Source organism: Hibiscus syriacus, unplaced genomic scaffold (genome assembly GCF_006381635.1).
Source record: "Hibiscus syriacus cultivar Baekdansim isolate YM2019G1 unplaced genomic scaffold, ASM638163v2 tig00111238_pilon, whole genome shotgun sequence".
NCBI lineage: Eukaryota > Viridiplantae > Streptophyta > Magnoliopsida > Malvales > Malvaceae > Hibiscus > Hibiscus syriacus.
In genome coordinates this window covers 1000201-1057622 of record NW_024063030.1, presented here as the reverse complement: position 1 = coordinate 1057622, position 57422 = coordinate 1000201, and the positions used below count along the sequence as shown (strand labels likewise).

The window sequence follows — 57422 nt, the reverse complement described above, 5'->3', positions numbered from 1 at the left end:
AATATCACATCATTTGATATTGGTCGTAAAATAGTGGATGTCGATGTCACCATAAGATCAAGTGTTAGGCCCTTTTACTAAGGATCGTGAGTTTGATTCATCCTAATTATACATACTGAGTTTGTAGGTTGAATTGAGATTTAAATGTTAAACCTTTTCCATATCAAACCCAATTTTGGTTAGTTTGTACCATCAAACAAATAAAATCAATGTAATAATTTAATTTGTTGACTTGACATATTAAAAAAACTTGTTATCATGATACTATATTAAATCACATTAATATTTAAGTACATACGAATGCATCACATTAATAATAAATATTAATCATTAATCTGGTTTTTATCCAAACAATAATTACTTAAACCAAAGTTGGTACTAAAGTGTTTAAGAAATTAACTTCTAACATTTTAATTTTTGGGTAAAGTACACAAATGATCCCCCAACTATAAGCTATTATTTTATTTAGCTTCCAACTATAAGATAACACTTTATTGAGCTCCCAATTATTAAAAGTTACAAAATGGTCTCTCAATTATGGATAGTTACTTTGTTGAATCCTTCGACTATTAAAAGTTACAAAATGGTCATATTATCATTCTTTACGTTCCAAACTCGTTCTTTTCCGTTAAAAAAATTAAAATAGTCTGAGCTGGACGTTAACGAGTTTTTGAGATATGATAAAATTTGATCTCATATTTTAGTCCGCATGTTAATGTTTAGTTCAGACGACCGTTAATTATTTAACGAAAAAGGATGAGTTTGGAACAAAATGAATAGTCAGGTGACAAGTTTGTAACTTATAATAGTCAAGAGACTCAGCAAAGCAACTCTCTATAGTCGATGGACCATTTTATAACTTCTAAAAGTCGGAGGACTCAATAAAGTAGTATCTTATAGTTGAGAGATAATTTGTGTACTTCACCCTTATTTTTTGTTAAAATGGTCTATGTTGGATGTAAATTTTTATTTGACTATCAGTCAACGCATATTTAAAAAACTTTAAACCATTTGAAAATGAATGCTCATACACCATTGCAGACGTCATGTTTGAACCTGAGACTTCAATGGATAACAACAATCTCTTAACTACTAAAAACGCTTGGTTTGTACTAATGAATCATATCTTAAATTCAGTTATGTGACATAATTTTCTTTTGGTGTATTCAACATGAATTTAGAAAATTTTAAAATAAAAGTATCATATTAGAGCACGTCTCAAAGTTTAGAGGTCAATCAAGTAGTTATCCCAAAACAAAAGTACATGACTTGAGGTTTAATGAATGTATCTTAATTCGGCATGATTTTTTTAGTGTATTTAACATGAATTGTGAAGGAGAAAATACAATGGCTGTCCATTATACTAAAATATTTCAATAGTAATAATCAAAGAAATACTTAATGCTTGTAATAGAAATAAATAAATTCTCAGTACAAAGGGGTGTAAACGAGCCGAGTCGAGCTAGAGTATTGCTGAGCTCGACTCGAACTCAAAAACTTTAAACGTAAGCTCGACTCGACTCGAAAACTCGCGAGCTTAAAATTATTAAGCTCGACTCGAACTTGAAATATATTTTTGAAACTCAACTCGAACTCGAAAAGGCTCGAATTAAAAAAAATAAGAATTCAATTAAAACTCGAAACTCGATTCAAGCTCGACTTTGAGCTCGATTCAAGCTCGAAACTCGAGCTCGATTCAAGCTCGAAACTCGAGCTCGATTCAAGCTCGATTTTGAGCTTGATTCAAACTCAATTTTGAGCTCAATTCAAACTCGAAAATGGGTTAATTTTCAATTGCTGAAACCCATCCCTTTTATAAACTCGACTTTACCCCTTATTCCCCAAAACTACCGATGTGGGATATCCCTCTTTCAAGCTAAATATAGTATACTGTGCATCTTCTTCTTCCTCCTCTTCTTCTCTCCCGAAACTCAACGCTCTGAATTAATAAATCCTGGTTCCAAACATTCCACTTCCAATTGATCTCCCATGAATTGCAATAAAGAAGAAAAAGAAAGGTGTCAGCAGCTATAAGAATATTTATTCAAAAATCTCCCATGGATTGTCTGGTACTCTAGTTCGCGAGGTCCCGAGCATTATTGGCGGTGGCAGTTTTGTCCAGCACAGGGATGTTTCACCATCTTCATGACGCAACCATCATCCCAACTCTAATCACCTTCTCTTTGCCGACAACTTTCATGGCAACGCTCTTCCCCGTCGGAAGATGCCGGTTCATTGGTGCATGCTTTCTTATATAAGTTCCCTGCTTAATATATACTTCCTTTTAGCATATTTGTTGACTGTAAATTCTGCATTTTGTCCCTTTTTCGATTTACAGACATCTTTTATATTGTTGGTCACTTATCTTTTAATAACACACAAATTCTTCTTTTGTTGCTATAATTCGTATTTCCTGGTTTGAATTCATGCTTATGTTTTTGTTTTGAGTTGTGTGAATCATTTGGTTGTCATTTTTTTCTAATAAGAAACGTCTTTCTCTCATTTAAATTTAAATTATATTTAAGACTCATTTGTTTGGTCTCTATATGTTTAACAGTTGGGCAAGTGGAGCCCTTGATCCTGAGAGAAACGAATCTGGTGATGTTGTAACATCTGTAAAAAGGTTTCTATATATTTATAATGCCATTGTAATGTCTTAGCCCTTTTACTTGCTGACATATATCAAGTATCTCCCATGTGTTTTTTTATAAGGGTGTATGGGCAGTGATTGCAGTTATTTTTGCTTATTGCTTGCTGCAGGCTCCTTATACGTAAGTTATTAGATTGATTCTCTCTATAGATCTTAATCCATTTAATTGTTTTACATGGATTCCTTACTGATTTGTAGAAAACTTTAATGAAAACTTTCATGGCATTCGACCAAGCTCGTATTTTCTATGGAGAAAAGCCGGTTAATTGGTTTTAGCTTTCTCGGCCATTTTTTATAAGGTAGATCTATAGAAAGTACTTGAAAGATATAATTTAAAATAAACAGACGATTATAAACAGTGTCGATATTCATCATTAAGATATGATAAAATCATGTCTCAATCAGCAAGTTGTGTATATTTATTTTGCATGTTGATATATTTATGTATAAGTATGCAAATGATTTATTTAGGAGTCACATAACATCATTTTGCATAATTTGTATGTTACCTTCATGTGCATAACTTAACTCTTATCATATAACTGAGTTTAGGGTTTAGGTTTTAGGGTTTAATGATTATAATTTAGGGTTTAAAGATTAAGATTTAGGGATTAGTGTTTAGTGTTTATGGCTTAGGGTTTAGGGTTCATTGCAAATAGTCAAATACATTAATTAATCGACTTGGTAATGATTTATGAGGTAAATACAATATAGTATCTTGATATTAAATGCTCAAACCCTTGATATTTGAACCCGAAACCTCAAAATATAACAACAATTTAAAAAATTAGTTATTAAAAATATTATCATTAGAAATATATTAAATATTTGTCATTAGACAAATAATTTTTTATTAATTTAAAATAAATATAAGAATATTTATTCAAAAAAAAATTTAACCATTTTCAATTTTTCTATTGTTTGGCTATTTTTTTTATTTTTTCTACGTTGTCAAGTACTTGTACAGTAAAAAGTTAAAAAAAGAAAGAAACAAATCAACCAAACACGTGTAATTTAACATGTGCCTAATTAAATGGACTTTTATTTTCTTTTTAGTAATATACAATGTAACAATTGGACTTGGGCTGGTTAATTAAAAAAAATAAAATTTGATGGTAGTTGTATTATAGAATTTTTTATATATTTTTAAATTTTTATAATTATCAATAATGTATTTTAAATATGTTTTTAATAATGTAGTTTTAAAAAATCTAAAATTATAATATAAAATTTTTTCGACTAGCTCACGAGCTTTTCGAGTCGAATATCGATTAGCTCGTTTCGGCTCGTTAAGAACTCAAGTCGAGCTTGAGCTCGAGTCGAGTCCATTCGATCCGAGTATTTATCGAGCATTGATCGAGTCGATCTCGAGTAGCTCGCGATCTGTCTCGTCTCATTTACAGCCCTACTCAGTACTACTTTGCCCCCTTTTTTGCATAATTGTAAGGGTAAACTACATGGGAGACCACCAAACTATGCTCAATAATCAATCTGATCACCACACTTTTTTGTCTCAATCAGACCACCAAACTTTTTAATTAATTCAATCAGACCACCGCGCCGTTAATTTTTAACAGATGTGGTGACGTGTCCGTTAATAAATTAGCATAATATATATTTGGTCCTTAATATTTACATATTTTATCAATTTAGTTACTATTTTAATTCAATTAAATAAATTTAACTATCTAATTAAAACGTGACACATGTCAATATATGACTGAAAAATTTTATTTATGAATTTCAAATTATTTAATTAAATACTTTTTCTATCAAATCAGGTGACAACACGTGTCACCACCCAATTGAAATGAAAATAAATGGACAAATTTATGCACAAGGTGAATCAAACCAAGGACAAGGAGATAAAGCTTTCATGCGGCAAGCCATTGGGCCAAAGGTCTCCAATGGTTTAAAGTTACAACAAGTTTTATTTGGCTTGCAAAAGTTTGTTAAGAATAAAAAATTAAACAATTTTTTTGTTTAAACAAATTATTATTTAAATTAATTGTAAACTATTTATTTGAATTAAAAATATTTAATTTTTATATAAATTAGAAAATATTAAAAAAAATTGTTAATTCAAAAATTTGACCGAATTTAACGAAATTTGTTCGGTTAATAATTTTTAAATTAATTCGTTTTGATTAATAATTTTCAAATAAATTTTGGTTCGATTAACCGAACCGAATTAACCAAATTTTTGCTTCGATTAATTATTAATAATTAAAAAAATCGGTTAATTCGGTTTCGGTTAATAATTTTTAAATTAATTCGGTTCGGTTAATAATTTTCAAATAAATTTTGGTTCGATTAACCGAGCCGAATTAACCGAAATTTTGCTTCGATTAGTTCGATTAATAATTAAAAAATCGGTTAATTCGGTTTGGTTAATAATTTTCAAATTAATTTTGGTTCGATTAACCGAACCGAATTAACCAAAATTTTGCTTCGATTAATTCAGATAGTCATTTTTTTAAAAAATCGGTTAATTCGGTTCGGTTAATAATTTTCAAATTAATTCAGTTCGGTTAATAATTTTCAAATAATTTTTTTTTCAATTAACTGGATTTTTTTCTTTAACCGTTAATCGAACTAAATTTATTTGAAAATGATTAGTCGTGAATAATTTATTTAATTAAATAATTATTTGTTTAAACAAATAATTTGTTTAATTTTTTATCCTTAACAAACTTTTACAAGTAAAATAAAATTTGTTGTAACTTTAAACCATTGGGAACCTTTGGCCCAATGGTTTGCCGCCGGGAAGCTTTATCCCCTTGTCCTTGGTTTGATTCACCTTGGGCATAAGTTTGTCCATTTATTTTCATTTCAGTAGGGTGGTGCCACGTGTCACCATCTGATTGGATAAATAAATTATTTAATTAAATAATTTGAAATTCATAAATAAAATATTCTAATCATATATTGGCACGTGTCACGTTTTAATTAGATTTTTAAATTTATTTAATTGAATTAAAATAGTGACTAAAATGATAAAATATGTAAATATTAAGGACCAAATATATAATTATGTTAATTTATTAATGGACACTTCACCACATCTGTTAAAAATTAACGGCACGATGGTCTGATTGAATCAATTAAAAAGTTTAGTGGTCTGATTGAGATAAAAAAAGTTCGGTGGTCAGATTGATTATTGAGCATAGTTTGGTGGTCTCTCGTGTAGTTTACCCTAATTGTAAATTACATTTCTGGCAAAAATGTACTTTCAGGGATAATAAAAACTGGAAAGCAAATCAGGCAACAATGTATTCAGCGGTCTAAAAAGCACAACGTTGTCAAAATCAAAAGGCGGATCTAAAGTACGTAATTTAACTCAAATTCACGAGCACGGCGGAATCCGAGCACAGCCTTGCTGGATTCTCCTTTAAATCGCACAAAAATACACAAAAAAATTAATTAACGGCAGTAAGAAAAAAAGGGGAAAAAGTATATAATTAATTTTGGGTAAATTCACAACTTTCTCTTTATCGCTACGGAAAAAACCCCGAAAACCCTAACTTCCTCTGGAGTAAATCAACTCTCTATCTCTCGATGAATCGACCTTTCGTATTACGTTTTATGGATTTACGCAAGAGTATCTAGGTTTTCAACGGTGTGAAATCGAGGCCTCCGACTCAGATTTAAAGGATCTGTTCTGTATATTTGCGTACATATATACATTTTTTATTGTCAGGAAAAAAAGGTATGGCGGCATCTGAGAAAGAGTTGGAGCTACAGTTAATGGAGGCTGGAAACAGGCTCGTTGAACCCCCTTCATCAGTTGATGAGCTCATCCCTCTTCTTGACGTAATCCCTAATCCCTCCTTTTACTATTGTTCCTTAATTCCGTTTCGCTCTTCGTTATATTTTTTTCGTAATCCGTTATTTGCCTGGTTTTGTTATGGTTCGTTTTCGAATTATTTTTTTGTGGTTTTCTCTATGCTCTTAAGTTAGCTGGATTTCCCCAATCGTGATATACTTTTACCTTTGTTCTTAGGGATCTTTTGCTTGGTTTTCACGTGCTTAATCGCTTAATTTTGCTTCCACTTTCACTGCTATAAGATTGAATCAGTTTAAAAGTGTTTTCTTCCAATGTATATTATTTAACTCCCTTATCTATCGTAACATTCTCTATATATCAATGTATGTTGTAGGTAATTTCCACGCATATGTTCTCGAACTTGTTGAATTACCATTATGTTCAACTTAATTGCTTTACTAGACTTTAAACTTTAGCATCTATTTTTTTTCTTTGGACGGAAATGATATGCAGTAGCTAATATTTGGATTAAATGATTTTAAGTTTTTAATTTCTTTCTAATTAAAAAATGCTCCCTAACTGCATTTAAGTGATTGTGCATGCGAAAGCGTGCATTTTCTTATACTTTGTGGCATAACAGTCTTATTTCTTCCTGAGGCAAATACCATTTCCAGCTTTAAGTTTGTGAAACACGGGGAAATGTACATAATAAATGTATCGTCATTTTTTTGGTTTAAACAATCAAGCACCCGCTATGTTTGGCAATTAATTTTTGACAGGCCAGTTAACCTTTTTTTATCAGCAACACGTGATGATGTTGAAAGTATTGCAAGTTAATATGGAAAGGATGTGCAGACATTCCTCGTAAGGAAGGATTTTGTTGGGCATCTGAGATTATGTTTTATTGAATAAAGCTTATATGTTAACTTTTATTTTTATTTTTGTTGTAAATATCTTATTTGTTTCCTTAGAGGGGCGAAGTATAGCAAATCTTGTTATTTTCCCATAGCTTTAGGAAGATCTATCCTGCCAATGTTTCATCTCAGGTAACCAAGTTATTAGAATCCACAATGAATTTTAATCTAGTAGAAGCTCAAGTCCATATTTGATACAAATGATGATAACATTGAAGAAGACTCTGGAATCATGATAATCCACACAACTCAGTTGCTATCCCCTGTTTAGAGAAAATTATGAGTATTCGTGATCTCTAGCAAGAAAACTTTGAAGTGGATGTGCAAAAAAGTCATGCTGGGGCCACTTTTTATTTTCCTTTGGTAGATTGTTTGTTTGGAATCAATGTCTCCTTTAATCATCTGTGTTTCTTAGGGTTTGACAACTAGTTTTGCATAGATGGATGCAGTAAAACCTTGCATCAGTTCTATTGTAGAATGACCCTAGGGATATAGTAATATACCGAATTGCAGTGTGTTTCCATTGTAGAATGATTGCCTGAGTTTTTAGGTACTTTGGCATTCCTGTATTTTTTTATGCTATATTCTTTTAAAACACATTTTAAATTGACAACGGTTGTTTATTCCTTTCTATCATCTATGAATATAGCAAGTTGAGAGTTTTCTTTCAAGGGTGGAACAATCACCGAGCCAATCAATGCAAAATGCACTGTCTCCGTCACTTAAAGCATTGGTTGCAGAGCACCTTTTCAGACATCCTGACGATGATGTCAAAGTTGCAGTTGCTGCTTGCATCAGTGAGATAACAAGGATAACTGCACCTGATGCTCCTTATGAAGATGACCAAATGAGGGTATTTTGAATTTATTGTTTTGGGATGTTTATGCAGACCACAATAATTTTATTATTGTTTTCCGCATTTGAAGTATTGATTGCCATTAATGGTATGCAGGAGGTGTTTCAACTGATTGTGTCATCCTTTGAGAATTTATCTGACAAGTCCAGCCGCTCATTCATTAAGAGGACCTCAATTCTTGAAACTGTTGCGAAAGTCAGATCATGTGTGGTGATGTTGGATCTTGAATGTGACGATCTTATTGTTGAGATGTTCCAGCATTTCCTTAAGGCAATAAGGTAATTTATTGATCGGATAGTTCATTTTCTCCTTGAGATTTTTTAATCTATATTTTGCTTCAGCTATTTTATACCACCTACCATATGGCTTGCAAGTTTTCAATTATTTTTTAAAAGATTATTTCTTTTGAATATTTTCTTCTCTGTTCTTTGTCTTTGTCTCTCACGGATGAATCTATGCCTTTGCTGAAGATTTTCCTTTGTTAAGTGATGAGTATGGCTGCTATGAATTTTTAGATATTGGTTTAATCTAATAAACTGCTATATAGGGTTTTTTTTATAGAAACTATAAAGGTTTTTGAATAATGAAGATTATGCCCCCTCTCGAGTGTCTGCACTTAAACCTCCCATTAAGTAGGTGCCCATGTTAGATAACACTTTTCAAGTTCTTGCTAATCAGCACAAAGTTCAAGTTATTTTTCAAGTTCTTGGTTGGTTTAGTGTTTAATATAGCTTTTTTCTCAACTTGGATTTCCCCCCATCATTCTAATGTATTCATCCAAATCTAAGGCTACTTAACTAGAGTGTATTAATATCCTGAAAAGTATAATAAAAGTGGTTTTGTATGCTATGCAGAACATATATTCTAAATTTCTGATTTCCTTGTCATTCATTTTGTTTACAGGGATTATCACCCGGAGGCTGTATTTACATCAATGGTGACTATTATGAGCCTTGTACTAGAAGAGAGTGAAGACATCCCTATGAAGCTGCTCTCCCCAATCTTAACTAGTGTAAAGAAGGATAATGAGGTCTGTTTTCCTACTAGTGGCTTGCTGCATTTCACTTTTGCAATCTTGCTTAATTCACCTAGGATTTCTAATTCCTCTCAGGAAGTTCTTCCTGTTGCTCAGAGTTTGGCTGAGAAAGTGCTCGAGAACTGTGCATCAAAGCTGCAACCGTACCTGACCCAAGCTGTAGAGAACATGGGAATTTCTTATGATGATTATAGTAGTGTACTTGCTTCTGTATGTCGAGCGACAGCCGGTGTTGTGGAACAGAATGATGCTGCCACTGGAAGACATGTGGTAATTATCTCATTTGTATCTTAACGCAATTCCATTATTACAGATTTCTTTTTGGTTGAAGGCAATTATTTACTCATTTATTCTGGTTTTGTATGATTTTCTGCTTAGCATTATTTGCAGATAGATTATATGCTCTACTCAATCATATAAGTGTCAATGCTTTCTATTTATTTTGTGTGTTCAACGCTAACTTGGTCTTTTTGTTTTTGTCCTTTTATTTTTATTTCTTTCAAACTATTCTTCAAGTCAAGACAAGTTTTTGCCTTACGCTGACACCTTAGTGACGTCTTTTATGTTTTTGGTGAACATATAGCTGATTTAGTCTAATCTTATGTTCCTTTTTATGGGTTGATTTGCTGCAGGATGATGAAAGCATACTAGTGGAGGCACCTTCAGAGAAGGCAGCCCAGGTATCGCTTTTTTTTTTTCATGAATTTATTGTCAATTGTCATTTTTTTCTGTAAGTGTGGGTTCAAGTGTTTTCCTTTTGTTTTATTGTACTCATTGGATTTTTTTATGAGAATTTAGTGCCAGAATTTTTTTTTCGTTTATAATAAATCTTCAAAATCTCAGGAGAATAAACAGATTCCTGAAGAGGCAGTTAAAACTGAACAAGTGGATCTTGCAAATGAAAAATCTCCCAAGACAGTTTTTTGTAATGGCACTATGCAAACTGCTGAAGAGGACTCATTGGCTGATTCAAATTCTGTAAAGAAGAAAGAGGGCGACCGTATTGCCAATAAGTCCAAAAAGGATAATTCAACTGTTGCCGAACCCGATATATCAAAAGCCGAGGAAGTTGTCAATTCAGATCCTAAGTTAGAGCAAAGTACCCAGGAAAAGGAGAGGGAATCTGATTTAAAGTTAAATGAACTTTCTGACAGCTCTCATGTTGATGAGAAGGCAGTTGAGGCCTTAAAAGATCATAAAAATGACAGCAAGGATGACGCTGGTTCACGTCGTGAGGTTGTATCTGTTGATGGGTTTGTATCCTCTGAAAATAGAAGAGAAACAGATGTTCCGCATTCCTCTCAAAAAGCAACTGAGGAAGAATCAACTGATGTTCCTCATTCCTCTCAAAAAGCAACTGAGAAAGAATCTACTGATGTTCCGCATTCCTCGCAAAAAGCAACTGAGGAAGAATTGACTAATGTTCCGCATTCCACAAGGGCCCCAAGGTCTAAAAGGAAAGAGAGTGTGAGCAAGGAAACTGTCTCCTCTTTTGTTGATGTCTCTAAGAAGGCACATGAAACAACTAGTGATTCAGAAGCAAAAACAAATAGACGAGGAAGGAAAAAAGTTGCTACTGTTGTTTCCAATGAGAATAATGCTCCAGTTGGTGTAGATGAAACTAAGAAAGAAAGTGACACTGCAAATGATTCAGAGGCAAAATCACTTAAGAATTCATCAAAGAAGGTAGATTCTAACAGTAACAATGCAGATGAAACTAAGAAAGAAAGTGACACTGTAAGTGATTCAGAGGCAAAATCACTGAAGAAGTCATCAAAGAAAGTCGATCTTAGTGGTGACAAGGCAGATGAATCCACTTCAAGGCAGCTGACAGATAGTAAAAGACGAGCTCGGGGAAAGGTTGTTCCAGAGAAGGATAGAACGAAAACTTCCACCAAGAATGATGAAGAGGTACTTTGTTTTTGGCTTTTAACTTGTAATTTTGCTATTCTAGTGATATTTTCTTAAAAGCTTATGATTTATTTGTTTAGCCGTTCTAGTTCCTATAACCAAGGAATCATTTGTGCTTATTATTGATTTAGGAAGTGGTTGGATCTCCAAAATCACCGAAGCCAAACAAACAAGATTCTCATATGGAGGAGACCCCTAAGGCAAATTCCAAGAGAAAGCTTACCCCAAGTAAAGAAAAAGTAATTTCTTTTGCACCTTTAAAGATCAAACTTTAGTAGTGGTGTATTTAAGTAAGGGTAGTGTCAATGGTGCTGCGATTATTCATTTTCCTTTATGTATCCGTGTTACTCGTGTCTGACCCGTATCTGGACATAAATATTGGCATATGTTCTTTCAAGGGCTGTAAATACATGGAAAATTCGAAAAAAAAATAAACATACTCCCTTCTTACACTCACACCTGAGTCTGAGTAAAATAGACCAGTGTTATAGGTGATCTTTGATGATCGTTGTGGGTTTGAACTCTCTTCCATTATTGCATCCTTGATCATTTTTCTATTTAGATGCCATTTATCTTTGCTTGCTTTCTTCGTAATTTTCAGGTTGGCTTTCTTCTGAATATTCTTTAGATCCTCATATTGCTTCTTCTGCACTCATGCTGCATTTAACCATCTGAGGTCCTTCATCTTTCAAGAGCCATTTAACATTAGTTTGATTTTTCTGTGAGGTTCCACTTTTGTGTTTCGTTGGAAACAATAATCCTGCAATGCTGTCATTACTCATTCCTAGAAACCCCAGCAAACCATGCTCTGCTGCACAACCATTACATGCAGTAAACCTTTTATTCAACTCTGTTTTGTTTGCAAAATAAAAAATTTGGAGGATATGGGCTCAAATAGATCTGTAGTAAACCTTTATTCAACTGATCAACTCTGTTCTTGAATGCTGCAATCAAAACATAGTTGAAGCAGTGATATTACAGATCATTCTTCTTGTTAAACCTTGGAGCTAATATTACATATCATTTTAATGCTGATTCTTTTCAGGCTTCTGATTCTATGGAGTATGGTGAGAATCTTGTCGGCTTGAAGGTGAAGGTCTGGTGGCCTGCAGACCGTGAGTAAGTATATATGTTTTACAATTGTTGCAGAAATGATACTCTGAAATAGAAATCATGAATTTTATTTGTTCCTATCTTGCCTTTGATATGAATGCTTGTGTGAGCAAGTATCTAATGGGTAAATTTGCTTTATATATGTGCGTTGGGTAAATTTGCTTTATATATGTGCGTTGGGTAAATTTGCTTTATATATGTGCATGGGTGGAGCCACGTCACGAACTGATATATGCGGTCCCTACGCTGTCTGTATGTCTAACTTTCTGCATAATAGTTAGTCTCAACTTCTAAGATCAATGATTTAAATTTTCTTTCTAGCCTTGAACCTTCTATCATTTTATAATCCTTTTTTACCTTGTTCTCACTCTTGAGTCTTATATTAGCTCCAAGGGGGAGAATGACATAATGTGTTCTCTTTCAAACATGGCATCTGTGCAAATAAAAGGACTGTGTAAAAAGGTGGTTGGAATCTGACGCTAATAGAATCGATGATGAAACTAAAAATCTTGGCATTGACAACCACTGGTGGCTTTACCTATCCTACACAACAAACTCTTGAAATGTAACACCTACAAAAAAATTGAAGAACAAGGATAATACAGAGCGCAATATCTGATGCCGACTATTCCACCTTTTTAATCTCGTCTGCTTGAAGTTTGTGATGGGAAACGCCACAGAATACATTACTAAATTATTTTGAATGATGCTTTTGGTGCCACGTGGTTCTTTATTTGTGACTTGTCTGGAACTTTTTCCTGGATGGTTAATTTACCTTTTAATTCTTTCTTAAAATCACATTTGTAAAACACATATTGGAGATTCTCTTTATACGAGAGCTGAATTATGACTCAATTCTCTTACTCTCTCTATTGTTGTTATTGTTTTGCAGGTTCTATGTAGGTTTTATTCATTCATTTGATCCCTCAAAAAAGAAGCACAAGGTGACATTTCAAATAAACAGAAGTTTCCTTTAATGTTTTTCCTTAGTATGTTATGTGAGTTTTCTCCTCTGACCATTAGTGCTAGTGTTAATTATTTTTTTTCCTTTTCCATTTGGTTTTAGGTGAACTATATTGATGGTGATCAAGAAATTTTAAATCTTAAGAGAGAAAAGTGGGCGGTGATTGAAGATGAGTCTGGGTCAGATGAGGTGGGCACTTTAGTTTATAGGTAATGAAATTTTATTTGTTCACGTTCTAGGTTGCTAATATACCTCACTGAAACAGGAAGGCGCAGATAATCATCCAAGTCCTGATGGTTCATCTGACATGTAGGTGATTCCTATTATGATTCTTGAATGTTAACTTTGATTGCAACACCATATTGGTTCTAGAAAGTTTGTGTATTTTGGCATTGTGCTATGAAACTTTTGCTTGGTTGGTTTCTGTAGTTCAATTTGTTTCTTTTTCCATTCTGTAACAATGTTAATTTTATCTGAATGATGAAGTTTACTTCAGTTTTAGGTATTGCATTTGGTATGACTTTGTATTTTCCTGTTGATTTCTTGGGCCTTTGGTTCATTACTGTATCGGTATCGGTCTGGTCTAATCTCCATTTCCCCTTTTTGACCATTTTCCATTATTAGGCCTCAAGGGAAGAAAGCAAAAACATCTGATCTCTTGAGCAAGAAAGCTAAGACGGATGCTTCACCAAAAAGGTTACTAGATTTTTTCAAATGGGACCCTTGATATGGCTCTTTATTTGATTTCTGAAAATCCCATTATTGTATGGTCAGGGGCGGAGGAACTTCGACTGGGAAATCCAAGGGTGCTGCCATGAAGTCTAGTCGCAAAACAAAGGATGAAGCTAAAATGGATGGGAAATCCATAGATGGGTCCAAGAGTGCGACTAAATCAGACAATGACGGTGTTGCTAAATCCAAGGATCATACCCCCAAAACTGGTATTAAATCAGTTGATATAGCTTCTAAAGTAAGTAACAAGTCCAAGAATGAGAACAGTGGTGATACACCAAAGTCTACAAAATCCAAGGATGATGGAAGTGCCACACCAAAAGCTTCCGCAAAGTTAAAGCAAGACGCTTTAAAGACAGCCAAGTCGAAGCAGGAAACCCCAAAAGTTTCCCCCCTTTCTAAGAGTAAACCTCTTAAAAGTGGTGGCAAATCCAATGCTAATGGCACTGTTAAGTCAAAATCTGATGCATCAAAGTTGAAAGAAAGTGAGAGCACGAAAGACAACTCAAGTGATTCAGCAAAAGTTGTGGGAAGTGCAAAGCGGAAAGCATCAAGTTTGTCCAAGGCACGGGGAAGTGATTCCAAGTCTGGAAAAAAGCGGCGAAGATGAGCTAAAAGTAGGGCATCAACTGCATTGTCATTGCCGAGGTTTGCTTCTTGCCGAATGTGGAACTTGGCTGAACCTCTAGTATTTTGCAGCCAGTCTTAAACGTGTGGATGGTGGGCCATGCAATTGGTATTTAACCTAGTTAGGTTTGTGGGTAGCAAATATTCGTAGTTAGTGTTTTTCTTGTTCTCATGTTATTGATGTGGGCATTAGGATTACATTGGGTTAGCCTTTTTCTCCTTGTACCAAAGTGTTGCTTCTATAGATTAACATAGTAGATTCGAGAAACTTTGTGGAAGCAGTGGTCGCGTTTCTTCGACTTACAGTAGAAATCTTTGACATTGGCGAACAACTTAACAGATTGTAAAAACCTAGAAAGTGCAAATTTTGGTACACGACCAGGTATTTTATAACCATTTAACTTTTTTAATATTTTATCGGTGTTTAAGCAAAGAGGGAACTCGAGTTCTAAGGGATAAAGTATTATTACTGGGCTGCAATCCCCGTATGCCCCCGACTTTGATGTCATGCAAGCCAAAGTGGCCTTTACCTTTGTAGTTTGATTTTGAAAGCTCAAAATCCAATATAAACAAAACATTTTGTGCGGATGTATGGTATGGAGCTTCTCAGTTTTTGGTGTATATCAAAACTTGTTTACATCCATCAAGAAGCATGCTAATAGAAACAATGCACATCTGAGCACTTTTCTCCATTTCAACTGCCATTTCTCTCCCCTTTTTCCAATTAAATAATAATAATAAAGTCGGAGGGAATTACTGAATGTACATTAAGGGCAAAGGGAGTTTTGATTAAACTCCTGATTATGCTAACCTCAGGAGAACACATTTTGCTGTTTCCTCAAGTGCTTTCTCCTTCTTCAACTGATCTTTTATGAACAAGAAACTGATAAAGACAAATTAAAGAACAATGACCTGATTCTGCCCATTAATCAAAGAAGTAACTTCATAATCCTATAGTAAGCTTGAACATCATGTAAAATGTATTCATTGAAAGGAAAATAATGAATTGTTACATGACATTGTGCTCCTTAAGTTTCATCTACATCCCCCTCTTTGTTCTTTTCTGGATAAGAAAGCAAACCTCCTGCTTTCTCCGAGCAAATGAGCAAGTAGGATTTGGTGATGACAGCAGGAAACCTTTTGCAAAATCCATAGAGAAAGATAATTATAAGAGCAGTCCAGCAACTCACTCCCCAATGTATTTCTTTCTGATTAGCCGCTTCTAACAAGTCTCACAATCTCAACTACAAGGAAACAAAGAAAACATAATGAACGGGTCATGGGAATGTGGATGACGCTTTATCTCACTGAATTATTGGGTCTTGGATGTAACCATTTCACCACCTAATTATTCTTTCTTTCAAATAAGAAATTAATGGATCAAGACCTGCATCTGTCTTCAACACATTTTATTTCTTAATTATGAACCTTCATGTTATGCTGAAGAATCACTCGCCGCATGCGCTATCACTCTTTCTATTTCACATGATATCATTTTGCTCATATTCCCTGAATTTGTTGATTCAATCATTGCGCCACTTTCTACTTAGAACTGGGGATTTTTTTGTTTCTGCCCAACAAAAACGATATCAGGAATTGCAATTTGCACGTTCTTTCTGTCTAATGAATTTTTTTTTTATAAATTCCATAAGACTTTTAGTATGACATGTGATACATAATAATATATATTATCATGAAATAAATATATCAAACAAATGAAAATGAAAATGAAGATTTTAATTTTTAATTTTATTTTTAGATTATAATATCCCAACTTAATTATTTAGTCAGCCAATTATTTGAAGACAAATAACTCGCCAATTAAAAACCTTAATCATAATTAATGTTAAACTACCAAAAGAAAAATGCATTTAAGTGACAATAATGGAATGGTAGACCAAATAAGAAATGCAACCAAACAAGTCATGCCAAATAACAAACAAAACAACTTTGATTATTGATATATCCCTCTATAAGGTAGTTTGGTGCAACCTTTTTCTCCAAAGTATATTTTTGGAAATTAATGTAATCCCCACGACTTATGGGGACCCCATACTCAAAAAGTCCTCTTGACATGGTAAGAAAAGTGGGCAATAAAATGATGATTGTCTCGCTAAAATCAATACATACTTGTTATATGATTAATATTATTCATAATTAATTAAAAACTTATTTTTTTAATAATTTAAGGTGATTATAAAATAATACTTATTTGAATATATTTTTAAAATTTATTAATGATACATACGCATCCTACATATACAAAGATTTAAACTTGAAACCTTCAAAAAGAACAATATCATCCTTCATTATCTAGGTCATTCAAAAACCAATTAATATAGTAGTTTCAAGTATACTCGTAAAGGATTTGTTCATAAAACCAAAATCTTAACTTTTGTTTATCTTTATTATTTGTATTAACATTTCATATAAATAATTTTGATTGTACATTTCAAAGTATCATAACGAGGCATGATAATTTGTAACAAGTGGTGAGAATCTTCCTATTGTTTATTAAAATTGTATATCGACACATTCAAATATAAACAATGATTGTGTTGTCTGTACCCAATAATAATATTCATTATTATTTCCAATTAAATCTTAATGATTGGGTTTAAAAAGGGGAATATGTAGTAAGAAAATCGAAAAAATATTCATTATTATATTTGATTATGGTTTTATTTTTTAACACTTTTTATTCAATTTAATTTTGTTCGTGAACTTAAAAAATTAATATTTAGTTATTTTTATTATTTTTTAAAAATTAAAAATACTATAGAGTAGTTATATATTTTGTGAAAATTCAATGCAAACAGAAAACTAATATAAGAAGCAAAAGTGTTACTATCTGAACTTATTTAGTCTTCTTTAAAGTTATTATTTTGAACAACTACATTTGTTAGTTGTGTACGTATTATTAATGATTAAAACATATTATAAATAAATATCACCTTATAATCGTCATATGTTAATAAAAAAATGCTATCATCTTACTGAATGTCAACAAACCAATTATTTTTTAAAATATAAGAATGAATTGAAAAATAACTTATAAAATACAAAATAAATTATTTTAAAAATATCAAAATATATGTTTAATTTATAATAAATTTTACATTAATTTATTTATTCTACTTAAGTTAAACACAAAAAAATATTATTTTTTAAATAATCTAAAGTAATTATAAAATAATATTTTTTAAATTTTTTCTTATCTTATTGACCGTATACATATATCCTCTAAAAATAACTATTCGAATTCAGAATTATAGAAAGAATAATATTTTTTTATTATTAAAACCGGTTGTTGAAAATACAAAATACTTGGGGAAAAACATTTTATGAAACAATCACACCATTAGAAAAATCCAAAATCCAAAAAGAAAAGAGAGAGTTGCTGCAGATGAAAAAGTAAAATTGAATTGTCCAGGAGAGATGTGTTGTAACCCCTTACTGTAAACACGTCTTCCTATATAAACATTATTGAAATATTATGGTGAGATACGAGGTTCATTCCGTGTGCTGTTTCGACAGCTTCATGTATCCAAAAGACAATACCAGGTGCTCCAATGGCGTCTTTTCAATAACCCTTTTGTCACCTATCTTTCCCTTTCGTACCGTTCCACTCCACACTCTTCTTAATCGAGTCCCTTTCATCCCATGGAATCATTGAGAAAAAAATCAGCATATCCTCCATCCTTTCTCTGGATTCTCTTTCAATTTCAAAACCACCCGAAGCAGCCTTGAATGAATCCTTGAGAAAGTTGTGTAGGGAAAAGAAAAAGGATCCATGGAAGATAGGCATGTTTTGTTTGGGAAATACGAGATGGGTAGATTGCTGGGGAAAGGCACTTTCGCTAAAGTTTATTACGGTAAAGAAGTAAGATCGGGTGAGAGCGTGGCGATAAAGGTGATCAGCAAAGATGAGGTGAAGAAAGAAGCCATGATGGAGCAGATCAAGAGAGAGATCTCTGTGATGCGCCTCGTTCGTCATCCAAACGTGGTGGAACTCAAAGAAGTCATGGCTACAAAGACCAAGATCTTCTTCGTTATGGAATATGTCCGTGGCGGCGAACTATTTGCCAAAGTTTTCAAAGGCAAACTCAAAGAAGACGCTGCTCGTAAGTACTTCCAACAACTGATGAGCGCCGTCGATTTCTGCCACAGTAGAGGTGTATCGCACCGGGATTTGAAGCCCGAGAATCTCCTTTTGGACGAGAATGAAGATCTAAAGATCTCTGATTTTGGGTTGTCCGCCTTGCCGGATCAGCTTCGCAATGATGGGCTCCTCCACACTCAGTGTGGGACTCCGGCATATGTTGCACCTGAGATTTTGAGGAGAAAAGGCTACAATGGATCCAAAGCAGATATCTGGTCTTGTGGGGTTATCCTGTATGTTCTACTCGCAGGTTTCCTGCCATTTCAAGACGAGAATATCATGAAGATGTACAGGAAAATTTTCAAGGCTGAATTCGAGTTTCCGCCATGGTTTTCGACTGAATCAAAGCGTTTGATCTCTAAACTACTTACGGCTGACCCTGAAAGAAGGATAACAATTCCAGCTATACTGCGTGTCCCTTGGTTTCGAAAAGGATTTACACGCCCCCTTGCGTTTTCAATCGAAGAACCAATATCAGATACCAATACAGAAGATGATGATTCCGCTGCATCTAAGTCTAACAAGCTATCGTCTCCGAAATTCTTCAACGCTTTTGAGTTTATTTCCTCCATGTCGTCAGGATTTGATTTGTCGAGTTTGTTCGAAAACAAGAGGAAATCAGGGATGATGTTCACTTCAAGATGTACAGCTACTGTCATCATGGCTAAAATCGAAGCTGCTGCTAAAGGGTTGAACTTTAGGGTGGGAAAAGTCAAGGACTTCAAGATGAAGTTACAAGGATCGTCGGAGGGGCGGAAAGGGAAGCTCTTACTGACGGCGGAGGTGTCTGAGGTGGCACCGGAGGTTGCAATCGTGGAGTTCTCCAAGTCTTCAGGGGACACATTGGAATATGTCAAGTTTTGCGAGGAAAATGTGAGGCCAGCATTAAAGGACATTGTTTGGACATGGCAAGGCGACAACTTCAACAACACTAGTAACGTTCAAATCGAGGGAGAAGAATGTGAAAAGTGAAAAAGTAGGTGCCAGCCTCATACAGTCTAACCTTAAGCATAGAATAAGAAAATTTTCTGTGTTTTTTCCTTCTATTTTGGAATAGGTTTGAGACTGATATTCTGTAAATGCATATGCACTGTGCTTAGTACATCAATCTATGGCTTGCAAGTTTGAAGTTTGCATACAGTTAATAGATACTACCCGTGGCTTGTTGGATGAAAAATTCTTTTAACTTTTGTTGATGGGAATTAAATAGAGTCATCGGTTTTGTAGCAGTTTACCCCTCCTAATTTAGGGGATAATTGCGGTTGTTGAAAGAGTTTTATGGACGGTAATCGTTACAGACAACGAAAAAGAGATATTTTTGTGGGTTGAATGATTTTAGAAACCCATAGAAAGTAGGATCGAGCGAGAGAGTAATCATTTTGGATTATAAATACCCCAATCCCAGGGTGACCAATAACATGCCTAGAATCATCATGACTGTCAATAAGGTCATCAACTCACCATAGTTGTCAGTAGGCTCTCGGTTCATGCAGTTTGTACAGATACAATCATCAGTCATCAGGTTTAGTTGTCAATATCAAATTAGAGGCTAACGAAAGGGAGCTTCAGGTGATCATCTGACCAAGGCAATCCTGCCATTCCCAGAGTCTTGAAGAATTCTATATGAAGTTCTCCGTTAGACGTAATTCGGAATGCATTCCAACCATGTATTGTTCTAAAGTCTTGTACCCTGATTACTGATTGAACCCAAATAGTTATTTTATATACGACTCTTAAGATTCAGGTAGATCTTTCTAGGATTTTCTGATAAAAAATTGACAATAAAGCACCGAAAGTTATGTCATGTTAGGTATTGGTAAATCAGATTTTGGCACGTTAATTATAAAATTATTGAAAGGAGTACCTTTGAGATGATGGGTAGTTTGCATGGAGTGTAGCTTTTGCCCTCACTGTCATTGTCTTAATTCTTTCTATGGTTGGCGGAAATCGTGACGGGTGTTCAGCCCACATTCACTTAATTCTAAATATGAGGGACAAAGGTGCTTAGGTGTTGGTTTAAGACCAGAATCCAGAAGGCGTTAAGAAAAGACATGGAGAAGGATTGTTTTCAGGCTTTTGGCTATATCAGAAAGTCACCATTAAGTAGTTAAATGTATGAGAACTAATAACCACTTGACACGGATAAGGATACTTGAAAATGGGCATTTATCACATGAAATACAGTGCATAGAGGCTTCTTGATCTTTGATCTTTTCGAGAGATGAGAAAATTGGAAGCCCAAACTTTGGCATACGTTTCCTACCTTTGACTGCTTCAAGTTAGAGATTGGATTAAGTTGGACTGAATTTTTTTCATTCCAATATGATTCCATGAGTATGTTGTTTTCACCCTAACCCAATTCAACTTAATTTTTTGGAATAAAAAAATGTTATTTAACCCGATTCGATTCGACCTAACATTACATACATACTTATATCATTTTTATTTGGTAAAATAATATTTAATGAAAAAAATTTCTTGAACAGGAATATTATAACAATTTTCTTTAAATTTATAAAATAAAATTATACTATTATCTTGAGTCGAGTTAGACCGAATACTATTCCATACTAACCTTAAATTTGAATTTGACACGACTCAATCTCAACATCTATAAAATCATGTCCAATTCGACTCAAATTATTTATTTTTATACATCCTATCAAAGCAGGTCGATGTCGGTTAAAATTCTCATCCCTACATGAAGCTCTCGCATCATAAAGAAAATGTAACTAGAATTAGTAATAAAAGCACAGGTAATTGGATGGACATGGAGTTGGAACTTTGAGCTGCAAGAGATATGAAATGGGGCTTAAATTTGTGTTTGAAACTTTAAAGATAAGAGCCCCCACCAAAGTGTGCCAACTGGGAGCGGGAAGATTAACCATGTTAATCAATTAGACCCATTAAGCCTGAAACATCAGAGAGGTGGCCACTAGGAAGATAGATGAAGCATCTTCATAGGCCCAAAATGGAAACAGAGCTCACCAATGCCACTTGTTTTTAAAAACTGGGTTGGGTACGGCTTTACAGTTTATTGCCCAAAAGAGCGGTCCAGAAATGGACAGTAACCACCCAAAATTTACTTAATGCCGCTATTCCCACCAACCTCAAAGACAACAAAAGAAAAAGAAAACATAAACAGTGGGAAAGATGATGCTACTAACCCAATTTGCTTTTGCCTGGTTCACGCCCAACACTCTTCCCATTACAAATTTGGTGCACCCCACCACTATAAACATGGACAAAAGTTGCGGTAACGGGAAGTTGTAAATCACATCATCATGATGACCAAATCACACAAAAACTAAGAAAACCCCTAAACAAAAACGATTCCCACTTACTACTTTGTTCTTGTAAAGTGAATTTCGTTTGCAGGTGTTTATTTTTACGTAAGATTCTAGTGCGTCAGCCAACGCATGTCATGTTGCTGATTTCATGAAGGGAGTTAGGTTAATGGAAAACGATCTAATAACAAAAGTGATCTAGGCCATGACTTGTGTCCTCAAACCTAAAGTTTGTGGACATGTGTTTGGGGGGGGGGGGGGACAAATTCTATTGCTCGACTTTAAGAAACTTGCAGGTTCCACTTGCGAAGCAGTTAATTCCTAACAAATAATTCGGTGGAGCTTACAAGGGAAAAACACATTAGAAGTGGAGGAGATGAGGCAATAACAGTTCAATTAGTTTTAAAAGAAATGGTAAAGAGAAGCCAGGTTTTGTCATTTACTTTCGTACCGACCTTTGATAAACAAATCAAGGAAACAATGAATGGTATATTCCTACACGCAACTTTTGTATAATTGTATCGACGCTGATCAATCTTTGGCCACACATTGGGGGAGTTGTAGCACCTCCTATCTCTCATTTTTCCAGCCGCCTAATCAACCTACTTGTTCACATTCTACCAAATTTCCCCTCCTTCGTCAGAAATTGATGTTTGACATTGCCGACATCTCCGGTCTCGGCACAGTAACTCGCCCTGCGTATTGGTTAAGACTGGACAAAGTTGGAATTTTGTCAAAAATTATTTATACGATCTAAATGTCACAATATTTTTTCGCGTAATATATTGAGTAATACTCTAATACTAGTGTTTAATTAACTTGAGTGTTGAAGTCAGGGACGAATGTATGATTTAATGTTAATGGATGAACTTAAGTGAAAATAAATTATTAATATAAAATACATAAAAAAAATTTAAAATATAAGAGAATTTAAAAATTTCAAAGGAGGTAATTGTCTCTACCGATCCCCTAAATCCATCTATGGTTGGAATATTGCAAAATCTAATCCAGCCCTTGTTTAACTTTAAGCATTTATCCTGGAAATTAAGGGTTTGGTCTCGGAGAAAAAAAGCAAAAGAAATGGTAGGTTATTAAAGGAAAGGGAGTAGCGCAACGTTTTCAAACCGTGTGGGCGATTAGTTGGCTTTTCAGTAGTCAATGAGACGGAGACCAAGAAATTGTAAGCTTAATTAAATTCTACCTTATCTCAATTCCCACGTCTCTTAGTTACAAACTAATTTATTTATCTATTGAATTTCTCGATCAAAAGGGTTTCATTTACGTTAGTATACAGTTATATTAATTATACATAGTTATAAATTACAATATTATGAACAAAAAGAACACGTTAGACACGTGACAAATGGAGTCATATCATTTATAATTTTTTTTTTGAATTAATCATTGATATCTGATATATTGACCGACTAATTCAGATTGGATACTGTAAAGGCGAGAGATGCCCTCTCAACCCAGTTTGCTCTATTCACAAATATTAATATTCGAACCTCTGACATTGCTTAAGAGATTTAATGCCCCATCGTACTAAACTGGTTGTTGGTAGTATTTATAATTTTTTATATAGAGGGAAAAATAAACGAAAGAGCTGGGAAAGAGGGGGCCAAGGAGGTGAGCTGGCCTGAAAGCGACATAGTCGATTAAGGTCAACAATCAACATGACCAACCTTCTTTTAGTCACCGAGCCTTCAAAATCTCCGCCAAATTTTCTTTTAGGTAAATTATATCTCTAGTCACCAAATTTTGAGAAAATTTATATTTTAATGTTTTAAAAATTATATTATAATAATTAATATTATTAACATATCATAAAATATCAATACGTTGTTAATCTTCATAAAATGTAACACTTTAAAAAGTAATTTAATTTGATTTTAAATATGATTAAAACATCAATTTAGTTTTTTTATTTTTTAAAATTTAATTAAAAATAAAGATATATACAATACCTTTCAAATACCATTACTGTCACTATTACATTCATCATTTGGTGAGTTCCTCGACCAAAAATGGTTTTCGATTTTCTCCCCTTTATTTTCTCAAACTTCTTTTTTCTCTTTCATTCCTTATATTTTATCCTTATCTTCTCTCCATCAGATTATTTTGTTAAATCTCTAACATTTTGTTACCTCCATAATACTTGAGCAACACTTGTTTAAATTGATGGTTTAGCTCTTGTTTAATGTATAAATTAGATACTATATTTTTTTTATCAAGGTGTGAACATAAATTAACGATATCATAATTATTTGTGATTTATCGACAACATTAATGATCAAAAATATTTTTTAAAACTTTAATGACTAAAATAAAAATATGTAAACTTCAATAACCATGAGTATAGTTTGACCAAAAATGATCACATCTCCTGATCTCCTCGTGGGTGAGTGGTGATGGCGGGGGCTTCACTTTTGACTATTGACCTTGACATCGCCTCTGAAATTTCAATATTTCTTTACTCGTACTAAAAAAAAAATCACAAAAGCAAATTTTATCATTTTTTCTTCGAGTATTTGTCTGTATGAATGTAGACAGGTTGGCAACGCCAATGGGTTATTTCCTCGCCTCATTTCCACCGAGTTTCCTGGATAATAAACCAAATCCTTTTATATTTTATGCACTATATATTTCCATATTCCTGGCCTCTGGGCATTAATCTCTCATTCTCTTCACAAGTCCTCCCGACTCACTCTTCTTCCTCATCATCTTTTTTAGCTTCACCTCGTCTGCTCTCTACTTGCTTTGCTTGTTGATTTCTGTCTGTATATTGTACAGTTCAGTAATGGAATCCGCTTGGGTGAATACGACGCTGGATCTCAACATTAACCCTTTTGATCATTCCAACAAAGCTCTGGTGAGTTCGTGTTATCATCACTTCAGGAGATAAATATTTGTTTTTTTTTTGCCTCGGATTAGTGGGCTTATAAAAAGCTTTTGATTTTTGGTAACAGAGGAGAGAAGCTGATGGGAAAATGGGCGACTTCGATGTGAAAGCCCCAGTTAAACAAGAGGTCAGTTTCTGGATAAGTTCGATCGTCTTTGAAAACTTAAAATTGGATTTTATCACTCCATGTTTCGGTACTGATATTTGGTTTTGATTGTAACAGACTGGAGTTTTGGTGGAGGAATTGAACAGGGTTAGCGTCGAGAACAAGAAGCTAACTGAGATGCTAACGGCTTTATGCGAGCACTACACTTCTTTGCAAAAACAATACAAGGAATTGGTGAGCAAGAACACTGAAACTGAAGTTGCAGCAACATCTACAAAGAAGAGGAAAGCCGAGTGCGAAGATTACAGTGCTACCGTGATTGGCTTCACTGCAAACGCTAAGAGCGGCTGTAGTGATGAAAACTCATGCAAAAAGCCCAAGGAGTGCATTAATGCCAAAATTTCAAGAGCGTGCGTACGCACAGATCCTTCCGATAACAGCCTGGTAAGTCCCAATTTTATTGCCAGATGAAATTAATTAGCCTCCGAGGTATTAGTGATTCTGAAAATTCTTGTTATTGGTCTGTGTTGCAGATTGTGAGAGATGGATATCAATGGAGAAAATATGGTCAAAAGGTCACAAGAGATAACCCTTCCCCCAGGGCTTACTTCAAGTGCTCCTTTGCCCCAAGTTGTCCGGTGAAGAAAAAGGTGCAAAGAAGTGCTGAAGATCCTTCGATCTTGGTCGCTACTTATGAAGGAGAGCACAACCATGCACACCATTCGCCGGCTGCATTACCATCGTTAAGCCCCGTTAATAGTGGTTCCACCACACCCAACAACCCTCGTTCAGCTCCTGTTTTTTCTTCTTCCTCATCCCCCGCCAACTCTTCGGCTCCTACTGTAACTCTGGACTTGATGAAACCAGCTGGATCGGATGATGGTACAAAAAAACTTACCCAACAAGTTGATCAACCGGCAATTCAACAGATTTTGGTTCAACAAATGGCGGCTTCTTTGACTAGGGACCCCAATTTCACAGCAGCACTAGCTGCAGCCATTTCTGGAAAAGTTCTAGACCAGAAGTGGTAAGATTCAACAAACTTGGGGAGAATTCCATAGTTCTTTAGTTTTATTTTTTTTGTTGAAATTGGTAGAGAGAGTCTGAATTGAACTGATGTAAATAGAATATTGAATCTAATATAAAAAAAAGTGAAAAACTAGAAGAAGGTAATTCTTTTCTTTGCCCAAGTAATTTTCAGTCTGTTCTAGCTGTTAGTAAGTTGAAAACGCCCAATACTTCACAAGGGAAATTCATTTGCATACCGAGAAACTATTATAGCACAATGAACCGACGTTATTAGGTAAATTAATTTGCAATTAATTAATTATCATCATAAAAGGATAAAAGTTAATTGATTATCTAATCTTCTTATAACTTCTAATTTTCGAAATTAATAAAATTTTCTCTTTACCTATATTTTCTTCATATAAAATTTTGATTTTTATTTATTTATGATCATTATCTGAATATAACCTTCTCTTTATTGCATTGACAATGCGTCTTCTCATTACCTCTAAATTTCTTAAAGGAAATCCTTTAAATTCAAACTTTGCAGCTGATGATGATTTCCAGTCTATTTATTGTTCCTTAGCATAGTCAAATAAACGTCCTTGTCCGAAACATAATTGAATCAGAAAATACTCAACACGGGCGAGAGGACCGGACTCTACCCCTCGAATAAAACTTTTAAACATCGAATCGGGGTTAATTACATCAGACCCAAAATTGTAATAAAATTTTGTGAATCAAAACGAAAACAAAACAAAGCATGATTAATTCAAAGCTCAATTATAATTAGAGGTAAATTAAGATGGATGTTGTTGGTCTTTATTTATTTATTTTTGTCGAAGCAGCAGATTTCGTGTATGAATAGGATGCTATGGAACAACCAAATGTAAGTGTTTGACCTGTTCGAGCTACCATTGACTGACAGTTTTGATTTTATATATATATATATATATAATTGAACATAGACATTATTTATTACGAACATTATCATTTTAAGTGTTTCGACAATAACAAACGTTGAAAAATTTATTAAATGACGCATGTCGCGTTTACAAATTTTTTAAAATTTTATTTAAAATAAAAAACTCAAATTTTTTCTCAAATACCATAAAATATGCAAAATATTAAAAACCTTAATTCTAAACCTCATATACCAGTCATCGTCGTCGGTGTGACAGCCATTACCCTGTTCCCCATCATCGATGAATAATAACCCTATCCATTGTCGTCCATCAATGACTAGTTGTCACCACAATTCCCTAAATTCGTAAATTTAGATCTTTAAAAATTCCTTATATCCTTCTGATCGATTGTTTGGACAGTTATATTCAACCGACCATTTGATCAACCGTTTCTTATTCAAATAACAGACGTTAATCTGAGGTGGATTAGGATCTGCCAATGATGATTAACGCGGGAGAAGGGGAACATGGGAATAAGTTTTTTTTTTAATATTTTTAAGTAAAAATTAAATTTTCAAAAAGTATAAACATGATATATTTCATTTAATAGAATTCTTTAACATTGGTAATAGAATTCTTTAACATTGGTTAAGGATGAATCATTTAAAACGATGATATTTGTAATGTTCAATACTTATATTTTCTGAAAAAAATTAAGATATTTAATATTTATATATATATATATAAATTTATAGTTTAAACATTTTTTATATTAAGTAAAAAAAATTAATTAATAATACTTGATAACACAAGCGACAGTCTAACAACAGCTTTACTAAAACCCAAAAAATAGAATTGGACAAAACAAAAGAAAAGGGACAAACAATCCACCATGGGATGACAAAATCAAGAAGGACATGCAGCAACAAAACCAACATTCATCGTCAGCCAATTGGAATGTGCTAAGAGACCTCTAAGCGAGCAAGCCAAAAACGAACTCCGGACAGCCAAAACTCGGCGAGAGAGCCAACCGACAAGGAAGGCCAGAGCAAACCAATGAGACGTTCAGCCACGTCAAGACCAGCCTAAAAAGAAGAAGAAAAAAGAAACCAACAAACCAGGAAGGGAAAACAAAAAGAGAGTGAGAACACATTACACAAAAAGAAAGGAAAACCATGGAAGAGAGGGTCAGCGGACGACGACCAGTTCAGAACTAATGACTTCGATAAAAAAAAAAGGGGTGTGGGGGGGGGGGGGCAATGATTGATGTAGTACTCAATCATGTTACACGCTTTGAGAACCTTCTGATATTGGAGACTTTTTTACAAAAATTAATGATAGTAAATTGTCGGGTTCATTCATCCTCTTCTAGATGATGTAACCTTCACCGGAACCCGTTTAGATTGTCATTATAGTAGGAACGTGACGATATATAGCAAAAGTTGGAGGTGCTTACTTCACCGGAATGATGTCATACATATTATCATCAATTTCCACAGTTCGTGAATCTCGATTTTATTATAATATATAAATACCCACCCCATTGATAATTCTATGAAACTCGTGATATCGACTTCAATAACTTCCAGGTTCGTCATTTCTACTTTTCTTTTGCAGCTAACTTCTTCTTTGTATCGTCTGGTTTTCACCCATACTGCCATGGATTCTCCAAACTATGATAAACAAAAGGTATACTATATTGATGATATCATCGCTTTTAACTTTTCAAGAAAGAGATAGATTTAATAAGAAAAAATTGTCAGGTGGAATCTCTGCAAGCGGAGTTGGAATGTTTGCAGAGAGAGAATAAATCTCTGGGGTTAATGTTGGAAACAATGAACAAAAAGTACAACATGCTTCATCAAGCTTATCTCCTCCAGGAATCAAACAAGAGACGAAGATCTGAAGTTCCAACCGCATCCAAAACGTCACAGGTTTTCGTGAAAATGGACCCTAGGGATCAAAGCCTTGTAATATTTCATTAACCCTGGCTATCTAAGTTTCTTTGCACTTCAGCATATTTTTATGTTACCATGATTTTCTTTATATAGATAGTGAAAGATGGGTTTCAATGGAGAAAATATGGGCAGAAAGTTACTAAAGATAATCCTTCGCCTCGAGCTTATTTCAAGTGCTTTATGGCTCCTGGATGCCCTGTCAAAAAGAAGGTATATATTGCAACATATTCTTTATGGAGTTCTCCTTTGTTTCAGATTTATCCATTGTTTCAGATTGAAAACGTGTAGGTTCAGCGATGCGTGGAAGACAAATCTTATGTCGTGGCAACATACGAAGGACAACACAACCACGATGTTGATTCTACGGCTGCCGGAAAATCATTGTCATCTTCATGCAATTCTCAGATACTCTCCCCGGCGACAGGCATTCCTTTTCCCCTTCTGGGTGATCCTTTTCGACCGACCATCACCCTTGATCTCACTCTTTCGGGCTCCGACGTCTTACAAAACAGAAGAAACCCTAGCAATGTTATGCATGATTACAGCACCAGCAGCGACCACGGCAATAACAACAGCAACAACAACAACAACAAGAACATTGAAGATTATGTTGCATCCTTAATAAAAGATCCCAATTTCACTCTAGCATTAGCCGCTGCAGTTGCTCGCTCCATCAAAACTGAAACTTCTAAACCATCACCATTCACCCCCATGAACAAATAGTTAATTGAGCAAATATCAAACATTTTCTAGTTTTTATCTTCTTTAATGTGAATCTGAACGGAAGCATGCTGCTTAGCTAGCATATGTTCCAAAAACTATTATCAAATCCCACGCAGGAAGCAATTCTAAAGTTAAGTGATTAAATTGAACATTTATAAAATTTAGTGACCAAAATAGGAGTAAAGAGATACTTTAACGATGAATCCATAAACTACCTTTGACCATCTCTTACGCATCAATCACCGATCACAACCATCTAACACGATTTCAACTCTGCATGGTTTTGGACACTTTTCTAATTTTGAATTCATTTTTGGTATTATAGATAATAAAGAACAATATTTAAATAAACAAAAATTAATTATTAAAATTTGAATATAAAATAATAAAAATTTCATTTAATTATTATTTAAATTAATTTTTACTTGCAGATATCATGTTTAAAATTGTTATTTTATTTTTTCAAAATACATTTTAATTATAGTGTTAAAATTTTAAATTATAGATCAAATTTTCTCACCACTTTTTTTTTAGAAAAAATGAGAAATGTTTTCAATTTCAACGAGAGAAAATTCTTATATTACAAAATTTTAAATTAAAACAAAATTTATGTATTAGTTATAACACACGTTGAATAAAAATTCACGTGAAATTTAATATTTATTTTTAAATTAATTTAATCTAAAACTTAATTTATATAACAGTTTTTTTAATTAATCTAAGATGATTATAAGATAATATTTGTTTTAAATTTTTTAATTATTTGACAATAAAAGGACAAACATTGTTGCAATCTTTAGCGCTCGAAAATGAAATCTTTAGACAAAACAACCATATCTTTAACTATTGAGATAATTCGTACTAAATGTAAAAAAGGTGTGTATCCTAAAATGTCATTTAGGCATATGGAACATTAGAAAAATAATGTTGCTGTTATCGTAAATAACTTTAATTATTCCCTCCTAAAACAGCTCAGTTGGTAGAACATAAGGTTCTTAACCTTGAGGTCGTGGGATCGAGTCCTACGAAGGACATTTTATAATTCGGAGGTCTCTTACGGAAGCTACTCTCAACTTGGTGTTGGGGGTAGCCTACTATCTTACATTCCCCTTACCCCATACATATGGGAAAAAGGGACAGCCATTTTTTTAAAACAGAGATGATGAAATAGTAATCGGCAAAACAAAAGCCGATTAAACCACATTTCACTCCATCCCTATTTTTTATCTTTGAATTTCCTAATTTTATGCCATCGCCACCTAATACTAAACTATACAAAATAAACGAATTTTTTTATTAATAAAAATGATTATTTCATCAATTTTTCTCTATTTTATAAATAGATTTAAAACGAAACTAATATAATAATGAGATGACTAAATAAGTAGTTTGTCCGATAAAATGAATCCTTTCCCTTTAAATCTATTTACAATTGAAAACGCTTCACTGCTGTACTCTGCCTTGCTTCATCTCATTTCATCTTCTCTGTCACTCTCACTCTCTCATTTCTCTTCTGCTTGGCAGAAAATATTATCTCAATCTCCATGCCGATGCGAATAGTTTCGAAGTTCAAGGCCCTACTTCTCTTCCCCTTCTCTAAATCCAAACCTTCACCTCTTTTACGCACCGCTGACGTTCTTTTACTTCAAGACCACGGAGAAGACCGACTTCTCCGCACGGATGGTTGCAGAGGATCATCCAACTGCTCCAGACCCTGCCGTATTCCTGCTCGTTTTTTCTTTTGCTTTAACCGTGGGAAGCTGACGAATAAGGTTCATGATGACCGAAAGAAAGAAGACCATGATGTTGCGCCGCCTGATTTATCACCGGGTAAGAATAAGATTAACAACAGCAGTTTCATACTTTTCTTATCTCCGGGATTTTGAAATCTTGCTTTCTAATGTTGTTTATTATTATCTTTTAAAAGCGGAAATATGTGGACGTCAATCTAAATAATGTGAGAATAGGGTGCTGTTTGCTCCATCTAATTGCTGAAAGTAAAGGTGAACTTCAAAAGATTACGGAATCGAGGATCCAAATGGAGGGTGTTCTTCAAACTGTCAAAGTTGGACTGCAGAATAAAGATTTACTGGTTTCTAAGAATCTTGAATCAAATGAAGGGGATGGGATCGAGGAAAGTTTGTGTTTTAACAACAATCGTATATCAAGCAAAGTATTGTTTGATCAGAAATGTGATGGTGCTCCAAAAGAAGAAGATTGTATAGAGGGAATGGACAGGCTCAAAGCAGAACTTGATGTTGAGTTGGAACGTTTACAACTCGTTTTGGATTCAGGCAAATTCCCCACAAATCCTCTCGACAAAACCATCGAGATGCAGAGAAAAAAAATGGAAAATCCTGTCTGGATTCGCATTGCGGGTTCCTCCATATGAAGTGGAGAGAAAATTGCATGAATTGCTGGAAACAAGGCAGGAGCAACAGATAACAGAGCTAGAAGCTGCTTTGGGAAGTTCAAAGAAAGAGCTTCGTGAAAAGGAAAGAGAGATTTCTCAGTGGAAAGACAGCGCACATCTCATGTTGGAGCATGTTAAAAAAACGTTCATTACCCAGTTTCCAGCACGTTCGACATGCTCAACCCCTGAGATGAGAAGAAAAGAAAAACGTACCTTGGAGATTATTATGCTTCCCCATCGTGAATAAGGTGTGATGGTGGATGTTTAAATATGAGCTGCTTGTTTTTATGTTGAAACTTCAAAAGCATTTGTCATTTGATTGTATAATTTAGTTTTTGAAATGTAATGATAAGTAAAGAACACATGAAATTAATTCACATTCTAAATGAATTGTATCACTAATAGAAAAGACTAGAGAGTTTGAAGAAAATGTAGTAGGATGTTCATACAATAAGATAAAAGATGTTGAGAATGACCCAACAACTGATACTACATTAATTTTTTCAGCAGCTGGCCCCAATTTAGAATACTTCAACCATCCATCATAAAACTACAAATTCTTTACAATTTGAGCAGTTTCTGAATCTTCTTTATAAGCATCGGCATACCCTTCTCTATGAAATAGAATGCCTCCTGTGTTTTGCAGATGAACCAGAGGACTTGGTATCCCCTGGAATCATTGAAGCCGGGCTTTGCGAACTTCCAGAGGTCTCAGAACTTTTGTTCTCCCCATGCCCTTTTCCCACAACCCACAACTTGTCGAATATTCTTCTCGATCGAGATGGCAAAAGCTGCATTCCACTTTTGTTGTTTTTGCTGTTTTTCTTGACCGGTTTACTGCCGTCCTCTTTTATCTTCATCTGTTTATTGATGGAACTGCAATCTTCAGCTGCAGATTTCACCCATTCTTGTTCGAAGTGGATCGGGAAGTGTCATGGGGATTGTTGTTAAGCGACTTAAATCCAGCTGTAGCTCTGACCTGCTCAAAGTAGAGAACTTGAACTACCACCCGAAGTGGAAGTCTATCGTTCTGTGCAGACCACACAGTTCCTTTCTTTCGGCCTTCGTCAAGTCCGTGTGCTCCTGCAGACATAATAACAAGCGTTACAAGAAACCAGACCACGTTTGTACAATATTGATGCCTTACTCCAACATCCCAACGGGCCATCTCAGGCAGCAAGAAAATTGATCTAGTAATGCGTATTTTATGAGAAGGGGTAATATATAATTCTAGAATTTGAGAAGATCAAAGAAATTGACGTCCATAATTTAAAAGCCTACCTTGAGGTACATGTCAATGGCTTTATACAGTCCATCATGAACGGTCTAGCAAACTCGGGTATAGACTGAGACAAGTCAATGAAACTGGCAAGCGAAAGAGTCGGGTCACGGGCAATTTCTTCGAGATACCCATCAATCATTTTACCAACACTCAACAAGGTTCCATGCCCCAGAATAAAATCAGTACATCCCACATCACTCTTCTCCAGATCTAAATCTCGACTAAACTTTTCATGCATCATATACTGATTCACAATATAATGCACCATCTCAACATCGTATAAGGTAGTTTGGGGAGGCGTGCTGGGATTAATAAATCCTAGAGAGAAGCTTCGTGCAACTTTAAACTTACCCTCTCCACTAAATCTTCCTTTGCCGAATCATCCACCCCAACCAAAATGGCAACTTTCAACAGCTTCAGCAAGAAACTACACGAACAACCCACGCCCTTATCCAAAGGTAATAAGCATACAATTGTTTCCACCAGCAACTTGTTTCTCCAGGAATGTACATCAGAAACCAAGACATCAACGGAATCTGGCAACCATCTGTGATCTGACAGCATTGTTTTGAGTGCTTCACCAATTATCGCACCATCCATTCTTCCCTTTGATTTAACAGCAGTCATGACTGGTTTGTAGAGAATAATATCTAGCTCGCATATATCTTCCACCCACCAATCCTTTGGGACAGATTCAATCTTTTCTCGATATTTCATACCACCCTCAACTACTTTTTCAGGGGCTGATAACTTCCTGTTATATGTGTAGGACCATGAGACGTCTGCGGGATCCACAGAGGTTTTCGATGCTATGGAATCAATGCATCTTCCAACAATCTTTAGATTCTCAGACCATAGCAGAAGAGATTTTGTAGTTTGTAGAACAATGATGGAATCTTTCCAGCTACGTAATATACTAGAGTTAAGAAATACTTCAACCCGCACAACGAGTAACCACCACATTGTAAGCATTTAAAGCAACAGTCATACCATAGCAAAATTTTGCACAAATTCAAATGCTTTTGGTCCACCAGGAAAACCAACCATATCAATTTCATGAGTGTTCTCTTCACTAGCTTTTGTAACCGATTGCTTTTAGACATTAGCGGGAACTGCAAAGGAGCATTAAAAACCACATCCAAAATTAACAATTAAAGAACAACATCCTATCTCTACATTCTAGAACTTGGTCGTAAAAGAGTTTGGTTTGGTTGAGAGAACGATTCATCTGCAATCCGACTACATTGGTAATTATGCTAAATTTATAAAATTTCGCAAAGTTGCACCCACTGAAATGATGCCAAGAAGAAATGAAGGCCAGTTGAATAGTTGTTTGAAGAAATACAACATAAAATCTTTTCGTCAGTTTTAATGGAATTTTTATATAAATTAACATGAATTTCAAAGTAGGATATAAATTCAGAATTTACAAACATATACACCTGAAAGAAGCAATTTAAAACTTAGCAGTGATAGAGCATACCTTGTGAAGGTGAAATTTCACATCAGCAACATTAATGGTAACATCTGTTGCTAAATCAGAAGTGACGTATCTGCATCAACAGACATTCGCTGTTTAATCCCACGAAGAAGAAAATTAAAAGTTAAATACATTGAAGAACAAAAAATACACAAAAAATTGCATTCATGAGCATACTAATTAGATAATAGCAAGTTGCAAGTATAACCTTTTAAAAAGAAGGAACAGGATCCTATGTTGGCTTCAAAGTTCCAAAATTTAGCTGCCTTATTAGCATATTATTATTAAGGATTCAGGTTTTTATGGTTGATTGATTTAACTTACTATTCCACAAGCCCCATGACCTCTACAAAACAAAGTAATTCATCTGAAGAATAGTAGGATTTGAAGTTAAACCAAATACACTGGTTCTCGATTGTCAAGTCTCTGATGATTGTTCTTTTCCTTTCTGGCATGGTAGCAATGATCATGCTTAGGATACTATACCGTGACATTTCCAAGTATAACGTACTTGAGACCCAGGAAGAAGCCCAAGAGGAGACGGGATGGAAGCTTGTCCATGGGGATGTTTTCAGGCCTCCATCTAATTCTGATCTGCTTTGTGTCTATGTTGGCACCGTTGTTCAATTTTTGGGCATGATACTAGTTACCATGATCTTTTCTGTTCTTGGATTCCTTTCCCCTTCAAACCGAGGTGGTCTTATGACAGCTATGCTCTTCCTTTGGGTCTTCATGGGCATTTTTGCTGGCTATGCCTCTTCCCGTCTATACAAAATGTTTAAGGGAACAGAGTGGAAGAAAGTATCTCTAAGAACTGCATGCTTGTTCCCAGGCATCGTGTTTGCCATCTTCTTTGTCCTAAATGCTCTTATATAGGGCCAGAAGTCATCTGGGGCTGTACCATTTGGGACAATGTTTGCTCTGTTCGTCCTGTGGTTTGGAATTTCAGTTCCTCTTGTTTTTGTGGGTGGTTACATTGGGTTCAAGAAGCCAACAATTGGAGACCCCATGAAGACAAATAAAATTCCAAGGCAAATCCCTGAGCAGGCTTGGTATATGAACTCAATTTTCTCTATTCTGATTGGGGGAATACTTCCATTTGGAGTCGTTTTCATCGAGCTGTTCTTCATTCTTACCTCAATCTGGCTGAACCAGTTCTACTACATCTTTGGCTTCCTCTTCTTGGTCTTCATTATCCTCCTTATCACTTGTGCTGAAATAACCATTGTGCTTTGCTACTTCCAGTTATGCAGCAAAGATTACTATGGTGGAGGTCATATCTCACATCAGGCTCCTCGGCATTGTACCTCTTCCTCTATGCTACATTCTACTTCACAAAGCTCGAGATCACTAAGCTGGTTTCTGGGCTCCTGTACTTTGGGTACATGCTAATTGCTTCATATGCCTTTTTTGTGCTAACGGGCACGATTGGATTTTATGCATGCTTTTGGTTCACCAGGCTCATCTACTCATCTGTCAAGATCGATTAATGTGTAAAACAGGATATGCTTTATGATATTATAATCTTGATTCAATGATTATATCATGCTTTCAGATAATATGATCACTATTGTTGTCATAGGTTATGATTCAAGTTAAAGATATAATCATCATGCTTTCTGATGTAAACTGTTAATTCACAATTTTGGGCCAGTTTTCTTTAGTTGATTGGAGAATACCTTCCTTTTAATGTATGTTGAGAGAAGCTTCTCGTGATTCTTCTATCAAACCACATACTGCATGTGAGAATCAAACGTGGATTTTGATTTGCATTTTATTTGTAGTGTGTTATTTTAAAGTTATTATAAGTTAACTATGTAGTATGTACCAGTTCATTGTCAAACAATTCATGTACCTGTCCACAGGTTTGAAGGTTTATCGTCAGTACCTTGGTTGATTTTAATTTTTTTTTTAAATCAAAGTAGAAAAATATGGCTACAGAAGCATTCATACCATTAGAGAAACATATTCAAATTCAGTACTGCTTCATAGAGAAAAATTAATAAAATTATGTTCAAATTCTGTAAACTGCAAGTTGTAAACTAAACTTGCTATCGGTAGCCAATACAACCAGAACTTGTGAGACCAAAAAGTGTAACAACATAATCACAGCTGGATTCTTTCAATTCCTGCTGGTGGCCGGTACAAGGAACCAGAAACTGTGAGACAAAAAAGAGTAACAGCATAAGTAGAGTTGGCTTCTTTCACTGGCTTCCAGTAGCTGATACAGCTGAACAAGAAACTGTAAGACAAAAAAAGAGTATTTATGCAATTGTTATTCTATCAACTTGGTTTATTTAAGGAAGTTACAATTGATGACCGACATAGCAGCAGATTTACAGATTCACACTACAGAGCATACTGACCACGTGACACAGCAGGTCATATGACAAAAAGAAGGGAACGTGACCAGATCATCAAATTAAGGTAGGCACTGTTGTCGTAAGCCTGAGAGGGAGCCAAAGCTCGCTCAAGGCAAGTTGAAACCAATAGAGCCTAAACCATGAAGGCACAATCCAGGCTCTGCCTTAGTGAGATCTGCAGGTAAGGTTTCCAATAAGCTAAAGCCTAAACAACAAAGCAAAGCATCACAGAAAAAAACAAAACAGATCTGGGAGACTTGAACATTGAACGAAATATCAAACCACCTCAGGCAGTTTCTAAACATCAGACCCGCCACAGGGGACATTCTGGCACCTTCACGTGGTAGCCAGATCCTCCTTGAAACAAGCCCTGAAACAGAGGATAAGAGACTATGGGACAAGTAGCTGGCAGAGAAGTTGTCTCCAGCAGCCACTATAAAGAATCACGTTAAAGAGGCTTATTAGACCGAAGAGGAGGGAAACAAACAGGAAAAGACTAAAGGGGGGAAAAAGGAAAAGGGAGGCAACCAGTTGCAAGCTGCCACATGGCTAGCAGCCCCCTTCCAGTAGATATGGATTGAGAATTTTAGTGAGAAGTTAGAGGGTATTCTTTCAGCTCGGTAAGAGAGAAAAAGGCTCCAAGTTAAAAGCATACAAATCAAAGTGTTTGGCCATTCAAATGTGAGGAAATATATACATGCTGATCCTAGTAATATAGTTCATTTAATGTTGAACCCTTGAACCCTAGCTATGAGCGACCCCTTGCGTATTTTTATAGCATAGGAAATCTAATAAAGATATAAACTGCAAACAGGCATACACTACTAGGGAGTAAAGAAACTAAGAGGTGACAAAGACTATGTATAAATATGAAACACATATCTACCACGATTAACAGGAGGATCAGCTCGGTGGCAGGTCAACATCTGAAGCATCAACCTGTAGAGGCCCCTTAAAACCATCTTTTTTATCACCGAAAAGCTCACGGGCTGCCTTCTCAAGGAATTCTTTAGCAGCATCTTGAACAGAATGCTTTTCAGATGATTGATATTTTCTCTTCTTTTGAACATTACTATCAGAGCATTTGATCCTTGGTCCCTCTCCTTTACTGATTTGCCTCATGCTTAGTCTCTGCTCTGCAAAAATGAAAATAAGAACTCTCAGAAAACAAGATGAAACCAAACACCCAAAGTAACAGGAAATAAAAAGAAAAAGTGAATTATCACTTACCAGGAGTCAGGTCAGGTAATGAATGCTCAATGAAACGGGTTGCTGCCTGAGAGTTCAAGGTAGTTGAAGGTCGCAATGGTGCTTCAAGAACAGATTTATACTTACGTAAGAACATGACACGAATATTACATTTCAAAATCATTGTAAAATCGGAAATGGAATCTTATCCTCCCTCCCGAATTGATGAAACGGATTCCATAAGTATGGCATCCATGGTAAGGAATGTGACAAAACAATGTACCTTTACTTAAGTCTATGAACCGCTCTAACTTCTCTTGGTACAAGCTTAATCTCTCCTACATATGGAAACCAAAATAGAATACAAAAGTTAAGCCAATCAGATATCCTAGTGTTAAAACAAATGAGACAATCAGCTAATGATATCCTAGCGTTAAAACAAATAATAGAAATGCTCTTAATTCTCAATAAATTAACCCATAACGAAAAGTGAAAATTTTAAGTTTGAAGGGGAAAATGCAGAGTTAGAAGACGTACAAGCTCTGATTTAATAGGATGGTCATCTGGGTGCACTCCATTGCATCTCAACCTCACTACAGAAACGGAAGAAAAGAAGCATAAAAAGAAGCTTGTAAAACACACATAGCAATAATTAACACCAAAATCGAATCTCAAAAAAAAAAAAAGGAAATTGAACTTACAGGCGAAGAGAGTAGTAGTGGCTTTGGCAAGCGTGAAGAAAGCTTGAGCGCGTTGAAGAGGGGGTATTTCAGCAAGGACATCAGGGTCAGAGAGAGACAAGAATTGGAGCAAATGGGTCCTCAGGTTTTCAACGTTTACTAGCGTTGTGTTCACTGAACTCATCACAGATTCAGGGATCGCTGAGCTCCCTCTTTCACCTCCTTCCATATCTGAAGGTTCAAACGTTACTCTCTCTCTCTTTAGTCGCTGCCGATGATTACTCTGATTAGTATGCTTAGCTTAACCAAAATTGCTAGGGCTGAAGACCAAAGGCCAGAGGTTTATTGCGGCAGTTAGGTTTACTACGATTTTCTTGTTTTCTTTCGTGTATCACCCCACCCCTCACCCGGTCCGCATAACTCACTTTCGACTTATTTAAAATAAATAAATTTATTAAAGGTATCTAAAAAAAATGAATTTACAGAGATTAAATATATAATATATAAATATATTTTAAAGAATTTTTAAAGTTACGTAATTCAATCATCTTTACGTTTTCATGTTCCTTCAAAGACAATACAAAGTGATCAATCTCTGATTACTAGCTCTTGAACCTCGGTTTGTTGGCGACTCTTTAATGATTTTTTTATTATTATTATTACTTTGCTCTGTCTGCTTGCTGTAATAGTCTCAATTATACTTATATTTTAGCTGACAGTAAAGTCTCCGCTTTTAGCCATAAAAGTGTGTCCTTTCTTCCAACACATTGATCAAGTATTCAAGTTCCTATCCAAGTGTCATCCAGACAGAATATTTGCATGGTTTTAGTAAGCATAGATGTCATACAAAACCTTTCATCATACACAGGTATAACTAATTGTCAATGGCAAGTCTCCAGAATATGAACTACAAGAAGATTCTGTTCAATAGGACTACGAAGCATGTTGTCGACGAATCTATTGAGAGGCGACCGAGTTGTTCTGATTCATATCCAAATGTGGTCATGAACATTAATGTGCCATTATTTGTTGACGTATTGGGATCAATCGAGTATTCTCTGCATTGTCAACATTAAATATATTAGGTACCACCACCAACGGTTGGAACTATTATTGGCTTCCCTCTGGCGTTGATTCATCGTCAACTGATTTAAAATGAGAGGATTGCTGATCTGCAGGTGAGGCAGACTGGATTAGTTTCTTGAACTGCACCAAGATCATGGTCATATTGTCGCAACCCTCACCGCTGGCTGTTGACGGTGCCAAGCATCTGTCGAGCACTCTCTCACAAATAACAGAAAGCTTGCTTTCCTGCATTGCATGCAGGGATTCATACCAAGTATACATGCATAAAGAAGGTGAGCAAATTCGATTGAAGAAAGATCAAAGTTAAAGAGGCTTATGTACATACTGAATGTAGTTGTTCATGAATAAAGTCTACTAGCATCTGACTTAACATGCAATCCCTGATAAAAAAAATTGAAAATACATAATATATACTAAAGTCCATTTAGTATAATCTAAATTGGAAAGGCATTAGATAAATATACCAGATTCCATCACATGCAGCACAAGAAACTCATCATCATCACAAAGCTCAACCTAAACAGATAAGTAAGATGTGCAAGTTAAATACCCAATGCTCAAAGATATATTTAGGATGATAAGCACATAATAAAGCAAAAATGGGATTATAGAGATATTTACGGTGTTTATATCTGGATTTGCGGAGACAATTTGCTTTTCAGCAGGCAAATCTGTATTCTGCTGAATTCCATGTCACCTGCAGGGAAATGGATCAATGGATTAAAGCTACATCTCTCCTTTAGGAAATTATTGATGTACTCGAACTACTATTAAAAAAATTATGGAAGTAATACTAGCACTTAGTTCCCAGCGGCATATGGCTCTCTTTAGGAAATCTAAAAGTACCAAATCAGCAAGTTCAATTAGTACCCTTTTTGTTTACGGGTATCGAGCAGGGAAATAAATTACCTATAGCCCTTGAAAGATTCAGGCTGCCATTGACACGTCCTGCGTGTATAAAACCACCGGCCTTTAAAATCCTTTCTTTCTCTGCCTCTAGATCAGGTTTGTGATCTCTAGAGAGATTATATGCCTACAAAAAGAAGCCTCATGAGGACCAAATCAAATAGATCATTCATTCACAGAGAAACGAATGTTCCGTACAATGACACGTATAATGCCCAAGTTCAAAGTACAATAGCCAGTCCATCCGCATATAATCGATAAAAATATTATCCGTTTTAGTATCCATTCAAAAAGAAACTCGCTAATAATAACACATTAACAGACTATATTACCTGACCCTTTCTAGATATCACACAACGAGAATCACCAGCATTTGCAACAAGAAGTTGGTTGTTTCTTAGAACTGCAACACACGCTGTGCTCCCAGACGTTGGTCCAGAAAAATCAGAGCGAGGGCCCTGATTACAATTTTTAAAACCATATATAAATGATACGTACAAATTGTTGCAATAAAACAAATGTCTTAATTTTACAAACAAATTAACGCAGGATGTATAATAAGCACAGGCAAACCCGCATTGTACATTTATGATCCCTGTCTCACCCGAAAAGGTAAGTGCAGGGTACACCAAATCAGATGAGAGTTAAAACGTAGCAATGGAAGCTCTATTCTTCTTTTTAGATCTAGGTTTGCATCATAGTTTGTGGCAAGCACCAAGTTTCAGTTCAGCATTAAGGACAATAAGACGTGTATATTCTTTATGTTTTCATATGTACCTCTTCCAAGGCCCAGTCATCAGCTTGGTCAATACCATCACCACCCTTCGGAGACCATATCAGTCCTTCTATCATGCCGCTAAACTTGTCTATTTTATCACCCAAAACAGCCAATTCTCTCCATCCTCTTTGTCCACGCATCATCTCATCCATTCTGCATTAAAACGTGACTTGAGTTGGAAACATATGGAACAAACAAAAGGAAAAGGGCATTCAAACCACAAACAAGAAAGGGCAGGGTCTGGCAGGGTGGGAGCAAAATGGGTAATGTAAGTACTATCATTTATGGTAAGTTTCTCCTTTCTCGATCTTCTTGAAGGCCTGAAAAAGCATTTTAATCTTTCCTGAAAGAATTCTACAAGAATGAAACAGTTCAAAGCCTTGAATCTAATTAGGTAAAAATTAGTGAAGAGTAGGTAATTTGGAGATCCATAATGCTATATAAGATTTGAAGTGCAATGCCTCACAAAAAAAATGCCATTGTTAAAGATTACATCAGAAAGCAACAACAGTCTTCAATCAGAAAAGCTAGAAAGACTGTTAAGGTTTTCATTCCTAAGAATTCAACATTTATGGTGAATGCATGCATAAGATGGAAGTTAGTTAAAGCCCTAAAAAGGAGCAGAAAGGGAAGAGTTACTTCATATTTCAAGTATCAAAGAATTAATCAACATACACGTTCTAGAACAAACAAAACGTGGATCCCCCAAATCATTCTGACATTAGAATAGCATTACTGACTTCCATAACAAAAGAAAATAGCGAAGAACAACCATAAGCTTGAGTAATCAAATTAAACAACCTGAAAAATGCTCTTTGAAGCGATGTCCCTATGTCCCCAGCTGCATATGCTTCATGCTTGAGATCCTGCTGGTGAATATACTTGGCACAAAACTTTGCAACAGCCTCGCCTGAAAAGTTAGCAATCTGGATAAGTTGAAGAAAACTGAATAGTGGCCATGATTCAGACACTTAATCGTATTTGCGTCATAATTCAGTAAAATTACAAAAAGCAATTATTAGAATACAAACACCAAACAATCATAAAAATCTCAACAGAATCATTAGAAAAGGGGAAAAAAAGGCTTCAAGATCCTTCGGTTGGTTCAAGTTCTGAAAGGAAAGAGTGCATACATGAATGGAAAACGGCAAAAGCCACTAGTTCAGACTTCAGATGATGTACAAACAAAAGCAAAACATGTATTGGGAACTGAAAACAATCATAAGAAGTACCTGAACTGAACCATCCAAGTCTTACCTCCATGACCATCATAAACACCGAAAAACGAAGTCGAATCGTCGAGATCAGGATATGCAGCATGCTAACAAAACAAACAATAAAAGTAACTAGAACATATACATAACATAACAAGAATTGAACATTTACAATCAACATAAGATAATGTCAGCTACAGCATGTACAACTAAGGGCAAAGGCCCTAATACATTTTCTTGTGTTTCTTGAGGTGGGAATGGGGAATGAGAATTACACAAAAATCCATTAGGAAAGGACTCCACAAAAGACTAGATCCCTTCACCAACACTTTAGCTTAATGCTCATTACTTATCTGTTAGAATGCAATAAATATGGTCCAACTGCTTAGAACATTTGAAAAGTTAAAATGTTTCATTTGTTACTCACAGCATCTTCCATAGTTGCACGCCATCCTTGCATGGATGATAGCCCATATCTAACCCTTTCATTCTCGCCATCTTCTGAGAATTTCTCAGTTTTGGGTGTGCTGAGATATATACCCATCGATGTCTGGAAATGAAAGAATCGACATAAGTCAGTTCTTAAAATCCAGTAGTACTACTTATAAAAAACGTGTGGCTTATTTGATCTCCCAAAGTCTTGCATCTAGAACAGTTTTAAAACCAGTAAGCCATAACTTAGTTGCTGAAAGGTATTTGATAAGCTGATCTATTAATTCAGGCATTATCAAACTGAAGGCATATGGAACAGCAAATGTCTCTCATCAGAGAAATACAGGAACTCCAATCCTAATTCAAAAGTGAATCATGAGAAAGGAAGTTGAAAAAAAGGACCCAAATTCTAGATTGAATACTAAAAATAAAAAATCACACCTCCTGAACTGGTACGAAACAAAATAAAGCCCACTATTTTGCCATTATCAAATTAAGGTAAAACATATAAAATTTTCTTACATAATAAAAAAAAGTGAAATTCCATATAATTTGATACATACGGATTAAAGAAAAATAAAATTTAAAAGAGAAACCGGGGCCAGTAGTTCCCAAAAACTAACCAAAAAAAACCCAAAAGAATTTTCTCGGAATCTGAATAGGAAGCCAATAAATTTATGGGGTAACAGATGCAGAAACTTTCAAAATAAAAAGGACAGTCACGAGAGAAGGGAGAAAAGGAAAAGAGAATAAAAAAACAGAGACTTCTGATTAAAGATCAATTCTTTTTAAATCAATAGCATTGCTGAAACCATGAACACATTTTCAAGTTCTCCATCACTCTCTGTCTACCACTTGGGCTTTACCTCGATTTTGCAGCGGCGGCGGCTGCGGCGGAAAGAAAAGATTTCAACTTGGGATAATATGTTGAATGTTTCCGTCTACAAATTTAATGTATAGTTGGAGTATAATCTGTTCTACCAGTGCTGTGCTGTGCTGTTGTTTTCAATCCACAGGATCTTCTGTCTGCCACGTTATCTCAAGGATTTTTGCTCAAAGTCCAATACTTGGTAGTAATTTATTGTTCGTAAAGCAATCATGATATTGAGAAACTCATTCACCCTCTGATTAATTTTAAATTTTACCTTTCTGATACCGTTTGATTAATATTTTTAGAAGTAGCATTCTTTCTGCTGAATTTGCAAAGATGCGTTTCTAGGGACGCGTTTTACCCGCGGTTTCGCTGAGTTAGATGTCACGTGTGGAAGACGCGTCCCCGGGGATGCGTCTTTGCCAACTCAGTAGACACGTATTTTATTTTATAATAAATAGTTTATTTTTATTATTATTATAAATTAATAATATATTATGTAAAATGTTTCGATTATAATGTAAGAATTATCAAATGTATTTTGTTAATGTGTGTTAAAGATGGAGTGAATTATCTACATTAATATGATATAACAATATATGAAAACCAGTTTTGATTTTATTGTAGTTATAGGAAAAATGTATGAAATTATAATATTACACATATGGTTATATTATTATTTTTGATTTTGATTATCGATCTATTAATTTTATCAGTTAATTATTTAAATGTTATCAATCTAGTCATCTTATATCAATATTTAACGAAAATATTGATGCATAAGTTAATAAATTAGTATAATTACATATTTAATCTTCAAGACTTACATATTTTATAAAATTAGTCTTATTGAAAATTTACTTTAATAAATTTAATCCTCCAATCAGAACATGAAATGTGTCATCGTATACATAAATTTTTTAATAACTTTTAATTTGTTTAATTTAATATTTTTCTCTACTTAGAAGGTGGAATTATTATATTTTAAAAAAATTATAACTAATAATATTAATTATTATTAAATAAATATTAAATATATTTGTGTATTTAAAAGTTAAAAAAAATTATTTAGGTGTACATACATTGACAAATTATATAAATGCAATAACATTCAATTATTAGAAACAAAAACATTCATTTAAATACAATATTAATTACATAAGAGTTAACGGTTATATGATGATAACAGAGCTGGACATTTTTTTCTATTGTGCCCGATGTTTCTACAATGCCCACATCGTTTTTGTTCTGTTGACTTCTCCCGAATATCCATATCACAATGTATTCTAGTAGATTTTGGACGACCTGAGTCCCTCAATAGCAATGGATCTGGTACAATTGTAAGCCAAGTTTGAATCTCATTTGGGTCTCTTTCATTTCCTATGGGCGGAAACTCAAATTCATATACCTTGAATACTTGTGAAAGTTGGTATACGGGATCAACATAATTTTTGTAGTCCAAATGCGAATGTGAGCAAGCAGCAATGACATGAGAGCATGGATATTTGAGTGCTTGAAAGAAACCACAATCGCACCACCTCTCTTGCAGATTAACTCTGAAAGAGTTAGATTCAATCCCTTGCAGCGGACGTGGCATTTCGGTTACACGAAACAATTCACGGGTGCGAGAAAAATTTGTAACTAACATCCCATTTGATGCAGTCACTTTTTTATGTAAATCAACTACTAGTCTTGGGTGGTAAATATGTCCGTTTTGCATCTAAGTAAGAGCTTGTCCACCGAGCTTTGCAAAGAGTTGACCCAAACGAAAATAAGTCGTTTTAACTAACGCCGTGACTGGTAAATGACGCGCCCCCTTTAAGGTTGAATTTATTGCTTCAGCCAAGTTTGTTGTCATATGACCATAGCGATACCCCCCCCCCCGTCATATGCATTTGTCCACATTTCTTTGCTGATGTCCATAATGTACTCGCACCCCTTCTTATTTTTGCCAAACAACTCTTGTAGCATCGACTCAAACCTTTGAGGTAAGAGTTCGTAACCTAAGTCATTAGGAATATGTAATAGTTAATATGAAGTATAAATAAGTAATAAGAAATTGATAGAAAAATTGGGAAAAAGTAACATACCCATCCGCACGACTAACTGACGTTCATCGTTCTTCTTGTATTTTCCGTAATAGTTTGCAGCAATATGACAGACACAATAACGATGTTGAACATGTGGAGGTCTATACATTGTACCCAAAGAGTCCATTGTTGCTTTTATCCCGGCTCCTCGGTCTGAAATAATGCATAGTCGTTCCCTGGTGACAATATGTAAACGTAAATTTTTAAGGAAAAAAGCCCAAGACTCAGTGTCTTCTCCTTGAACGAGGGCAAACGCAACAGGAAGAATATTGCGATTTCCATCTTGGACCACAGCCAATAATAAAACTTGCTTGTATTTCCCATACAAGAAAGTACCATCAATTTGGACAATTGGTTTACAGTACTTGACTGCATTAATACACTGAGGGTAAGTCCAAAAGACTCGGTAAAATTGGCAGCGATCGCGAATCATTCAATCATTCACGTAATGATGTTGAGTTTCGAACTCAAGTATTATCCCAGGATTAAGTCTTTGCACAACATGAAACCAACTGGGCAGCTCGTTGTAAGAGGAATCCCATTCGCCATGAAGTTTGCAAATGGCATTCTGTTTTGCCAACCACGCTTTTTTATATGAGACAGTGTACCCATATTGTGACTGTATAGCAGAAATCAACACTGCAACAGTTATATGAGAGCTTTGCTTCACAATGGGCATGATTGCTTTACAAATAATGTTGGAGTCCAAGTTGGGATGATCCTGATTTATACCTGTTGCACAACATATATGAGGACCGTTGTATCTGGTTAGTTCCCATAAGTTGTTCTTCCTCTTCCTCTTTGATACACGGACCATCCATTGACATCCGTTGTCACGTTGGACGTAGTAGCAGACATATTTCTCCGTGTTAGATCAATCAACTCGGGACTGAACTAAGTTACGAATATTGTAACTCTTTATTGCCATCATTGCTTCCTCCTTCGATGCGAACTCCATTCCAATATGTAAATTACCGTCATTGACTGATGATTGAAGTCCATAGTTGCCAACATCAGGAAGATCTGGAAATTCAGGCTCATACATTGCATCATAATCAGCCTCATACATATGTGCAGGAAGTTCGGCTGGTGTTGTATTTATCGGAACGTCATCCTCGTCATCATCAGAATGTACGTTAAACTGTGGTGAGTCAGGTTCAACGAATAATCCCGTTTCAGCACCTGGCTCCCAAAGAGGTTCTTCTGGTGGAGATGAGGGTTCCTCCGATAATCCAATGTTGAGGTCAAATAAGTTCCCGCTTGCGTATCCTCCCCTTGAACTGAGGCCATTGTATCATGTGGGATGTGAATAGACTGTCGTCTCGTTGGTATTTCCATATGTAAGTCGAAAACATTGGCAGATGAATGTCTGCCCCTTGAAGTAGAAGAGATGTTCCCATATGGATTATTGGTGAAGCCACGTGGGTTGAGATCATAACCAGTTGCAGATGAATGCCTTCCTATTGAACTTGATGGCATGGTATATGGCGTTGGATCCACCATTAATGATGTGAAATCATTACAGATCAGTTGTGTCGGGCTATCAACTTGATCAGTTTGATATGCAATGCCAAAGTGAGAGGAATATGAGAGACCACGAGTTGCACGAACCTCAATAAAAGTGGCATACATTTCAATAAGAGATTGTGAACTCCTCATATGAGCATCAACCATCATAGAAACATCATCATCGTTTGAAAGCTGAAATGATGTATACGTGAGCGGAAAAAGTTCAGTAGGAAATCTGTACTGAAGTGAAGATAGTCTTCTCTGGCCTGTTACACGAATCTTTAACGAATTTTTTGTGATTAACTCCTCAATTGTGATGTTTCTCTTCAAGGTTAAGGGGATATAATGATCTGACTCAAAAACAACCCCCTCTTCAGCTTCCTTAATTTCTCCATCATACAAAACAACAGCAGAAAGACGACTCATTTTCAGAGAATTTGAGAATTTAGAGTTTGGGAATTTGAGAATTTGAAAGATTGTGAACTGAAGTTTGTTTTGAAAGTTTATAATACGTTGCATATAATAGTGTCTATAATCGGAGTACTATTCACATGAAGGCGCGTTCCCGGGGGCGCACCTTCCATTATTTCGTCAGAGAATATGTTATCATTACCCTATTATGTCACTCATGTCCCTCAGGGACACTAGATATATCAGTACCTATTATTTCACTATTAACATGAAGGCGCGTTCTCGGGGGCGCGCCTTCCATTATTTCGTCAGAGAATATGTTATCATTGCCCTATTATGTCACTCATGTCCCTCGGGGACACTAGATATATCAGTACCTATTATTTAACTATTCACATAAAGGCGCGTTCCCGGGGGCGCGCCTTCCATTATTTCGTCAGAGAATATGTTATCATTGCCCTATTATGTCACTCATGTCCCTCGGGGACACTAGATATATCAGTACCTATTATTTCTATCACATGAAGGCGCGTTCCCGGGGGCGCGCCTTCCATTATTTCATCAGAGAATATGTTATCATTGCCCTATTATGTCACTCATGTCCCTCGGGGACACTAGATATATCAGTACCTATTATTTCACTATTCACATGAAGGCGCATTCCCAGGGGCGCGCCTTCCATTATTTCATCAGAGAATATGTTATCATTGCCCTATTATGTCACTCATGTCCCTCGGGGACACTAGATATATCAGTACCTATTATTTCACTATTCACATGAAGGCGCGTTCCCGGGGGCGCGCCTTCCATTATTTCGTTAGAGAATATGTTATCATTGCCCTATTATGTCACTCATGTCCCTCGGGGACACTAGATATATCAGTACCTATTATTTCTCAGGGGACATAAAGGCGCGTTCCCGGGGGCGCGCCTTCCATTATTTCGTCAGAGAATATGTTATAATTGCCCTATTATGTCACTCATGTCCCTCGGGGACAATAGATATATCAGTACCTATTATTTCTCAGGGGACATGAAGGCGCGTTCCCGGGGGCGCGCCTTCCATTATTTCGTCAGAGAATATGTTATCATTGCCCTATTATGTCACTCATGTCCCTCGGGGACACTAGATATATCAGTACCTATTATTTCACTACTCACATGAAGGCGCGTTCCCGGGGACGCGCCTTCCATTATTTCATCAGAGAATATGTTATCATTGCCCTATTATGTCACTCATGTCCCTCGGGGACACTAGATATATCAATAAATCAGGTAAATTATAACCAAAATTTAACTTCTTTTGAAAGTTCAGCAAGTTAAGAATAACTTAAATTAAAACGTTATGTGAAGTTTGAATAAATTAGATAAAATGTTATGGATAAATTGAATAAATGTGAAGTGATAAGTTGATTGTGACATTGAAATTGTATGGAATGAGCATTGAAATGTGACATTGAATAAATTGCCAATTCACCCCCCTCTTGGCTGATTCCGTCGATCGATGAACTCAACATAAGTTGATTTTAATGTATACGTTTTAATATATATGTTAATGATAAAATCATATGTATGGATAAATTTAATTTCAATTTAAGTATTGTGTACTATAATTGGAATATAACTTTTAATTTCGAATACAATTGGAATATTAAGTTGAAATTTAATGTTAAATTTTGAATATTATAATTTATATTTTAAATTTAAATTTGAATAATATTATTTTTATTTTTATTTTAAATTTTGAATAATATAATTTGTATTTTAAAAACATTTATCAAACATTTAATGTTAAATGTGAATAAAAAATAACATTAAAAATATGTATATAACAACCATGAAACATTTAAATAACATAACCAAATTACATAAAATTCTGAAATATAATTATTTAAATAACATTAAATATAACTGGATCACCGATGTCGTCTTCTCGAATGAGTTCCACATGGCGGTGGTTGTCTATTTCGTGGAGGATTTCTTCGTGGAACTTGTTCTTCAGTCTCCTCATCTTCACTATCATCATCAGCAGTATTTTCTTCATTTGGTGTAGATGACGCTGAAGGGGCTGAAGGGCCTGTATAAAATAACGACCCTGAAGGAGTTATAGTAACAATCCCACCGCTCCCCGGGAACTGTGAAAACTGTGGAAACATTGGCATCGATGTATGTGATCCAGATGGAGATTGAGGTGTCTGCGGAGAAGCACCACCAGCCAAATAAGATGCATATGAACCATATGCTAGATCATTAAACATAGTCGTATATGCACCTCCATATGGTATAAAACCCTGCGGGCTAGGCATGTAACCTGGCGGGCTAGGAATATAACCCTGCGGGCTCGGAATGTAACCCTGCGGAGATGGCATATAAACTGGTGGGCTTGGCATATGAAGTGGAGGGCTGGGCATGTACCCCTGCGGCATCGACGAATAAGGATGTTGTGATGGGACTGATGCAGAACCGGTAGCGCCTTCTCTCCGTCCACGCGTCGGGGGACGATGATATTGAGACGGTTGACGTCTTTCTCGGCGCCTAGGAATGTTAACCCCTCGTGCTTCCGCCGAAAGTAGAAACGGCTTCCCATTTTCATTAAACCAGTCCATATAGTTATCCGTAACCATATGACCAGTTTCAGCGTAATATTGTCGAGGGGCCAACAGTGTATATCGGTTCTCCCAAAGCGCAATCCAATCTATGTGTCTCACCACCCAGTTAACATCTTTCTTTCCTCTTCTATCTATGTTATGCACGTCGTCTAAATTCCTAAGAGCTCCAGGAATATATTGCGTACAACCATACTGACGGAGCACGCGATCAACTGGATGCCACTCAATAATAGCATAACATATAAGAGGTATAACCGATATCCATACCTTTAATGACCCACTAAGGTGGGGTGGGATGCAAGCTTTCACTTCATCGCTCGCATAAGGTATCCACTGAAACTGAAATATAAATATACAATTCAAATAAATAAAAAATTCTAATTATATCTAACATTTTAAATTAAAATATTAATAATTAAACAAATTTAAAAACATACCTCAGACCCAGCTTTCGTATCAATAAGTAAACGAATTTCCTATAACCAGTAGGTATACTTTTATGGTCCTTTCTTTTCATCGACCACCTATGAAATATAATATAAACTAAATATCACCCTATTTAATTGAAAATATTTAAATCAAAATTTAGTTCGAAAATTACCTCAACAATAAGGGAATACGTATGGTTCATTCACGATCGGGCATAAGAAAGGTATGTGGAACCACGCCCATGATTGTAGAATCAGAAGACATCCACCGATAGCAGTTTTCTTATAATTCGTCTCCCGACACATTTCTCTAAAGAGAAATACCAAAACTGCAGCACCCCAACTATATCTTCCAGCTTCATCAAAATCGATCAGATGCCGCAACCACATACAATGCACCTGGTTGCGAGATTTGTCGGGCATCAATATTCCTCCAATTATTCGTAGAATATATGCCCGAGCACATGCCTTTGCTTGATCCTCTGAAGCATTTTCATTTAAAACCTCAAAATTAGCTTTCAACCAAGATAAAGCTATTCTACTTCCATTAAACTCTGGCGGAGCAGCTCCAAGATAATCAATGCACATTGATTGCCAATCACCATCCGCCATACCACACATCATATTTCCGTCGACGGGAAGCCCCAGATGCATAGAGACATCCTCCAATGTAATTGTCGCCTCTCCACATGGAAGGTGAAAAGTGTGTGTCTCGGGCCTCCACCTCTCAATCAGTGTAGAAATTAGGACATGTTCAAGTTTGCAACCGCCTATAATTGTTGCAATATACCCGAACCCGGCAGAAGCCAAATATGGCAAAATACGTTCCGGTGTCGGTATACGTGGATTTTTAATAAAAGTCTCTAAAATACGATCAACATCCTAAATAATATACATTATAAAAAATAAAAATTAATATAAATTCATAATAACTTTAAAATAAATTTAAATTTAAATATTAACATTAATTATAAAAAATATTATCATATCGCTAAAATGTCTGGAGATATGATCAATATCTAATCGCAACAGCATTTCGTTTTCCATTATAACTGTAGACAAAACAATATAATTAGCAAAAAAAAATTAATAATCCTAAATAAATAATAATTATATAAATATTATTTTAATAAAATAATATTTACATAAATATATTAATATAAAAAATAATAACTATTTTAAAAAATACTAACATAAAAATAAATTTCTTACCACTAATAACAAATTTAAAACTCAAATAGTTGGAGAATTTGAGTTATATAAGAGAGGAAAATATGATTTTGGTGTGAAGAATGAGGGAGGGTTGAGGGGGTTTATATAGGGGAGGAGGAGGGGTAGTTAGGAAAAACGGATGGGGGCATTTATGACATTTAATGGAAGGCGCGTCCCCGGGGATGCGCTTTCCACACGTGTCTGCTGATATGGCAAAGGCGCGTCCCCGGGGACGCGCCTTCCACACGTGGCATCCAACTCAGCGAAAACACGGGTAAAGCGCGTCCCCAGGGACGCGCCTTTGCCAACTCAGCAAAAAGGGTGCTACTTTTGGAAATATTGATCAAACGGTGTCAGAAAGGGAAAATTAAAAAAAAATGGTGTCAATTATGTAATTTAATCCAACATGATTTGATTTGATTGGTAATAGTAAATTTTTATTATGATGTGATACATGTCATTTATATTTTGTTTTGTGCTATATTCGCAACCCTTAATTTTTGAGTATTTGGCAAAGAAAGAATCGCCACTCACCCCAGGGAGCAAAAATAGCATGTTATAAATGTTACATGTAAAAAATAAAAGAATAAAAAAGTTATAAATGTAAAGAAATTATATATATATATATATATTAAAAAAAGAAATACATGCAATATGTGTCCAATACACATATTTATACGACAACTTTAATCATGTAATTCTCAAATCTCAAAATATTCTTAATTAATTGACAACGTACACATTGTAAACGTAATTGTTTAGACTCGGAATTTTTAAGAAGAACAACATTCTCTTTTATCACTGATATCACTTAATAGGTTTTAAAAATATTATTTAAAGTAATATTTAAGTAGAAAATAACGTGATAATATCATACATATATACAATATAAATAAATAGGTGTATCAAAATTTTAAATAAACATGTCCACGTTAGCCTATAATTATTCCTTGTTTATATTATATGATATATACGGTTTTTCTATTTTAGTTTTATATATACTTTAGATTTAGAATAAATAATATTAAATTAAAAGTTAAAGTTTTAAATTTTAAAGATTTAAACTAAGTTTGGAATCATTATTATTTTTTATTTTCGTTAAATAAAGGGATGAGATTCATAAATAATCCAAATTCCTTCAACGAAATGCAATTTACTATATATTCTGTATTCTGAGTTTTGAGATGTCCTTTTTTGTCATTACATGCATTTGTTTCATGTTTTTTGCTGATAAAAAGGTAGATCACATAACAAACAATTGATTGAGATAATTAAGTTATAGCAATAATTTGTAAAACTTATTAAGTAATTTTAATGATGAAATAAAATGTTATTTTCCGAATAACTTAAATCTAAACCGTATTTACAAAGTAAACATATATTATCAATAAATAAATAATTTTAAATTATAAATTACATAAACTTATACTATATAAACATATTCGGTCTCTCTGTGCTTATAATATGATTTTTTATACGTACTAAATGGGACACATTGCCAATCCGTTTGGTATAGCAATTTAAAAATTTTCTTTCCGAAGCTAACAAATCCATAACGTGAGGGATTAAAAAGTATATTTCTCATCTAATATCATGTTTTGGTTTCATTTTGATCAGTCGTCATAAAAAATTATCAAAACTAATGACGTGATATTTTTTTCCTAATGATGACGTGTCATTATCATCGTTAATTTTTAACGATGAGTGACCAAAAGTAAATCAAAACGTAACATTAAGTATGATTATGATAAAAATAGTTAGATGACCAAAACAGATCTACACAAATAGTTGGATGACTAAATACATAGTTTACTCTATAGTTAATTATCAGAGGACTAAATCCCCTAAAAATGCATAGTTAGAGGACCTTATATCAAATTAGACAAATAATAAATTAGTCAGCGCTATGGCAAATGCGTCAACTTTTTTTAAAAGAAATTTATTTTTATTTTATTTTTATTAATACTTAGTAAGTATAAATAGTATATGTTTTAAAAAAACTTTTAATTATCTGATATTTAACAATCACATTTGATATTCTCGTGATTGATTTAAAACCTCAAAAAAATAACATTTTTTTTTACAATTAAGTTTGTTGGTTCGTGCAGAAGTTATCGTTTTTAAATAGGGTGCTACGTCTGCTTCTCCGGATTAGGGTAGGTTGTCCATGAATATGAAGTTCTTGCAGTCAACGTTTCTCTGCTCTCCTCAAAAGTCTAACCAGCGCCATTTGCAGAGCCACATTCCTCTCAACTTCAAAAATGGATTCCTCAGAGAAAGAAGGACTCTTTGTCGAAGAATCTGCCAACGTTTCAAACCAGACCAACCTTAATTCAGCGGAAACCTGCAAGAAAAGCAAATATTTTCTCGGTCTTCCTCGAGACAATTCAATATACAGATGCTATCTTCTCTGCTAAATCCAACTTTCATCATTGGGATAGTTCTAGTCTACGGCCTCAACCTAGGCTTCTCCAGGTCTTTCTTCAAAGTAGTCACGGATTACTATCGGAAAGATGTTCAGAAACTCCAGCCCTCTGGTTCAACTCTACATTGGTTTATACTATATTCCATGGATCATGAAACCTATCTGGGGTTTACTCACTGATGTTTTTCCGATAAGGGGATATAGAAGAAGACCATACTTTGTGGTTGCTGGTATTCTCGGGGGTGCTTCTGCACTGATGGTTGCTGTTATTGGTAAATGGTAACTTGCCTGCAGCTATAGCATTGGCTTGCTTGATTGGGGTTGCAGCAGGCATGGCTATAGCAGATGTGACAATTGATGCATGTATTGCTAGGAACAGTATCGTGGTCCGATCTTTGGCTCCGGATATTCAGAGCCTTTGTGGATTTTCATTTTGTTCCTCTGCCGGGGCTTTAATTGGTTACTCCACCAGTGGATTTTTTGTTCACCATCTCGGACCTCAGGTTAGCTTCTTTTATCTATTTCATTTTTTTCAACTTATAATCATCTTTATCATTATTTGGGACTGGATTTAGGTGGCCGAATATTGAAAAACTGGTCAGAATCACTAGATTTGATCTTAGAAATTGTAGTTTTGCTTGTGTTGAAAGTCATAAATTGGACTTTTGATTATGTTTTTAGTGAAACCAATGTAGTTAAAACCCTGCAAACATTCTTCTTTATTACAGGGAGCTTTAATTCTTTTGGCAATGCCACCAGTTTTCATCACAGTGTTGGGACTCGTGATTTATGAAATGAAATCATCCAGCCTTAATTATGAGAAGCAGAAGGTTAGATTTTCTAATTTTCCAGATAATTATGTCCTGCAAAATACTATGTTGTTGCAATTTGGTAAAACATTTGAGTGCATGCAGACAATGGAAAACTTAGGGGTTGCCATAAGGGGAATGTATCAGACAATCAAGTTCCCCCAAGTGTGGAAGCCATAGCTCTACGTGTAATGGGGTAAGGGGAGGTATGATAGTAGGCTGCCCAATACCAGGTTGAGAGCAGATTCCGTGGTAGACTTCCGAATTATGAAATGCCTTCCGTGAGACTCGATCTCACGACCACAAGGTTAAAAACCTTGTACTCTACCAACTGAGCTGGACGGGCATCATATACTCAATTGGTGCAATGGCTTCAATGGTGGGGTCGTGATCTATAACAAGACTCTCAAAGGCCTTCCATTCAGAAACCTACTATTTTTCGCTCAGCTCCTTTACGGCACATCCGGAATGCTCGATCTGATCTTCATTCTTCGATGGAACTTGGCAGTCGGAATTCCAGATTACTTCTTTGTTATCACAGAGGAATGCGTCTCGCGAATTATAAGCAGAATACGGTGGATTCCCATGATGGTTCTAAGCACAAGGCTTTGCCCGATAGGCATTGAAGGCACGTTTTTTGCATTGTTAATGTGCATCGATAGCCTTGGTTTCTTGACCTCCAAATGGGGTGGAGGAATGGTTCTTCACATGTTTCATGTCAGTAGTACAGATTTTACAAACCTGTGGATGGTTATTCTCATTAGAAACATTCTGAGAATTGCAACTCTGGGTTTGATTTTTCTTGTCCCCAAGGCTGACCAGTCAGATGCTTTGATTCCTCCAGATATTTTGACAATGAATTCGACTGTCGTACCGGATGACGAGGGTTTGGAACTTGTCCCTGAGAATGAGAGAGATGAAGTCTAGCGCTTCCAACCAATCGGCAATGTACTCATGATCATTAGGGACACTCATGGTCATGGATATACCATTTTGTATAGTAAAAATGGATGATTCTTTCCCTTTTTTTAATTTAAAGAAACAATTAATTTCACTTTTCCTTTTGCTACCTAAAAATACTAACTACTAGAAGAAGGTGACAAAATGAGGAGAAATTATTTGATAGACAATTCCCACCACGTTATTAATGGTCTCAACCAATTAAATAAGTTCACGTCAATCTTTTTTCTGTCATTTTTACTCATAAAATTTATTTTTCAAATAAGTTTCTTTATTAATGTATATTCAAATTAAACTTAAATTGAGGGATTGTTTTTAAAGTATTCATTAATGCCCTTTTCTTCTTCACTTAGTGTCTTATAATGGGAATGCTATTGAAACTGAAAATCGTCGCCGCCTAAAGCCACCATATATTTTTTTGAAGCAATAAAGCCACCATATTTGTTTGTATCAGTGCCGGAATAATTTGAAGAATACTAATAGCGCAACGTGCATGTATTTTGAAATTTACTTTTAACTATAACAACATTTAGCTTTTTATTAATATTTTTAATAAATTAAAAGGAAAAGAAACAGATGTTAAGGGAAAATCTTGAGAAAATAATGATAAAAAAATAGTATTCTTCATATAAAATATGAGAAAATTATCGATGTAG

At 35.1% G+C, this 57422-nt stretch overlaps 5 protein-coding genes and 5 pseudogenes across 7 annotated transcripts; 7 read left to right on the top strand and 3 right to left on the bottom strand.

Moving 5' to 3' along the window:
- The first annotated feature begins 6153 nt into the window (after nucleotides 1–6153).
- Nucleotides 6154–14860, top strand: LOC120156808 (rho GTPase-activating protein gacZ-like). Its single transcript, XM_039168069.1, has 15 exons — nucleotides 6154–6269; nucleotides 6351–6463; nucleotides 7980–8183; nucleotides 8283–8464; nucleotides 9090–9216; nucleotides 9298–9492; nucleotides 9855–9902; nucleotides 10066–11133; nucleotides 11265–11372; nucleotides 12179–12252; nucleotides 13139–13190; nucleotides 13313–13399; nucleotides 13476–13519; nucleotides 13835–13906; nucleotides 13985–14860. The coding sequence occupies exons 2-15, from the start codon at nucleotides 6362–6364 to the stop codon at nucleotides 14550–14552; spliced, it is 2931 nt and encodes a 976-aa protein (XP_039024000.1). The 5' UTR covers nucleotides 6154–6269; nucleotides 6351–6361; the 3' UTR covers nucleotides 14553–14860.
- A 3416-nt stretch (nucleotides 14861–18276) lies between these two features.
- Nucleotides 18277–19706, top strand: LOC120156810 (CBL-interacting serine/threonine-protein kinase 5-like). The gene is made up of 2 exons (XM_039168070.1): nucleotides 18277–18326; nucleotides 18362–19706. Exon 2 carries the CDS (start codon nucleotides 18363–18365, stop codon nucleotides 19701–19703), a length of 1341 nt encoding a protein of 446 aa, XP_039024001.1. The 5' UTR covers nucleotides 18277–18326; nucleotide 18362; the 3' UTR covers nucleotides 19704–19706.
- A 5007-nt stretch (nucleotides 19707–24713) lies between these two features.
- Nucleotides 24714–26228, top strand: LOC120156812 (probable WRKY transcription factor 40). 3 transcript variants are annotated; one of them, XM_039168073.1, is made up of 5 exons: nucleotides 24715–24890; nucleotides 24988–25047; nucleotides 25144–25470; nucleotides 25560–25769; nucleotides 25800–26228. In XM_039168073.1, the coding sequence occupies exons 1-5, from the start codon at nucleotides 24819–24821 to the stop codon at nucleotides 26055–26057; spliced, it is 927 nt and encodes a 308-aa protein (XP_039024004.1). In that variant the 5' UTR covers nucleotides 24715–24818; the 3' UTR covers nucleotides 26058–26228. The 3 variants fall into 3 exon arrangements, with proteins under 3 accessions (XP_039024002.1, XP_039024004.1, XP_039024003.1); XM_039168071.1 differs by having other exon boundaries at nucleotides 24714–24890; nucleotides 25560–26228; XM_039168072.1 differs by having other exon boundaries at nucleotides 24716–24890; nucleotides 24988–25028; nucleotides 25149–25470; nucleotides 25560–26228.
- A 2307-nt stretch (nucleotides 26229–28535) lies between these two features.
- Nucleotides 28536–29620, top strand: LOC120157198 (WRKY transcription factor WRKY76-like). The gene is made up of 4 exons (XM_039168423.1): nucleotides 28536–28628; nucleotides 28703–28909; nucleotides 28991–29107; nucleotides 29186–29620. The coding sequence occupies exons 1-4, from the start codon at nucleotides 28599–28601 to the stop codon at nucleotides 29618–29620; spliced, it is 789 nt and encodes a 262-aa protein (XP_039024354.1). The 5' UTR covers nucleotides 28536–28598.
- Nucleotides 29621–31080: 1460 nt separating this feature from the next.
- Nucleotides 31081–32280, top strand: LOC120157197 (annotated as a pseudogene).
- Nucleotides 32281–32622: 342 nt separating this feature from the next.
- LOC120157196 lies at nucleotides 32623–34278 on the bottom strand (annotated as a pseudogene).
- Nucleotides 34279–34832: 554 nt separating this feature from the next.
- On the top strand, nucleotides 34833–36437 carry LOC120157195 (annotated as a pseudogene).
- Nucleotides 36438–36808: 371 nt separating this feature from the next.
- LOC120156814 (nuclear nucleic acid-binding protein C1D-like) lies at nucleotides 36809–39375 on the bottom strand. Its single transcript, XM_039168074.1, has 6 exons — nucleotides 39048–39375; nucleotides 38884–38939; nucleotides 38630–38684; nucleotides 38389–38469; nucleotides 38045–38294; nucleotides 36809–37037 (listed from the first exon to the last, which is right to left on the bottom strand). Exons 1-5 carry the CDS (start codon nucleotides 39253–39255, stop codon nucleotides 38062–38064), a joined length of 633 nt encoding a protein of 210 aa, XP_039024005.1. The 5' UTR covers nucleotides 39256–39375; the 3' UTR covers nucleotides 36809–37037; nucleotides 38045–38061.
- Nucleotides 39376–39808: 433 nt separating this feature from the next.
- Nucleotides 39809–44402, bottom strand: LOC120156811 (annotated as a pseudogene).
- A 10330-nt stretch (nucleotides 44403–54732) lies between these two features.
- LOC120156815 lies at nucleotides 54733–56752 on the top strand (annotated as a pseudogene).
- Nucleotides 56753–57422: the final 670 nt, after the last annotated feature.

Coding starts and splice junctions, on each gene's coding strand:
- LOC120156808 (XM_039168069.1), top strand. CDS start 6,362: ATGGCGGCATCTGAGAAAGAGTTGGAGCTACAGTTAATGGAGGCTGGA. Junction 11,134..11,264: donor CCACCAAGAATGATGAAGAG/GTACTTTGTTTT, acceptor TTATTGATTTAG/GAAGTGGTTGGATCTCCAAA. Junction 11,373..12,178: donor TTACCCCAAGTAAAGAAAAA/GTAATTTCTTTT, acceptor GATTCTTTTCAG/GCTTCTGATTCTATGGAGTA.
- LOC120156810 (XM_039168070.1), top strand. CDS start 18,363: ATGGAAGATAGGCATGTTTTGTTTGGGAAATACGAGATGGGTAGATTG.
- LOC120156812 (XM_039168071.1), top strand. CDS start 24,819: ATGGAATCCGCTTGGGTGAATACGACGCTGGATCTCAACATTAACCCT. Junction 24,891..24,987: donor ATCATTCCAACAAAGCTCTG/GTGAGTTCGTGT, acceptor TTTTGGTAACAG/AGGAGAGAAGCTGATGGGAA. Junction 25,048..25,143: donor AAGCCCCAGTTAAACAAGAG/GTCAGTTTCTGG, acceptor TGATTGTAACAG/ACTGGAGTTTTGGTGGAGGA.
- LOC120157198 (XM_039168423.1), top strand. CDS start 28,599: ATGGATTCTCCAAACTATGATAAACAAAAG. Junction 28,629..28,702: donor CAAACTATGATAAACAAAAG/GTATACTATATT, acceptor AAAAATTGTCAG/GTGGAATCTCTGCAAGCGGA. Junction 29,108..29,185: donor GATGCCCTGTCAAAAAGAAG/GTATATATTGCA, acceptor GAAAACGTGTAG/GTTCAGCGATGCGTGGAAGA.
- LOC120156814 (XM_039168074.1), bottom strand. CDS start 39,255: ATGGAAGGAGGTGAAAGAGGGAGCTCAGCGATCCCTGAATCTGTGATG. Junction 38,685..38,883: donor ATCCTATTAAATCAGAGCTT/GTACGTCTTCTA, acceptor TTCCATATGTAG/GAGAGATTAAGCTTGTACCA. Junction 38,295..38,388: donor ATTACCTGACCTGACTCCTG/GTAAGTGATAAT, acceptor TCATTTTTGCAG/AGCAGAGACTAAGCATGAGG.